The sequence below is a fragment of the Ptychodera flava genome, chromosome 8 (genome assembly GCF_041260155.1).
Source record: "Ptychodera flava strain L36383 chromosome 8, AS_Pfla_20210202, whole genome shotgun sequence".
Taxonomy (NCBI): domain Eukaryota; kingdom Metazoa; phylum Hemichordata; class Enteropneusta; family Ptychoderidae; genus Ptychodera; species Ptychodera flava.
This window is the reverse complement of record NC_091935.1, coordinates 33,162,174-33,212,792: the sequence shown is the minus strand read 5'-3', so window position 1 is coordinate 33,212,792 and position 50,619 is coordinate 33,162,174. Positions and strand designations below refer to the sequence as shown.

The window sequence follows — 50,619 nt, the reverse complement described above, 5'->3', positions numbered from 1 at the left end:
AAGTGGCATGTAATTTTTTATTAACGACAACATCGCCGAAACATGAAGATGTTCGTTTGTTTCAAATATCAACTCAATAAGTAAAGCGTATAGGCACACTCAGCTAGAACTAAAACTGCTCCAGGACAATATTTGAATGTACTTTGTCCTGTCAGAGTGTGTGTGCTCTCCTGGCTTTCGTTTTACCGGTTGCTCCTTCATTTCAAACAAACAATCATTTTTATATTTCAGCCATGTTGTTTATTAGTATTCCATCTAGTCTAAAAGACCTGTTTCATAGTACAAAACTGGACATGGAAATGGGCCTACAGGTGATTCTACCCATGATTTTGTATCATTGTAAATGACTACACATTAATGATTAAATGACGTGCTTGTGCTATTTGTACACACAGACGCTCGTTAGCCGGGTAGTCTTCTAACTCGATCGATTTTCTGCTCGATCTATCGATCCCGTAGTCGATATGCCCGTTATAGGTTGCAGTGGTGGGCTTATCGTCTACGGGATAGATAGATCAAGCAGAAAATCGATCGATTTAGCAGTCTACCCAGCTAACGAGCTCCTGTGTTTGTACATTGCCTGGGATATAGCATATCCACAGGCCAAATGAACTTGTAACCTATTCATTGGTACTCCACCACCATAGACCCAACCCATTTTATTTGCGTTTAGGCTGTCGTTCCTTATGTAGACCGCAGGCAATAAATGTCACATAACGATCTCCTTGAATTTTATTCTTTCTTTTCAGTGTATACTGAAAAAAACATTGTTACAAATTCTTGAAATAGGCTGATTGACTGCTCTTGACGACTGGTGTCGCTTGTACTTTTGTGCGTCTCGCTCCAGGGTTAATATAGTGCGATTATATGTCTTTCTGTGTTAGGCCAGCTTGTTTCGGAAATATGTTGACAAAGGCTTTTGTGTTCGTCATGCGATTTCAGACATTTTTTGTCACAAACTTGTTGAAAAAATTATGGAATGGCAGGCAGTCTCTAACACGGAGAATTATACACAATCAAGTTATGCGTTTGTTTCAAGAGAATCAAAGCAAAAACCTCTTTTTCACATCCATAATTTACATTAATATCTAACAATCTGCAAGCGTGCATGCTTCAAGTACATTTTTCAAAATTTGTAATCAAAGATTTTCAAAGCCTGCAGAGAAGCTAAGCGGTAAAATCCTATTTCAAATACATTTGCCTATGACCCCTCCCCATAACAACCTACGCGCGCGGGGACGTAAAACCGAGTTTAATCTACTTCTGCCTAATAGCATGCACGAATAATCGTAGGCGAAAGAAAATTTTGGAGGGGAAAATAAGCTGTTTGAGACTGCCCCCCATCAAGATTTGAAAAGTTTTCCCTCCCACTCACAACTTTACCCTCCTCATATTACAAAAACTCCCTAGTTTTCCTTCCCCCCCCCCCAAGAGCTCAAAGGTGCTGTCAGAGTCTTCCCGCGACAAGAGTTCCCAACTGCATGTCATCAACACATGTGTTTGTACATCCTGCAAAGTGTACTGTCTTTCAGATTCGTCACGACTTGTGTCACGGTGAAAATCAAAGAAATTTTCAACCAACGTACGAGAAACGCCCTCCTTCCGGCCGACTGCGAGAATAAAATAAATGCCTTCAAACGAAAATACCTTTTTACTCGAACAGCTTCGTTGGCTGCTATGCCCCTGCACCGGTCCACGTGTGTTTCTTTAGGCTTGTTTAGTAACAGTCTCTCCTACCACGTCTTTGCTATTTCCTGTTTGTTTGCGGTACTCTCGGCCTTGTAAGTTGCTCACTAAATGTGACCTTCTGTGTGAAGCCACTTTCATTGTGTACATGTTCGAAGATATTGCAATGTTTCAGCCTATAGTGACGCCTTTAACTGCTTTAAGGCAGCTATAGTGTGGAATAAGTTTCAGTGTAAGAATTGTAATATGTCTGTTTGATTTTGTGTTTCTTTGCATGTGTTTTGGAATAGGCCAATAATTGACTGACATAACCTGTATGTCAAAATACTGAACTCTGTCTAAAAGGTGACAAGCAAATTGTACAATTTAATATCGTTCTAATTTGATAAATGATTTGAAAAATGGTCACGTTTTACAATAGATAAACTTGGAGGTCGGGTTTTAGGGAAGAAAGCAATTGAAGAGTCGTGATCATTTCTTGCATGTGATGTTGACTCACAGAGGTGTAACGAAAGAAAACGAAATAATTCCAAGCCGGACACCGCAGGCTACAGAAAGAAAGCAACCATGAAAACGCATTGTTTGGTTTATTTGAGCAACACATTTATCTTTAGGTTTGGGCCATTCATGAAAAGGATATGGGACACCTAAATTATACATACAGACTGAAAACACTTTCTGTTTGACTGACCTTCATTTCCGCTCCAAGAACATGCGCATAAGAAGGATAGTGGTTTACTACAATGCAGCGTGCGCTGTGTCATAGTATGTCATGGTTTTTGTGTCTTTGCTAAAACAGCAATTGAAAGTGATCAGAAATTAACTTCTCTAACAAAACAAAGGAGATCTGACTTACTTTCCACGATAACCAATCGAAATCAGTCCTAAAAGAATACCTTCCTCAACATGGTGCAATTTGCATATGAATCATTACCTAAGGTGCATTGAAAAATGTCTTTGTTTGCCGTTCCGAATTTTCCTGAAACCTATCAGGTAAGAAATACAAAATACCGTAAATACATATATTCCATACATAGTTTCCAACATATTTCTTGAGCGGGGCAAGGAAAATATCTATTTCAATATTTAATACCTGAACCACTATGTTTGTTATATAAGTTTGGGCGAAAACATATCCTAAATGGGGCATTTTATTGAAGGGGCCAAAGCTTAAATCCCTGCTTTACTGGACTATGTGTACATTAAATGCATGTGCTCAGAATGTGTAAGTATTATGCATTACTCTCTTTACACACTTATCAAAAGCATTGCGATATTCAGTTGATATTGGGATCAAACTGTTTTGCTGCTACTTTTATTCAGCGTTTTTTTGTTATTTTCACACAAAATTTAAAGTTTTCCGTTTCTCTTTAAATTCTCCGAGTTTATGATAATGAAAAACACATCGTCACGTACTGAACAATGTATGCAGACAGACATGTTGTTAGTTGTAGACTGCAAGTCCGCTCTGCACCTACGCGGCCAATAGACGTGTGTAGATACACAGTAGTTGGTTAGACGTGTATCTACGCACGTCTATGGGCAGCGAAAAGGCGCACTGCGGACTTGCAGCCAACAAGTATCTATGGCCTGCATGATCCTAAAGAGTGCACCATATTCCCTAAAGCTCTTTCAGTTCCATTTGCTTTATGTGTGATTCTTTTGAGTTTCAATGGCATACTGATTCTGGGTTCAACCACAGACAAACATGGACAGACTCGCAATGGGTATTGTTTAAGGCGTGAAGCGGTTACGTAACCCATCCATGTTCGCCTTGCCTCAGGTTGCTCTCGCTTCTCTTTTCCGAAGAGTACCGACCATGCATCCTTCGGTAATTTTCGGATTTTCACCAATTATTTAGCGAAAGTATGTTCGGCAAAGTTTGTGTTGTTGTTGTCGTGTGGTGCTGAGCGGAATTAACGTGCTTGCGAAAACGGATGTGTTTGAGCTTCAGGAAAGTGAGTTTTACTGTTTTAAAAATTCCTCTCATATTTTTATGAATATATAATGAGTGTGATTGAATCAAATTTGAAAGTCTTTTATCGATACTGTCTGGTTTACTCAATGGTTTACGGTCAGTCATACCGTCTTTTAACGTTCGTCAAGGAAGGACATGCTTAAGAAACTGCCGGCGTGTTATGTTTTGAATGGCGTGAAGCAGTGTTTCTGGCCTGAGAGCTCACAAAGTAACTATGGTTGCTACGCGACTGGCAGTACGATGCCATCTCGTCGTATTTTTCGCATAGTCTCGTGCAATTATCAACTACAAACAAAGCCTCCAAAAAATTTAACACCTTTGAAGCTCATTTTAACATGAAAAGCCAATAGTCTACCGAGACGACCATGGAACAAAAGACATGCCGCGTTTCCAGTCTGTCTATATTTGTCTGTGGTTCAACAGTCGATGAAAGCATTAGAATGACGTGCCCGCTAACTCCAAATCAACATAATAAACACATATGTGTAACTTAGACAATTGTAAGCTTAGATATCCAAAATTTGACTCAAGAAGATGTCTCCTGCATAGCATGAAACTTTGTTCCAGAACTTAATAAAAGATATTATTATTTTGTACGTACAAGTTAACTTCATTTGATCAAATCTCACCGAATCTACCACTCCACTCCATTGTTAAACGGCTTATGGTAAATTTGGTGTTAGTAGTAAACAGCAACACAACATCTGACAGTGGACGGTTTATTATAAGTGATTCATCGTTTATGCAAGGATACTCAGTATAACTTATAGTTATGTAAATACGCACAGCCTGGTTTGACGATACACTTTTCCATTGAACTACAGTGGCAACCACTGAAACGGTAAACATAACGCAGAAATGATTTGCCCTACACTCATACATTCCTATCAGTTCTTGATATCTCATTAGAAACCATATAGTGCAAGTTGATTTATTCTTCTTTACAGTGAGTTGTGTAGAACTGTTAGCAGTACGGAAACAAGATCTACTGTCTAGATTTAGTAGTTGACAGTACTGTCAGATGTGATTATCATATCGGCAGTAATATCAGTCAATAACAAAGAAATCAACTCATGCGAAAGTTGAAACACCGTCTGGAAGGAGGTCATGAGTAGTCAAAACAAGACAAGACATCTGCACTCATCCTGCTCGGAATGCATCATTTGCAGAAGTTCTTTGTTTATATCTGGTGGCGTTGTTTACCGCTAGACGGCAGAGAACGATTTGTGACTTTTGTTCGAAATTGTCTATGAATCTGTAACTCTATGAATGCAACAGAGAAAATTGGGTGATAATTTTTTTGTTTCTTTGACTCATTACAGTATATCAGCCCGTACTGCAGTTCAGTAGCCCACAACTTTCCTCTACATGATTTTGTGTGATGTGGAAAAGGAGGCCTTTGCCCACCACACAAATTATCATTGGAGAAAGGTATGGGCAATTGAACTACAGCAGTATTAGCTCCCAGCATGTAGGACACTCACTAATCAATCAAGTTCATCCATTAAACCTGACATAGCACTTCACATACAGAGGAAGGAATTCTTGCCAACTATGGTTTTCCACATGATTATTTAACTACCATCAATTGTATGGCAAAAGTGATCAATATGGTACTTGTCCACCATCATCCAATGGTTTAAAGATTTCAGCTCTATTGAAAGTGATTAAGAGAATAACATTTACCATTTGAAAACAGTTCAATTCTCACTGTGCAAAAGTCTTCTATCGCTCTCCAGCCAGCCAGCCATCAAACTCCTTTTCAACCTCTTGTTGACAACCAGTTGCCCCATTGCCTTGATACTTTTGTGGCGAATCGTCGACACAAAATCTCTTTCAGATGCTTTCAAATTATGATGAAATGAGACATTACCTGGTTTGTGAGACATATTTCAACCAGATATGAACTGAACATGCTTACGTGTGTAGTAGTGAGTCAGGGCCGTCATTCAGTTCAACTAGTCTTTATCATGGTGTGAAATGTGACATAAGCGTAAGTAGCAAGTTTCATTAATTTTTGTGATTAATTACAGGATATGGTAATTAGTGGCTGATGAGTTTCATTCTTAAATGTCGTTGCATAGTGCAGAAAATGTATGTAAGATAAATATGCATCCTTAGCTCGGTTATTGAACCAATCTTTTTGAGATTGGGGATTTAGTTGAGCGGTTTGTCTGTTGTCCTCTGCGCTAGGTGATTGGGTGCCGTGCGTTGTGGGTCCGAGTCCCGGTTGATACCATCGTATGCTAATATGTTTTTTAGAATAAAAATAGTGTGATCTGAAAAACACATCATTGATGATAAAAGATGATTACAGAATGTTTGGAGAAATTACTCCTTTGGTTTGATACAGTGTAGATGTTATTAGGTTTGGGAGTGTTGCCCTACTATTCATTATATAAATTTTCCCGGAAACATTTTTGCAGAAGAGGGGTACAGTATGGATTTGTTTGTATAAGAGCGATACCTTAACGTGGTAGTGGAGTAGAAAGTACTCCCTCATGTGTGCAGTTGCAGAAGTTATGGTCAGTTTCTGTCAATCTTCGGCTGAATCAGATATGTATTAATTGTAACTTTTATCTTATCAAAAACCACAGAGTTTCGTTTATTCCAGATAGAAGTAATACAATGTATTATTTCTGAGATTAAATCATTAATGTCTGCTCCAGTTATTGCAATTTTTTCAAGTCAGTGTCTTCATGTAGTTCATGCTCTTTTGTTAAGAACAATTTGCATTTATCCCGTAGTTCGCTTGCATATCTGCAATCAAAAATTGCATGGTCTCTTTGTCACCACAGATGTGACACCCATCACTAGCTTTGAAAATTTTTGCCAAACTGTCTGTGACTAAACCTCTATGATATATCTTCCAGTTTAATAGGTCATTTACCACATTGCTGATAATTTTGTCTGAATTTAAAAGCTGGAACAAGGGCTTTTTATAGTTATCCCAGTTAATATGAAAGTCTCTGTCCAATCACACTCCATACATATACATGGTACTTACAGCGCCCTTGAACGGCCAATATGGACAAACCGTCGTTTAAAAATGTTCACACTCCACCAGCGGTGGTGCTATCACTAGCATCTTTCACCACAGGACTAAGGTGACAAAGGCATGGAAAATCCAGCATTCAGTGCTCAGCAGACTAAACCAACATAACACTGCGAGCTGTTAATTAACATGGCTCTGCTGAATGTTTCACAGCACTGTCAAATGTCTGTCACTTCAATAATGCACGTTTTATCAAAATTGGTGAACCAAATCAGAATTTATCACTAATTACAATTTCCAAATTAGCATTTAATTGGCATGATGCTCCAAATATTATCATTTCTTGCATATTACGATTTATATGGCAAGTTTCATCATATTTAGTGCAGTAAATTTTAGTATATAACACTATGGTCATCATGCGTCCCATAGACAAACGTGTAGCAGAAAAATTATAACTCTGATAACTTCAGTAATATGCATACCACGCCCACCATAATCTAGTCAGTTCTTGGCATTTGATATCTGAAGCAATGTACAAAATTTAGTTGAAATCTGTCCAGTTGTTCTTGAGAGATCATGTATACAGACACGCAGACAGACATGTCACATACAAACAGACATCACTAAACAATAAGCCCACGTGTGTGACACACGTGAGCTAATAATTTTGATCAAGTCCTCTGAACTGATTAATTTGTCAGAGAATAAATATTTGGGTTGTGTATGCAAGTCCCTTGTAATGACCTAATTGACATTGTTGTATTTATGGTGAATTATTATACGGTATGCCTACTGCCGTAACCTATGGAAGTTTGAACGTCCAATAACTTTCCGTATTTTGTATAGTACACGGAGTCCTGAATACAGGAGATGCGCGACGCGAATTTTCAGGGGTTTGTAGCAATTTTATTTCAACAATCACGTGCGTTCCACTCATATCGCATGTGACGCATCCCTCAAAATTTACCATAGAATTAGTTTATACGAACGATTAATGGAGGGAGGTGTATAATAATAGGGTTAGTCACAAAATACGGCCCTGTATGGACTCGGGCTCAGTGAGTTACTTATTGGACTTGCCTTCGGCTCGTCCAATACATCACTCACTGAGCCCTTGTCCATACAGGGCCGTATTTTGTGAATAATCCTATTATTATTGGCATATCTATCATGATACATGTTTCAAGTGTGGAATGGGATTCACTCAAGAAAGGTCAATATGAACTCTGAGGTATTTGATTCGGTTTGGAAGCTGAGTTTTCTATGGATAGGAGTTGATGTGTACATCTACTCCAAACAGAAATGCCCAGGCAAGCAAGTTGTGCCTGTCATACAATGAAAAAGCGTAATTATGCACATCTTTCACCTATATACCCATACAAGACACACACAGAACACACTCTACAATGTGGACACAAATACTTAAAACATGCATTCTTTATTTATATGTCTATTGATTATATTGTTAAATTGACACAAAAAGTACATTGGATTAATCAGTTATAAAATACAAATTCATGCGGCAGTTTGATTCATCTCTTTAATATACTCATCCAGACTGATTTGGGGATATAACTACTTTGAAATAAAATATTCTCTTGAACACAAACTTTAGACTTGGTGGCTTCTGAGTTGTATACTTTGATGGATGAATACACTGTTATTGGACAAAGCTCATAAATTTTCAGCCAAGTCTGTAAGCTTAGTCTTTCAGCTTAGCAAACACAGCTGATCTGAAATTCATCTTGGATAATCTCCTTTTCTCGGTACATTGTCCTTTAAAAAAATCTTTTGAAGAAAAGTGCCATTTAATTAAACAACCTTTGCTGTTAGTATAAAAAATGAATATTTTTTATATAAATTGATATTTTACCTTCTGACTGAAACAATTGACATCGACATTTTACAAAACATACAAACAAAAGAACTTGCACATATTTGTGTACATTATCTTTCTTCATACACACGATAAGAACAAGGCTTACATGACAATTACATGCAAAGCAAACATAATTAGCAAATCTGTATTCTGACCACCCTTCCAGATCTAATGGTTTGTGCCTTACAGAGACAGTATATTGGTAGGCAACTGTCTTTACCAATGACCTGGCGTGCACGTCATCTGTACTTTCATTACAAATAAAAACATAAAAACAGCCATGATAAACCAATGAATTGTATGCCATGTGTCTAGAATGATCAGTATCCCGATCTTTAATAGCATTGACTGCAATTCACCCCAAATAATTTTAGAGGATCAAAAACCACCTGAGTGATTTTTTGTTAAACACGGCACACCCTTCCAGCACGTGCATGTACCGAACAAACACAACACTATCACAGAAAGACAAATATAGATGTACACCTCTGCTAATACCATCAGTCAGTGCCTTTACAAGATTGCTAAAATGCCTAGCTATGTACTGAGGTTTGAACAGCTTAGATTTAGTATTCTCTTAATAAGTAGACTGTAAATAAGAACAGGAAACATATTCCTTAGAAATATTTTGACTGATAACTGTGGTACAAACTACATCGTTACTTTTGGCAGGTATATTTAATAACAGGAATATGTATCTTACTGTCACACAGTAGAAATATACACATAGAAAATTTAAAAATGCCACCATTGACATTTCTTGGAAATATTCACTCAGAAAGATGACACAGTCCCTGCTTGTCAGTACCTCAACAAGCTAGAAAAATGTACAGGGCCAGGTCATGATGAGATTTAATCTTGAATCTCGCTTTGCAAAACTAGAAATTGCACCATATGAAAATTCCATTGTATTGTTTTATATATAAATGTACACATGCATATTGAGAATTTCAAGTAGAAAGAATTTGAAATTGCAGCTACACTGTAAAGCAATGTGCACTATGCATGGAAATAAATTGAAGGCCAGGCAAGAACTTTTTTCTCATGAGGTTTGGTCTTTTGGCTATACAAAAAGATGTAAATCCATTGTGTTATATTTTGAAAAAGAAAATGTTCTGGGCAAATAATGCCGTGGACATGTATTATTTCATGGCTTCACTACCAGAAATGTCGGTAAAATTTAGTTTCTTTTCAGCTGATTAACATTACCATCATTCAATACTGATGTTTGACAACATCATAAAATTAGTTTATGTCTGCTATATTCAAGAAGTGTTGATATTTCAAATGTCAGAGTTCAGCATTTTGAGTCAAAAAAGGTGATTAAAAGTTACCATCGTATACAAGAAACTGTGAGAGCAATTTTATATTATGTAAAAAATTTCATAATGCTGAAATAATCAAATTGTCCAGAAGGATCTGTGCAACTTCATTTGTTATTATGTTACTTGAAATCTGAATAGAATTACATGTTTGTGAAATACTTTATGCAATTTACCAACAGACGGTATACCATGCAACGTAAGATTTTGACCAGTTCATGACATATATGCATGAGCGAATGCAGTGCATTACATAAAGTGGACTGGTCAAAATTGAGTGGTACACCATCACTAGGTGTACTTTATTACTATTATATCCTGACAGAATATTAAAATTCTGGGATGAATTGTTAAAAAGGATTTTTGCGCTTGCCGAGAGTTCACACGCGTGCCAACTGTGGTACATCGCGAATATACAACAGTTCTTTTCACATTTTGACCAATCAATATTTGCACCATCAATATACCGATATGACATAATTGTGGATATCGCACCCTGTAAATACGGTATATATCTGATTTTTCTTACCTCAAATTCATCATTTGCAAAACAAATTTTATAGTCTAACATCATCATATGTTATCATTTTGTCAAAGTAAACAAGTTTTCTAGTCAAATACGAAGTTGGTAGATATTAATTTCAAGTAGCAATACTTCTATAAGTACAATGGAAATATTCTTTTGAGTATGTTAGCATATATTATAAAATACATTAATAAATTGTCTGTTAAATGTAGAAATGACTTTCAAAGTTACAACATTTAACATGTCTTCTGAATTACATTGTACATGTACATGTATGCACATAGATGCACTTTCACATGTGAGTTACATGTAGAATCAATTATAGACATGTATCAGACATGCATCATAGAGTATACATCGGAAACAAGTGGATAAGAATTTCTCAACCCCAAGCACAGGTTTGATAGATGCTCTTGACCTTTACAAGTGTTGTATGAAATTGTCTTCATTCAGTATGCGGCAAAGTTGGTGCACCTATTCTTAACATAAAGCGTATGGTGCATGCATTTCTAAACGAAAAAGATTATTGCAATTATTGCTAATGGTACTAAAGTGTATGTACACGGCTTTTGAGGAATTAAAGGACAACTTGCGTACAGAACGTCCCCTGTATGGACACAAGTCTCCAACCAGGCTAAATAACTTCTAAGTTCTTCATCACGTGGCAGGTTGAGTCTGTATACTAAGTGTGAATTGGACAGCCCACAAGCAACCATAATCTTGCAAATAAAGTTAATGGTCAGTTTGTGGCAGTAACTACCGGTAGAGTGGGCTGATTATCCTTGCAGTAAATATGGGAATAGCAATTACCCAATATACTGGTACACCGTCAGGTAGCTGTATTCCTAGAAAGGTATCGTCAGTTATAGGCTAATCATTGTCCAGTAAGTGCATGAATGTCATGGTATCTTGGCCAGAACACACTTTGTCTTTCAGACAGATAAATAGTCAGAGAGTTATCTGATCATTTGATCACGTATGCTAGCTCTCTTGCACAATTGATTCAAAAGTTCCTGGTCAGTTTGTCTGCAATGGCAAGTTTATAACTTTTGAACACTTTTTAAAGAAAGTGGTACGGTGCGTTTTCCAGTGCTCCATAGTGAGATAAAAGCGTGATTCCTCTTAATGAAAGACCTAGCACAACGTCTTCCTAATATCTTGAAGTCAACATGTATCTGTTGATTCACTGATTTCACCAGCTTCTTCATTTACGTTACTTGTTGACTTGCAACTGTGCCATCTAGTTTGGTATCTTCGGCTGTTACATGTATGTCTACATTCAGGATCTACCATACGTTCTATAAACATCTCTTAATATCTATGATTGACATCATACATAACCATCCATCTCTGTTGTCGTGACAAGACGATCGGATTCATCAGATTCAATTTCCTCTTCATCTGAGTCTATCTCCTGGTCACTGACTGGGTCAAAACACACAACGTCACTGAGACTGGAAGGCTGAAGGCCACCGTTCACTTCTACATGATCAGATTCTTCTGATTCTAAACTTTTGTTCGCATTTGGTGCTGGTGGGACATTTTTGTCATCTGATGGGCTGAACTTCTGCAGGGACTGCAATGTGTCCTCTCTTTTTACAGCATTATTGGGCATCGCCACTGATGCAAAGTCAGTGACATAAGGAAGAGAGGAATCTGCCTCTAATTTTGGCAGCCCCCGAATTTCACCAACTGCATCTTGACCAACATATTCCTGTGAATGGGCACTACCGCTTTCACCGGCAGTAACACCTTGACTGCTTGAATTCTGCTCAACGGCTCCTTTTGGTAATGTTTCTAGCGGTAGATAATCATTTGATTGGAAGACATTTGCGCTGTCCTGCATTCTTGCGGCGGCTGTAGGTTCAGCGGCACTTCTGTTGGACAGCTTCTCTCCAGGACACAGCTCCACTTGAACATAGTCACTGTTGACAGGGCCAATGACAGGGCCCCGTGCATTTCCTTCTTGTGTTGCTGTTGGCAGTACACTTGCTGGAGGTGTTGGTGGACTGATGTAGCCATCGGTTGGTCTAACACTATCTTCAGTAAGACGACTGGCTGAACCGACAGAATTGTCATTTTGTCTATCTTCAGATGTCATGGCGCCAGGCAAATCCACTCTGCTAGCAGCTGCCTGGTTTTCAGGTCTCTCGTTGTTCCTTGTTGGCTGTGAACTGTGTTGAAATTCTCCAAGTGTTGTGTATTCATTTATTGATGAGCTGGAATTGTTGATCCTGCCACTGTCGGGACCATTTTGGTTGATCAGAACGGAATTGTTGCCACGACCTGCTTCACTCTCTGCCACCTTGCAGTAACTGTTCAGTGGACTTTCGTTATCTAACTCTGCCTGCCTCATTTGGGACGAATTCTGTGGAATCCTCTCAATATTTCCGTGTGCTTGCTGCCCTGGGATCTGGAACCCAACACTCGGAAAGTCCTCATTGGGAAGGGACAACAACATGATGCTGGAATCACTTGTGTCTTCATGGACGACTGGCACTGTCTCAGGGATTTCTTCATCAATGGTTGCTTTGGGATGTGAGGATATGGGAAGGCGGATGCCCCCACTGTTGGTCAACATGCTGTAATCTCCAACTTCTCCTATGGCTTTATCTGACCGAGGTGTCGGAATTTTCAATGGGAGTGGCAACACCGACTTTCCGTTGACCTCTGACATTTGAGAGTAGTCTTCTGGATCCTCTTTCACAGCTGATGGGTTTGTAAGCACTTGCTTGTCATTGTGATCATGTCTTTCTGAGTTCTGATCAGAATCGATATTCTTACCATCAGTCCCGTTTCTGTTACTTTCATTTTTCTTTGAAACATTGACCCCATCATCATGCAATCTTTCCAGGTCCACTCCTTTATCAGAGTTACAGCTGATCTTGTCAATTTCTCCCTTCTCATCAGTTTCTTTTCCGGGAGACTGTAAGATATCATATGACTCGCGTTCCTCAGGAAAATTAACCAACACATCTCCAGACCCCCCAGACTCATCCTGAAGAGCAAAAAAGTGCAAAATATCACAAATTAATTGACTCAAAGGAACTGAAAAGGATCTGAACTAAGAAAGAATAAAGGTTCTATTTATCTGTGAAGGCTTTGCAATTGCACTGTTTCAGTCACAATACGTGTTTACATTACATTAGGTTAAATAGTTCATGTCTGAGAACATTTTTTGAAAGAGGCCACTTCAGGCCAGGGGTATTTTTTCCTAGCCATGGCTTATTTTATTTGACCTCACTGATATAGTGTCTGCGAAGCTAAAACTTCACTTTGAATCTCAGGTGTATCAGCTGTTGGCCAGATTACTTGGTTGTGACAGCATCTGTTTTATGAGGCTTCCTGTTGTTTGTGTCAATATATATATCATGGGTTCCTCGATGTGTGCAATGTTTGTAAACCAGACATGAGGTCGAGTGAAATCGCCTCAACAGAACATGGTTTCACAATAACGCATATGCATTTACTCCTATAAACTGAAGGACATTGACCTTACAGTGTATGGTAATACAACTTGATTGCTTGGATTGTGAAATCAAACAACTCACTGGGTTGTGCAGTGTTCACTGTCATGACAGATGTATGCAAAGAGATTCTGTCAAATAACACATACATGGGACAACAGTCACGGTGAGAAAATGTGGAATAATTCCTTGTAATAAATCATCAACTCAAAAAGTATTGACATTGGTATTGCATATAACATACGGTATTATTACATGATTTCAGTTCCAACAACGTGTCAGCATTATGGAATATCAGAATATGATAACTTGCTGACCAAATCATAGTTTTTGATTGCATTTTTTCACTTAAATGGGGGGTGGGGGTTATTTCTTAAATTTACTTACCATCCAGGCTTTGTAGGGTAATGCAACTTTACTCCACGCTCCATGTTTCTTGGTGAACTTGTATGCTTTACGCAAACACAGCACCAACACGAGGGAAATGATGATTGCAGTAATTGTTGCAACGACATATATCCACACTGTAAAACAAAACCAAATGTTCCGTGAAAAACGAATACAGTCAGAAAAGTCATCACAATTTTCTTATAACTGTTTGATCTAGAAATTGTATAAACTCTACTTTCCATAGAGAAACAAGTCTGTCCTTAGGTGCCCTTCATACTTGTGAATCAAGTTATTTGCAGGGCACAACTAAACTGTACAACAAACTTGCTACTTCAAGACTTCATAAAAACAACTCTTGATTATCCAAGCCTGCTCATTCTGATATTCAAAATCATTGTCTTTTTATGGGGAAGTTTAACCAAGTTACCTTGTGCATGATAGCACACCAGCTGCTCCCTGTCAGCAATCCCATATTGACTTCTGTCTCTCACGTTCTTGTTGAATGCTGCCACCTGACACTTGGCTGCCACATTATCTTCTGTGAGAGATGAGCCACAATCAATATCGACCTCTGCTTCCAGCTTGTCACGAACTATCATCATCTCTGTCATATTTTGATCTCCCACAGAGCAAAATATTGCATACTGGAGACTTTCAACTGGTCCATTTGGTCTAGAAATATAAATACCAGCATAAGAGTTCAAAATTGATCTTTCTAAAGTTCTTTTTGAAATCTGTAGCAATACAAGACGAAGTCTCTCCTGTCAAAAATAAAGAAGAATTTACTTAAAGTCGGAAATCAACTCATAATACAAAGTAACAACACAGTTCTCAGGGTAGTACAGAAATATTGTTCATATCAATGACAGATGATTATTTTTTACTTCAAGAGTAAAGGAAGTTTTCATATATCCATGCTGAACATTTACAGATACATGTACAACCAATTCATGTGATACGCATCAACTGTACAACATAAAAAGTATAGCAACAAGAAACTCTGTGGTTTGAGGTAGTATGCACCTTGGGGACAGATATTCTGACTTTCTAATTTTTACAATACTTTCTGATCTACTACTTGTAGGGCTCATTTTAAAAGGTGTCTCAGTTTTTCACAAATCAAATTGTTACTTTTGCCCATAGACGTAACACAGGGATAGCAGTCATTTTGAATTTCAAATATCCGAAAATGTTACTAGGTAATTTGCTTTCTCTAGTACCAAACTTTGCATGGTGACCTATGATTTTTATTCTTAGTTTTAAAAAGAATGGTTGAAAGTTTCCTGGGGAAAGTTTGGGCAAAAGTTTAAGTCTTTCACTTTCTTGGTGCGTACTACCTTAAACAAAAGTGACAATACCATACAAATGGCGCAATCACATATCGCAGGTGGCAATGTGGCAAAATACAAGTGGTGACACTGTGCTCTTAATTGGTAGAACTTTATATTTGTAATGCACTAGCTATCAGTCTGGAAACCTTTGGTCCTCAAATAGACTTTTCAGGCTTCATGTTACGAATAACATCAACTGTTACATAGTTTTCCATTCTAAAGGAATATGTAAACGTAATATCGTAGCACTTGACAGAGGCAGGGTTGGAAGAGATTTTTTTTCACATAAAAAGATGAGGTTCTTAGAAATACAATGACTAAGACGATACCAAAGATACCTGACAGAGAGAGAAACCCTGTCAATCAAATTTCAAAATAATTATGAAAAACAGGATGCTGAAATACTTGAAGTTCTTGAACATGAATAATAAGACACAAACCTATCTGGCAGCTTCCATTCCAGCTTCAACATGGTTGCACTCTCACTTTCTTTCATTCTCACATTTACTGGTTTGCTTGGTACTGAAGAAGGGGAAGAGAAAGAAACAAAATGATGATGTAAAATGGTCAAAAGATGAGAAATAAATTATACTCAAATATATGTGTCCATTTGATCATATTTTAAAGTTCATAAGGTGCATCTCTTTGTTATATTTTGTCATTACAGCGTCTTGCCATTTTCTCACATACTCTTTGAATTCTAACAATCACAACAATAGGCAACCATTTGAGACAGAAAGAAAATGACAAGTTATCATTTCATTTTAAATATCCTGCTTTGGTCAAAAACTGGCCATATTACAGAAAGAACATAGAATACAACATCTGAGATGGATCATTTTTCAGTGCCATGTGCTCAAATTGATGTTGTCATGTTGTTTTTGAGCTTGTACGAAACTACTACGGTGACAATATCCAGCATATTTTACATATTCACTGCGATGTTGACATGTCTCAGAGGGGTACTGGATACTAATCTTATCAAAACTTGCACATGCAGTTCAAGTCTGTAGTTGAAAATACTTCTTAGCACATCCTTCAATAGATGTATTTTAATGAATTTTAGTGTGAAAGTAAAATGATGACAATACTGCAAAAAGGGCCTTAAATGCACATATGAGTTACGTAAAAGTTGTATAGGTAATCTGTCCTATATCGCTAACCTTCCAATTCATAGCAAAGCTTTGTCAGGGCATCTTTTCTGTATATGTGTGAACATGAGTATAATGTTTCATGGTTCACTGTCATTGATTTTGCCACTATTAGGTAGTATATGCCATGTGGACAGATGTTTTGGCTCTCAAATGTTCCTAAATTCTTTTGTGATCTACCACATGGGGGCTCATTTTAAAGCTCTCGGATTTAAAACATCATGTCTTTGTCTTTTGAAAACAGAAAATTTTATTTTTCCCCAGGGATGGGCCAATTTGAATTTCAAATAATCGATAAATTTTAACAGCTAATTTGTTTCTCTAGTACCAAACTTTGCATAGAGACCCTTCATTTTGTTCTTGATTTGGTAAGAGAATGGTTTAAAGTTTCATTTTACAGTCTTTCATTTTTGAGGCGCATATAGTATACCTCAAATGAAAACTACTGAACCATTTTCAGGATTCACTTCAAATCAACTTAAATGGAAATCAGGCAAATGGTCCTACATAAAAGTTTTTACTGACAATGTTCAATGTCCTAACACAATATAACTAATTTCACTGGCACTGGATCATGGTTTCACATCTCTGCGTAAAACAGACCTACATCTACATAACAAATGGTGTACATATTCATGTAAGGTGAACAACAGAGTGAGAATGTTTAGATTACGTAGTCATACACCTAATCATGAAGTCCACACTCTGAACTCTTGCTTCATTGGTGACTAAAACTGTAAATGCATAATGGCATCTGTTCACAAGCAACAATTAGGATTCCAAGCTTTTGTGTACTTTTAACGTACTATGTCCCATACAGTTGTTTGAAAATGCAAAGTGCAAAAGTCATGGTTTCACATGTACAAGTACAGGCACAACAATCATACAGTTGTCTGCCTAGATGCATTGGCATTACTGTATGCGAACTAGATATATTGTCTAAATTGAGGTGTTGCCAACACTGTCAGGTGTAATTACATGTATCAGCTGAGCAGTAATTCCAGTCGATCACAGAGAAATCAATTCTGCCAAAGTTGAAACATTGTCTTGCTGGAGGTCAAATGTAGTCAAAACAACTACACCTGAAAGCAAGTGATATGACTTGGACAGCGTGTGGACATATGTGGTGGTGTTGTCTTGACTACGTCTGACCTCCTACTAGACATGCAACAAGTGTTTCAAATTTTGCAGGCTTCCTTTATGATCAACTCATATTACCTCTTAGCTGATAATTGCACCTGGCAGTGTTGGCAACACCTCAATTTAGACAATATGTCTAGTTCATCTAATGCCAATGTGTCAATGCAAACCACTGTAATTCCAATGACAGTAGATGGACTTACATCCAATATCAGTTCTGCCATACACTGGTTCTGATTTATCACCACATGGATCGGTAATGAGAGCATCACTACACGCTCTGACGACAACCTTATAGGTTTCATAACCACAGAGGTTTTTAAGCGTGATTGTTGAGTCGGTAGTGTGAGTTTTCCAAGACCTGCAATGCAGAGTGTTGTTCTGTGTGACAGCTATCACTTCATACCCAGTTGATGTGACATTGTAACTTGGCACATGTGTCCAGGTGATGGTCATTTCAGTGTCTGTTATCGATGATGGTACAAGTTTCACATCATCTGGAATGTCTCTTGGAGCTAAAATGAAAAAATAGCGTCAATGACACTGTAGCTCCCATCCTGGACTATTTAGTGTTTGTTCTCTGGTCAGATATTTGAACATGTGTGAAAGGGATAAAGTGCATGAAGTGAAAATACTTAAATGAAATGTACTGGAGACAGTGAAATATGTTTAATGTAATTATCAGAATATAAAATGGAAAAAATACAGAATTAGATATATCGAATACTGTGATACAACCATTAAATCAACAGGTCATTTACAATGACATAGTCCCCACTTGTAATAGGAGTATTAGTCTTGATGGGGCAGGAAAATGTGGTCATTAAGAAGTATCACTGGAATGTATATGTTGAGATCTATGGGCACATAGGTCTATGTCGTTGTTCCCAATTTGAAACACATGAGGCATGTCTAAGTTATGGTTCTAAATCGGGAAAAAAGATCAGACCTCTAGCAGTATTGGCCAGCCAAGAAATACATATGTGCATTATAAATGAGGTACAAGATGTGACATCTTAAGGTTTAATATCCTATCAAAATTGGAGGGTATAGAACTTGTGGTTACTGAGATATGCATATATATGTATAATCAAGGTCAAAGGTCATCGAGGTCACATGACATTTTGAAAAAAAAAAAATTATATTGCTAATTAATCCCTATATGCCAAAAAATCAGATCTCTAGCTCTATTCGCTTGCCCAGAATTAGATGTGTACATAATTAATGAGGTAAAGCATGTGTTGTCATAAGGTCTCCCATCCTACTAAATACAAAGGACATAGCACTTGTGGTTACTTATTTATTGACATAAACATATATTTTAGGTAAAAGGTCGTCGAGGTCACATGACATTTAGTCAAAAAATTTCTCTCCTATAGTTATCCCTATATACCAAAAATCAGACATCCAGCTCTATTGGCTCGCTCAGAATGAGATATGCGCATAATTATTGAGGTACAGTATGTGGCGTCATAAGGTGTCCAATCATACCAAACATGAAGGGTGTAGCACTTGTGGTTACCGAGTTACGGACAAATATGTATATTTGAGGTCAAAGGTCACCGAGGTCACGTGACATTTTGTCAAAAAAATTGTTTTGCTAAGTTATCCCTATATACCAAAAATCAGACCTCTAGCTCTATTGGCTCGCTCAAAATTAGATATGTGCATAATTAATGAGGTACAATATGTGGCGTCATAAGCTGTCCCATCATACCATACATGAAGAGTGTAGCACTTGTGGTTACTGAGTTATGGACAAATATGTATATTTGAGGTCAAAGGTCACCGAGGTCACGTGACATTTTGTCAAAAAAATTGTATTGCTAAGTTATCCCTATATACCAAAAATCAGACCTCTAGCTCTATTGGCTCGCTCAAAATTAGATATGCGCATAATTAATGAGGTACAATATGTGGCGTCATAAGGTGTCCCAACATACCATACATGAAGGCTGTAGCACTTGTGGTTACTGAGTTATGGACAAATATGTATATTTGAGGTCAAAGGTCACAGAGGTCATGTGACATTTTGTCATAAAGTATTGCTAAGTTATCCCTATATACCAAAAATCAGACCTCTAGCTCTATTGGCTCGCTCAAAATTAGATATGCGCATAATTAATGAGGTACAATATGTGGCGTCATTAGGTGTCCCATCATACCATACATGAAGGCTGTAGCACTTGTGGGTACTGAGTTATGGACAAATATGTATATTTGAGGTCAAAGGTCACCGAGGTCACGTGACATTTTGTCAAAAAAATTGTTTTGCTAAGTTATCCCTATATACCAAAAATCAGACCTCTAGCTCTATTGGCTCGCTCAAAATTAGATATGCGCATAATTAATGAGGTACAATATGTGGCGTCATAAGGTGTCCCATCATACCATACATGAAGGCTGTAGCACTTGTGGTTACTGAGTTATGGACAAATATGTATATTTGAGGTCAAAGGTCACCGAGGTCACGTGACATTTTGTCAAAAAAATTGTTTTGCTAAGTCATCCCTATATACCAAAAATCAGACCTCTAGCTCTATTGGCTCGCTCAAAATTAGATATATGCATAATTATTGAGGTACAATATGTGGCGTCATAAGCTGTCCCATCATACCATACATGAAGGCTGTAGCACTTGTGGTTACTGAGTTATGGACAAATATGTATATTTGAGGTCAAAGGTCACCGAGGTCACGTGACATTTTGTCAAAAAAATTGTTTTGCTAAGTTATCCCTATATACCAAAAATCAGACCTCTAGCTCTATTGGCTCGCTCAAAATTAGATATGTGCATAATTAATGAGGTACAATATGTGGCGTCATAAGCTGTCCCATCATACCATATATGAAGGGTGGTAGCACTTGTGGTTACTGAGTTATGGACAAATATGTATATTTGAGATCAAAGGTCATCAAGGTCACATGACATTTCGTCAAAATATCCGAGATATATGCGTGAACGGATGGACTCACGGATGGACGAACAGACGGACATGACCCAATCTATAAGCTCATTGGACTTCATTGGATGGACTCACGGATGGACGAACAGACGGACATGACCCAATCTATAAGCTCATTGGACTTCAAAATTGTGTCACTGCATCCTTTTTGCAATATGAATACGATGAGAAACTAAATTTTATTTTTTGTGGCCTTATACATGGGAGTCTATGGAGATCTGCCTTATACATGGGAGTCTATGGACGTGTAAACTAAAAATATGCAAATTTCACCATGATTTGCCCAAATTTGGGAAAGGTCACTCCTATGCACTTCCATACCAAGTTTCAAATCAATCGACTGGTGGTTTCAGAGCAGGAGATTTTTTGACCAAAAATGGGAGAAAATTACAAAAAAATTCATGAAAAATAGCAAGTCCAAGATACTGACCCAACATGCGCACAATCATTTCATGTCAGCCCAAAGTACTTACATGCTAATTTTTCATGTAATCTGCTCAGTGGTTATTGAGTTTTTTCAATTTTGACTGTTTTTACATTTTTTCACTTAATTTGCATATTTTTGGCAATGACAACTTCATTTGAACAAAATCTCATCTACAGCCCATCATCCATGTACACACAAAATATCAAGATGAAATGTACAGCGGTTTTGGAGTTTTTGATGTTGACGGACAGACATACAGACATACAGACATACAGACATACATACATACAGACATTTTCCTAGCCTATAAGAATAGCTTCCATTGCCATATATACATATGGCTATGGGAGCTAAAAAAATACGACATTTTCTCCCTTAAAACTGTTAACATCTTTGAAAGCGACAGGAAGAACACAAGAGATTGATGTCAGAAAGGTAATACTGTTTCCATGTATGATTTGAAGTCACACCCTGTTAAATCTAGTGTTAAGAAGACATTTGGTATAGTTCTCTTGGTTGTTATTTTGTCAAGGGCAAGGCACTACACATCTTTCTTCAAGAAGGCTGACTTTGTTATTCAGGTTTTGTGTGAAATATTTGTTACTCTTGTGTGTTTTGTAGTTCTATGTAAATTTGATTTGACCCATGGAATTTGATTTTGACCTATGGACTTTGATTTTGACCTATGGAATTTTGGTGTGGAACATGACTATTTTTCTTAAACCGGTGAGCGGGGTATAAAAAGCCCCTAACTTATTGAAAATTCATAATGGCGCTTGAGTGACAACTGGCAATAGCTAGGTAGACCGCTCCGTGAAAATCGGCCTAAACGATTCTCAAACATATATTATTTGCATACCATGAACATAGACTGTTTCATAAACACCTAGGCCATACAGGTATCTGCAAAGTTTCACAAAGTTTTTTAAAACTACGACGATTAGGGGAAAAATCGCTTTCTGAACAAAGGGAATGGCCCTCTGGAGACAGTCGTTTCATGATTCAAACAATTGTCAATCATTCGGTGACGCGCAGAGGCGTAAACTGGTCAAATATTTGCTGTGCATATGAGAACAATCACGACGTAAACAAACTGTATGTAAACTTAGAGTCATATCAGCGGGCAAAGGATGAAAACTTTGTGTTGCCATCAACTCTTTTGCTAGCGTTTATGGTGCAATGACATCACGAAAGTGAACCATTTTCAGACGTGACTTAGCAAGAGGACTAGTCAGTAAGCTTACCCGTAGTACGATGTTTTCTAGCGAAAAGCGCGTAAGCGTGGGTCCATAGTTTGCACTGAGAATGGCATCAAAATAACCATCAAAACATGGTGGTAGCCTCCATGATCAATTTAATTATTGTCAGTCGAAGAGATCCCGTTTTTAACAACTCCCCCTTCCAAATCTAAGGCCGAACGTGACGGTAGGCTACTGAACAGTGTTTTGGATATATATGCTGGCCCTGAAAACAGCCATATGTACACGTCTTTTTACACGTGGAAATGACATGTCGTGTTCAGAGGGCTGGTACTAGTAAGGTTTTGACATACCGATTATCCCAGTAATTGGACTTCTGTGATGAGAATTTAACAAGAATTGTAAGATATTGGAACAGTTGAAACATTCTATCTTTCAGTTCAAGATGAGCAAGTAAGCGCCATCACCCAATCTTGTAAACGCTTTAGGATACGCGTGTCTGAGGACAGCTCATTGATTCCGCGCTACATCGTAATGATATTTCGGCAAAAGCTGGACTTTAATTCCTTCAATAACCATGGAGGTAGAAAGAAAGACGGAGAGGAACCCAGTCTGTCATTGATTCCAGTCGAAGGTTAACAAACGTTTCGAGCAAAACTTGCAATTGCTCCGAAAATAAACATAACTCGTGATAATTTTTCGATATCACCCCGCCGCCAAGCAACCGAGCAACTGACCGCGATCGCTATTACAGATATCGTGATACACGAGATTCAAGGAAGTCTCGACCCTTCCGTGAACTTCCTTTATTTTTTGCGATCGGTCATGACGTCGCCGTTTACCTATTTCCTACCATTTTCCTGACGTGTTCCTTTTCCTTCCTAGTTTTTCTTTCTTTCTTTCTTTTTCTTTGAGTATTGCCATGGCATAACTGAAACAAACCGGGAAACGAAGGCTGTACGTACCCAAGCCTGAGTGTGATTTGAGAGCAAACAGATTACGCAGATAATGCGAACGATCGTAACCGTTGCCAACAGACTCATTATGCAGAGCCATGCCCCAAAACGCCCACCCAAACTTGGCACTAATCCTGATCCCGGTCCATTTCGAGCCGGGCTTTAAGAGCAACCAGAAAGATTCACTAAATGACAATGACTAAAGTAGAGACACATACTTGGCAACAAACTTTTATCACAGAATATTTTTTGAACTTTAAACCTTTTTGCTAATAAAGCAAATAACTATTTTTACTATCTAGTTAAAATTTGATCTCATTGTACTTATGATCACAAGACTGTAGGTACTTTAGAGAGTCAAAATCAGATCTGACCTTTAAGATGCATAGAATCCATGAAAATTTGTTGATGACAGAAGGGAATATAACTGACCTCCAATACTTGTTCTCTGTGAAACATAACCAGTGGCCGGTCCCTCTCCAGCAGCAGTCAGTGCTGATGCAGAGACAGCGTACTCCGAGTTTGGTTGCAGGCCACCGATTTCAAAAGACAACCATTCTCTACTGGACTTTAAAGACTGGGGATCGCTGACCTTGTATGTTACTGTGGTGATGTCTAGACCTGTTCAAATTTTTAAAGGTAGAAATGTTTGACGACGAATGAGGATTGTTAAAGTTCGAAGCTCCTGTACATCACATCTTGTTTTATCATTTTTAATCTTTGCTAAAGTAATGTTTTCTCTGCAAAATTCTGAACGCTAACTTTCCTTTTTTGTGTCCTTTTATGTTAAACCAACGGTCAGCAGTGATGCGAGTTGAATGATCCTGCTCTATGCTAGATGCCAGTTATAGCTTTATATGCTTTTGTCTCAAAGGTCTACAATTATCCACCAGGCTAAAGGATAAAGAGGCAACTTGACCTGTCTAGCACAAGAAATTTCTCATCCAAGACTTCAGAACAAGCAGATTTTCTAATCCTGGTGTTACATAAAATATGATTTAAATCTGATATCAGAAGAAAGGTGCAAATTTTGTGTCAAAAACATTATTTACTGTAAAAATAAACAATGCCTCTGAATGTAAAGTAAACATTTATGACTCACCCGAACATGTACCATTTGACAAACGGGGGCAGACTGTCAGTTTGTACTTGAGAATGATACCATTCCTAGCTTCAACACAGGGAGCTTTCCATATTGCTTGAAGACTCGTAGGGTTACTTGGACTGGATTGTACAGTCAGATTCCTTGGTGCGGCAGATGGAACTGTTGGGTGAAAAACAATGGGATTAGAATTACATTACCAAGAAAATGAGGTTTTAATACAAGACTAAGTTTAAAACAGCTATTAAAAGATAACTTCTGAAATTTCTTGAACTTGGACAAACCACCAACTTTAAAGAAAAATTCCTTACCTCCTTCTTTGGTGTACAGGCGAACAGCCTTAGAATTGTCACTATAGCCAAGCTCATTCTTAGCTTGAATTTTAAACTCATACTGCACATACGCCAGGAGATCCCCGACTGTATAGTTGTGGACACTGCCCTCTATGGTGATTGTTTTCCTAGAATGAACAACAGCACTTCCTGTAAAATAATTTGTTTTGATGTTCCTTCTGGAAGGAATGGCAAAGCACATTATTATAGGCGAAAAATCAACTGCTACACGTTCAACTACAGTACACGCTGCTGATATGTTGCAAACTTAAAATGCAACACTTCCTAGAAATTTCTCCTAAATTCAAAATTTCTGTTGAAAGGTAGAATTGGCAAAATATAGGTGCTGTATCTACAACCGTAATATTTTTCTTGAAGATATAGAGAAAAATGGCAATCACCCATGCATTTAGATTTTCATTCATATAAAAATGCAGTTGCGTTTTGTGACTGTCCACAAAGAATATTGCCGTGATTCAAAAAACATCTCTTTCTACATCATGATTTAGTTTCAACTATCTTTAGGGAAACTCTTTTCATGTCAAGCCCTAGCCCTGCCTTTGCAGATATATTATATTCTATTCAATCGAAATGTTATACAGTTATAAAGGGGCACAAAAACAGAATGCCTGAAATTTCATTGCTAGCTCTTTACTTGCTGAAAGTTCAATTTAAAATTTTATTAAATATAAACCAGTATCTCGGAGAATGGCCTGATGGAATCAACAGATTTGACCTCACTGGTTGATAAGGTATGAAGTCAACAAATCACACGCATTCCTCTCGTCTGTGAATGTACTCACAATACACTTCTTTTAAGAGTATACGACAACATACTGGGTATACAAAAGCACCACATTTTTTTATGACACTAAGTGAAGACTATAAATTGATCTTACCATTGAGGGTTTCCTGAATTTCCGATGTAGGACAGCACATAATTTGATATGATGCCGTTGGGATCACTGGGGGCTGTCCATGCTATGTAGATGCTGCTCTCAGTCAAGTTTTTAGCTTCTGTGATACTTGGTGGTCCAGGTGCTGTCGAGAGGGGATATTCAATGATATCTGTATCTCTATATGGTCTCACAGAAACAGACACTGATGCACTGTTCCTAAACACAATTTGCATCAATTTCTACTTTTTATTTACTTTTAACAGCGCAAACAATTTGATATGTTTATTGAGTTGTTAGGGTAGAAAAATGCACCTCAGGGACAGATATTCAGACACTAAAAGTTTTATAATATCGACATGCATATGTATGACATATGAAGTAATCCTTGTACCAAGTTTGAATGAAATCGCTCCAGGCATCTCTGAGATATCTGCGTGAACGGATGGACGGACGGACGCACGCACGGACATGACCAAAGCCTATACGTCCCCCGGACGGTGTCTGATATTTGGACACTAAAAGTTTTATAATGTTATTCTGGCCTACCACTTGTGAGGCTCATTTTGAAGCCTGGAGTTGTGCGTGTCCTCCACTGGGAGAAGATCATCTAGAAATTCTGGTTCACATTGACCGTTGTTACACAGCTGGATTGTAAATGACTGCTTCAAAGTAAAATTCCTCGGGCAAAAAGATGATGATTCTGACAGTTTGATTCCATTCATGCAGAAGCATTTTTCAGTTTGATGATTATAGGTGTGGACTATAGAGGGCGCTAGTCAATATGCTGTTCCTACTCAAGCTTACGATTGCCTTTCTGCTTTCTTTAGAAATTAAAATTCAGGCTTCTGGAACTCACAGCTGAAGACAGATTGCAAGGCATACAATCAACTGGTTGGATTTATTCAAGTGTGCAGTGCAAGTATTTGTATCGATTACAAGGTGATATGCAAACATATATTAAAATCGTTCATCCTTAGTCAGGGGATAAATCCGTTGCAAAGCTTAATAGTTCCATTTGAGAATTTATTTTTCAAATGGGCAGGGTTAACACTGGTACAATTTACTATACTATTGTCTCCTTTCCTGTTTATGATATCAAATTTTAGGTCATCCGCCAAAAGTGAAGTGAAAGATGATTTATAAACTTTACAGGGCATCCATCTGACTTCCTGATATATTATTTGGCTGTACAACACATACAATGAAGCATATCATGTTACGAAAAAAAAGGGTTCAATACAATGCAGCACAGTTTGATCTGCAGAGAGTCAGGTCCGCATATAACTTGATCTATACGTACACATACTACTTCACTGGGATTAACACACAGACAATGGGTGGAAGTAAATATTATCAGTTCATCTTGTAGTATGGGCTTGTAAGAATAATGACATGCTTAAATGTCAAAAAACATTATTAAATTGGGGCACCGGATATCTTAACAATGATTTTATCCATAAGAGTTGTAAATGCACACAAACCTGCCAGCGGGAAGTGAGACTAAAGTCATTCTGTGAAACTTACCCTGGGTTTTGTCAACAATTCTGATGAATGATGGTGGAGATGGTCCGGCTGTATTCAGAGCTATTACTGTGACGATATAGGATTTATGCACTTCAAGACCTGTAATGCACGGTGATAAATATTACAGATGGATGTCAAAATTATGTCTTCATGACAACTGACAACTAAATAATGTGGTTTTGAATTCTTATAATATCAGTCAAAATTACACAGTACAATATTGTAGCTAACCCTTATGAGAAATCTGTCAGGCTTGCAGCTGATATGTACACAGGCATAAGCACACTGCAGACTGTAGGAATGGCACTGTCTATAGGAAAGCTGCACAGGGGAGCTAGGGTCTGCAGGACAATGCAGCTAACTTGGCAAGTTCTGCAAAATGAGTGCATTAAAAGACATGGCAGCAGTAGAATTTTACAAAATCTACTGGTATGTAGCAAACTTCAAAGACACTGTGCAGGTCACGCGTTGTATATACCGTACTCTACATGTATCTACATACCGGTAGGCAATGGGCAGCAAACAAGAAGTGAACAACTTGCTAGCACAATGCTCTCAGAGGTATACACTGTTATTTCTATGCAGCAAATAAAAATTAATGTGCAACTGCAAGGTGTTGGCAGAGGTTTTGACTTCACGCTCACTGCACCACCTAATTGAAAAAACCTAAAAAAACTGAGCACTGCAGGTCAAATTCTGTTATATTTGTCCTCATCCATTTTCAAAAAGCGAATTCTTCACCTTTAAATGTTCTGATATTCATCAATGTTAATATGTTTAATTTGTTACATATTGATCTCTTATATTCTTAAAGAAACAAAAAAAATAAAATACACTTTTATTTGGCATCACTAATTTGCACATGAGAATAGCGGAAAACATAAGCCTGTCATTTAGTAATGGAAACGATATTTGTCAAACGGTGTTTGACGTTGGATTTTTTAAATCTCAATCATTTTGATCATCAATTTTGCTAAAACAGAATCAAGCCATTCATGCAAGGGAAAGTGTATCGTCGGTAATTGTTTGTAAAGATCTTCAGTGAAAGAACAATTATAAAAGGCCAAATGGGAGATTGGAGGTTACGTTTGAAATCCATCCCAACCTGCTGCTGGTTTGTTGAAAGTCTTCTTGCCGTGAATTACTAGTACCTTGTCGTCTAAAATTTCTGATAAATTATCATGTTTTCAAAATCTAATTAGTTAACAAGTGGATGAAATACGAGTACTGACCTTGTAGAGTATACTCAGTAGCATTGCCATCAAGGATGATAATGTTATCAGCTTTACTAGGGTCATCTTCATCTTTCACTGTCATCCTGTACTGTGTAATTTCTCCTCTTGCTTGTCTCTTTGTGAGTCGCTGAATAATGAGATGTAAGTTTCCCTCATTAAGGTACAATGCACCTTGGTGGGACATACTTGGACTGGTCAACTTTTACAATTTTCTTTTGGCCTAGTACTTCTGGTTTGGGCTCATTTTGAAGCTTACAGAATAGATAGTTTTCACTGGCTATGTTTTGTGAAAAATCGGGAATTCTATTTTCCCCAGTGGAGACAACACACAGGGATTGCAGCTATTTCGCATTTCAAATATTGGTAAATATTGGATAATTTGTTTCTTTGGTACCAGAGTTTGCAAAGTGACCCCTGTATCCTTGACTTTTTGAAAGAGAATGATTGAAAGTTTGCTTGAAGAAAGTTTGAGCAATTTTCACTGCCTTACATTTTCGTAAATCGCATATTACATTTTGCCAATAGACTGACTTATTACAGGGATGGTACCCATTTTTAATTTCAAATATCGGTAAATGTTAAGTAATCTGTTTCTCTAGTAACAATCCTTTGCACAGTGACCCCTCATCTTTATTCTTGATTTGGTAAGAGAATGGTTGAAAGTTTCATTGAAGAAAGTTTGAGCAAAAGTTGAAATCTTTCACTTTCAAGGCACATAATACCTTCAGGGGACACTGTTGGCAGCTGGTGTAATTTGTGGGAAGCATGCAAAAACTACTGGTGATTCACATTAAGTTTCAAAAGAAAGGAAGCGCAGCCATCAGAGAGCTCAGTATATGGAAAACAGGACACAGGTAAAAAAGATTTTAAACACATGACCAATCTTGTATCCTTTCGCATCACAGGGTCCTAGAACAATGTCTTGACGAGCTGTATTTTCTAACAGGGATTGATCCAAAATGACTTTTGGGCATAAACAAATTCTACTTGTAAACAAGAAGATCACACAAGCTGAGACCTGATGACGTTTGACCCTTCATTCATAATAGGACTAGTACCTACACAGCTCACAAGAAGTATGAGTAGTTAACCAACCTGCCATCGAATAGTGACATTTCTCAGCCCGCCTTTTAGAGTCTGCCCAGGAATGTTTACTTCCAGGCCTTTTTCCGGTGCTTGGATTGAAAGAAAGAGATGTGGGATACTGTTAGATATTTCACATCCATAATCTTGAGGTGACACATGAATTAATCTGCTCGGTTACAGTGAAATACAAAGCATGCATGCACTATGCAAAGCTAACTCCTACAGTATCTCCATGTTTTCAAATTACCTTAATGGCTTGATGGATGAGTGGTTTCATTTATGTTATGATTAGAAGCACAGGAGTTTAACCCTTTGAGTGCTGAATTTTTTCCCACCAAAATTTTAGTGCAACATTTGACCAATTTTTATGAACTTTTCTGTAATTTTTCTGATAATTTTGGACCAAATGAATACAACGTTTTATTGGCCACAGTTTTTTTTTCAAAATTTTGGCAAAAACCTGACAAAAGTTTACCAACGGATATTTTATAAGGGCGACAAAAATTGACTTTGGCGCTCAACGGGTTAAGCCTTTTACTTGAAGTAAAAGTGGGTAGTGTACATGGCTATAGAGTTAACAAATGCTTTCATGCTGACTGACGTTTATAATTGTCTTTCATACACTCCAAGTCTTTGTAAAACTTTGCAAAGCCTTGCAAATCTTTGGCTTTTGAGGCAAATGAGTGAATTAATCGAAGTTAGGTGTGCACCAGTCTGATGTGAAATTATGCTAAGCAGTAATAACAGCAGAGCTGTAACAGCACAGTTGTCAGACAAAAGAAAATAATGACTATTACATGTACCCAGTAATTATTCTCTAATGTGTGTAGTAATTCAAAGAACACAGTAAAAGTTGGATATTTGAAACAGAATAATTGGAAGCAATATGTCTTGGGGAAAGTGAATCAGAGCATATACCACCTGATAAAAATTGGAAGTAAGTGACTATCCATTAATAATGAGTAAATTTACTCCAAAAAGTGGCATTCACAGAAAATATCATCATCATCTATGGAATGCTGCTGTACGAGATCATATGTAGAAACACGTATATCAACGTTTAAAGCAATGTGGCAACTGTTACAAGGAAAAAGACATTTGGGAAAAAATATGGAAACTGTCCCTGAATATGTGTGACTGTCTCCTCCTTTTGTCATTCGTAAGGAAATTCTACCCTTGACTAATTTATAAGAATGCAGCTTTTTACATAATTGGTAAAATGTTATCGTATGTTTATTGTTTCAAAGAATAGTTCTTTTACCTGCTTCCTTTGTGCATCCAACACTGGGCGTCGACCAATCACTCCAATATTCATCACTGCTTGACTGTGATTTTGTAGCGACATGAATGGTGTAACATGTGTATGCGTCCAATGATGTTAGCGTATAAGAAAGCTGAGTATCTGCATCAAGTTCCTGCGGGACAAGAAAATTGTTAAAGACTGTGATCACGCTCTGGCATTCCAAATGATTTTTTTCCTCCAGAAAATTACCTTGTACAAATGTACTTTACGATACACTGTCTTTATATTTACACTGATCAAACTCCAGCTACTTTGACAGACTGTCAGCAAACTTATCAATCAGTTACAAGTAATAACATTTTTATTACATATGGTTTGGCTTGAACCAAATCTAGCAGGTATGTAAGGGTGCCGGAAATCGACAAGTGCGGGCCAAAGTGAGGGCCAGCACAATCAAAGTGCGAGCGAATGTGAGGGCTTGAAGTGAGGGCTCTCACAATCGAAGTGCGAGCAAATGTGAGGGCTTGAAGTGAGGGCTCTCACAATCGAAGTGCGAGCGTATTTGAGGGTTGAGACTTGCGAAAATCAGTACTAAATTCACCTTGATCGAATGAAGATTTGTGATCAAAGTCACTGCTAAAAGCGCGATACGATCTCCACTTGAGTGTAAACGGCGCAGCCCTGTGTATGAGCATGCATGGAGCTACAGCATCGATCGAAGCTTCACGATATGAGCGAACGGCTAATAAAGTACATGACGTCCCTGACGGAAAAAACTGTCAAACACCGTAAAAATATGAATGAGGCATTTTGTAATCTTTACATCGTTGAGTTTCTTTAAGAATATAATGTCTGGCTGATTTTTAAAATCGGCGACTGACTGATCGAGCAGGGATTGCACATTCAAAGTGCTTGTCAAAGTGAAATCAAACGCTATATGTGCGACAGGCAGAAATATTAAAACATCAGTCATCGCCATGATTAGGTTATACACTGTCAGGACTGAAAAACACTTTCTTGTAAAGCTTTTAAACTTGAGATAAGCCCATCGGGGATTATCGTTATTGAAATTAATGTCATGACAATAATGACACACGACTGATCACGTCGTTCAAAATCTCAAGTGTCTCTCGACACTCATGAAGGCGCGACTTTGCACAATTTTTAAATAACGGGTATTTATAATCTAGTATCGAAGTTTGACATATCGACAATTTTGGGACTATAGAATCGATACTAGAATCGAATGAACTGCGGTTGTCCCATGGGAAGCTGCGTCTGTGTAACCGCCGATGTTCACCGGCGTTTTTAGGGACTGTAATATCGATACTACACGATACCAGAATAAATTGCTTGGAGTCATGGCACGCCCGGTCTGTTAAATCGACGATATTTACCCGATATTTATCGGCGATTTGGGGATTCTAATATCGATATTAGACGATACTTGAATGACTTGCCCTGTGCCTCGGCACGCCGGATCTGTGAAATCTCCGATATTTACCCTATATTTTTCGGCGATTTGGGGACTCTAATATTGTCGGGAATGGAAATCCGACAGAAATAATGCAAAACAGATAATATATTTCCTGTTTATTATCCAGGGTTCTGTACACATACTAATGACGATTTCACAGCGTCAGTTTATCTATTAGTTTATTTGTTAGTTAAATGAAGCCATAACATGCAAATCTGACCTTTCCGTTGTTTTTTATTTTATGTCGATTTTGACATTTAACTTTGGTCGTAGACCCTCGAGAAAAACTGTGATCTTCGTTACCAGAACATTCACCATGACTGGTATCAAAAAACCCTCAAAATTCTGTGTGTCATTACTCGGAACATGCCTTGCAAGAGCAAAGTGTACATATTGAGAACGTCAGTTTGATCGTTAATGAGATTCAGTGTTAAGTACGAAGTATTGTTGTCGGGGACCGCTTGGCAAATAAACGTATATTCCAAGATAGATCGCACAAAAAAAAACAGCAGTTGCCTGTCCCGTTTTTCTCGATGGTCTATGGTTTGGTGTATATATAAGCTTAGAAGTTGAACCACGGAATAAAATGTGTGTTGTAGCAGAATTACAGAACACATCGTGTCTGCTTGTCTGTCCATCAGTCACACCAAGACGAATTTCCCTTCGCCACAAATATCGATACTAAACGATACTAGAATGACTTGCCCTGTGCCTTACAGTTCTGGCCAAACCCGACTTCAAGGACTGACTCTAGCTTCGATACTAGACGATACTGGATTCTGTCAAATCGCAAGTAAATATCCGAATGTATCAGAGATTTCACCACCTCACACTTCTTGCCAACCCGACTTCCAAGGACAGACTCTAGCTTCGATACTAGATGATACTAGATTTTGTCAAATCGCAAGTAAATAGATATCGGAGATTTCATCACCTTACAGTTCTGGTCAAACCCGACTTCCAAGGACTGACTCTAGCTTCGATACTAGACAATACTAGATTCTGTCAAATCGCAAGTAAATATCCGATACATATCTAAGATTTTACTACCTTACAGTTCTGGTCAAACCCGACTTCTGAGAAATGACTCTAGCTTCGATACTAGACGATACTAGATTTTGTCAAATCGCAAGTAAATATCCGATATATATCGGAGATTTCACCATCTTACAGTTCTGGCCAAACCCGACTTCCAAGGACTGACTCTAGCTTCGATACTAGACGATACTAGATTTTGTCAAATCGCAAGTAAATATCCGATATATATCGGAGATTTCACCACCTTACAGGTTTGCGTCAGGGTAGCGTCAGGGTTCAGGTGTCCGAATTTAACGTGTTCATCGGGTCGATGGCATGTTCAAGCCGAAAATACCGTGATGTAATCTTTTTAGACTCATACTCTCGCCATTGCTTTATTGGTAAGGTTGAAAAAATACGCGGAGTCTTTGAGGTCGGCAGTATTGCTCTGTCTTATTAATTGTTGACTGTACAACAGGCTTAATTTTGAAAGTCTGAAAATTTTCAACGGTGAGTTTTAGTTACACGTTCAGTATTTTACGCGTGCGCCCCTTCGGAAGCAAAAACTTCCGACTTTTATACAAGCTGATAACTTGCTCCAGACCATGACAATAATTAATTAAGTGTCTAGTTATGACGTTTGACCAATTTCAAGATTAAACTGCAATGATCATTTCGACCACACCCGATATTGACACATGAGAGAGAGAGAGAGAGAGAGAGAGAGAGAGAGAGAGAGAGAGAGCGAATGTTACGTATTTTACTGGGAAATAGCCACTGCGTTCAGTTGAAATATGTTTCAACACCACCTTTCTTACGATCAACTAAGTCTAGGTTGTTGTGAACGTAAATGCACAAAATGTCTTTGGCATCCTACATGCCTGTCACAGAGTTTATGTTTATCTCAAGGCTGATTCACGATGCATGCATAGGACGGTGATGCATATTCGTTTTACAGCAAGTGATTCGGTCACGATGTGTTGCTCGCCGATAGATTGCTTGTTCTAATCATCAAGTCGTTGGCTTAAAAGTTTCAGATCCAGAGACGGCACAATCATTTCCGCTACAGACAATCAACGTATGAATGTGATGCAATTCAGGTTGCAGAGCTTTCTGATTATATAGTATGAAACAAAGGAGACAGTCAAATTTCTATCTAATGACTGGTCAATCGCTGACTACACAGAGATAGCTATGATTTCTGTGACAATATAATTGATTCAGTGAACAATATTCAAGGGCTCGTTGACCAAAATGGCATTCTTTATTGAGGTAAAATATCCATCATTGTTAACAAAATGTAAAGGTTACAAGCATTCATGACCCCTGATATTCTGATGAAATTGATCTTTTGAAATGATTATCAAACTTTGTGTACAGAGAAAATAAAAAGCATACTGTCAGTACAAACGTAAAAAAGAATTTGTCATTTGCTGTTGTCTGATTTCTCAGTTTTAGTAGCTATTGAATTTTTTTTATCCTCAAAAAATCAATCATAGAGAACCAGACAAGTCTCCAAAAATACATTTTCCCATGATCTTACTTTATCTGGTGAACAACAAGCCACTATAAATTTTCTTCAAAAAAGTTTCCTCTTTCTTCGAAAATTCTCCGGCAAAAACTCCGCATACGACGTCATGTCGGATCAGTATCAGAGTTCACGTGCCCAGGTCGTGAACTGGTTTAACTGAAGTCACATTTATCAGTCGCGCTATAGTCGTAAGCTTACAATGGTACCAGAAGAAGTATCGCTCGCTTGAGCTGCATGTATTTATAATAAAAAGGATATCTGTGATATTTGAAATGCAATGACTAACAAACACGAAAAGGTTAACGAAAAAGACGGAAGTGGTGAAATGGGTATCTGTACGCAGGTCATTTTGTACTCGTTCCGCGCTCAGCCGTTCAACTGTTCACAGAGCTGTGCCGCGCCGCGACCTTGTTCTGGAGATAGTAAGTTTTTATTCAACGTTGAAAACGACTTTGACTCTCATTTTTCGTATGTCTGAGCCCGAATTTGATCGGTTCAAGGCGCCCCTCACTTCAAGCCCTCACATTCGCTCGCACTTCGATTGTGAGAGCCCTCACTTCAAGCCCTCACATTTGCTCGCACTTCGATTGTGAGAGCCCTCACTTCAAGCCCTCACATTCGCTCGCACTTTGATTGTGCTGGCCCTCACTTTGGCCCCGCACTTGTCGATTTCCGGCACCCTTACATACCTCAATCTAGGCTTGCATGAACAAACTGCACAGACAGAAGGAGCTGTATGTTTTTCATTCAGCAAGACTATTTTTGTAAGGTAAATGGCATATTGCTAGCACATCCAAGGATATCACTGCCTTACCTCTGACCAAATGTGGGGTTCCCATTCGCTGTAATACTGCAACTTGTAAAGAAGAGTAAAATGGGAAGAATACCATTCAGATGGTATTTTCCAGCTCACTGCGGCTATGTTGCTTGTTTCTGCTATCACCTTCACGTCTTCAGGGGGATCAGGTTTGGCTACCATGGTGAAAAATATTACAGTTCAATTGAGTCGTGTTATAAGCACAGGCTCCCTGGTCTGATCTTCTGAGTTCAATCTTTCTACCAAAAATTTCATTGGAAAGATCCAACTTTGTCACAGCAGGTCTTACAGGGTTGTCCAAAACCATGACAAGGAATGGGCTATACCCCACCTTATAACATCATTGTATGTTATTATTCCATCCTATCAACACGCAAATGACTAAAGAGCACTGGCATAAACAAAGTAGTGTAATAAAGAATGAAAGAAAACAATCAAATATGATATAACTGCCTTGATGCCATTACTTCCTATATACACTTTATACTGGTTTATAACTGCCAAATCATTACAAATGATGAATATAATGCAAGATAGATACTGTTGTCTTGTAAACTTACACTGAGTGTCTGGATCAATGTTGAATTGCCAAACTTTACTGTCAAGATCATTTGTAGCAACTACTCTCATGTTATGAAGTGTACCAAGAGACTGCTCGATGTAACATGAGTTTGGTCCTTTAGTTACTGAGTCTGGGCAATCTTTCCATTTCTTTCTATGACTGCAAGTGACAAAGATTAACAAGGATCTGGAGTAAGTGTTAAATATGTATAACCTTTAATTCTACACATCGCTTGATGGCTGGTACCAGGTTAAACACTCAAAGGAAATTTTTTTTAGCTTTAAGTACATCTCAGGATCTTCTGGAATCCAATCTACCACCCTTGTCATATCAAAGACTGAGATAATTATGCATGCAGATTATGAAGCAATTTGTGAGTTTTTGAAATGGACAGGCAGACTTACAGACATGCGGACAAAAATGCACATGCATTACCATACAATGAGGGTATGATTTACTCTACATAAAAGATACTAATTCATAATCCCATCAGTATACAATACATAGAGCACCATATATTTTAACTTTGGTAGTTTGCCATATGAAGTGGTACAGAACAAGTAAACACAAACCTGAGTTTATAAGTAAAAACATATGTTGTTGGTAAGTTGCTGGGCAATGGATCCCATGTGCACCAGACTTCCTTCATGTTGCGGGCCTGACAGCTAAAATTTGCTATCCTGGGTACAGCTGTAAATGTGAGAAAAGAAAATTGAATTTGTTAAAATGCACCATATGGGATACATTGTGCTTCATGGGTTCGAATCAACTTGACCTGATGAATTTGAACTTGGCAGGACAAGGAATAAGGAAACCTAGCTATCACATTTGAAACTGTGTAAAAAAAAAGTTAGTAAATGCCTATCAAACTACATAGTTTAAACTTTGCCAAAATTTTCCTTTAAGGAAACTGAAAACCATCTTCTTTCGAAATCATTCAAAAAGTCTGTGACCGCCTGGCAAATTTATATACAAAGGAAACAAATTAATTAAAATTTGAATCTAAATTTACATTAAAATCTACTGATATTTTTTATAAAAAATGGCTGAAAACTCTGTGTAAACTCTTTGAGGGAAAACAACATTCTGTTCATGAGGGGAATCTTAATATCTTATTAAAAACTTTAAAAATTGCATTTTGGGTTCATGCAAAAAGAGATTTGTATTGATGACTTCAAATTATCATTTCAAATGATGTCCTTACTTTGGGTGATGTTCAGTTCGAATTGACCTGACCGCATTTTATATCACACACTGAAGAATACCTGATATGTTAAGATTCTTCTTTAAATATATCAAACAATAATAAACTAACAAAATATCATGTCTAGATCATGCACAGGACTTTTGCCTCATTAGGATGTTTAGAAAGTTCAGTACATTCTGAAAAACTGTATTTTTGACTTTGTTTGCAAAATGTGACAACAAAAAGTGTACCATAGTAAAGCTGTTCAGAAAATACCCAGATTGTATCGTTCTATATATATTATACCATTAAGGTATGTAATTGTACTAAACACTGCCCTTCTCAGACAACACTGTTCAAAATACTCAGATATGACAAGATCCGGTATTTTTTGAATATAACCATACATCAAATCAAGTCTGCAAATATATCTGAGAATCTCAGCTGAACCTGTCTGAGAGTGCTGAAATAATGATGGGGGTCTGTAAGTCGATTTTCACTTTCAGACTGGTAATAAACTAGTGACTACCCTATACATGTATTGCTTTATCAACTTCCTACATTCTGGAAATTGTGTTTTATTATGCATTAATAAAACTTTGATTTGACCCATTGTTTCTAATCGTTATGGTTTTTACAATCTTTGTGTTGAAGGCAAAATAGTGAGTCAAAGCACTCTTTATTTGTCATTTCTCCCTCTTTCTGACTCTATGTGGCTGTACAATTGAAGGCTGTCTATCCAAGCTCACTATTAGCACCAAGACATCCAAATATTGGTGTTCACTGTCCATGTGACCCATATTGTGGCTTGGCATACACACATTTACACACATATACATTTGTGGTTTTATTTGCAGTCATTAAACTTGCGGGAACTGGATGAAAAGACTAACAAAAGATTATTTTTGGTAACCCATACATCCCTTCAAGGAAACTGTCATAAATGCTTGTTTATAACATGCAGAGAGGAAAAAATCATTATTTTCCTATGCATATCACTTTTCATTGCCGCTAAAGAGGAACAAGCAGTCTGTTGAGTGTTATATCCTTTTTCCATGTAAATAAAGAAATTTCAACTATATCTGGGCACCCAGACTTACAATAGCTTCCCTACAAACATGGAAAAAAGATACTTAACCAAACATGGACAAAAACTTTGAAAAGTAAGGAAATTTTGCAAAGTTGAGCTGCCTTCTCTTGTGAAAATTTTCCTTAACCATGACTAGACAGGATATGTGCTATGGCCATGATGTCACTTTGCTTCTTGCATTCAGGTCTTTATGGGAACATTATGTCACATATACGGTACACATAGTTGTGTACACAAAGACTATGGTGGAAGGACCGCACCCACACTTACCAGCTTCTTTACCAGGCTAGTTTTGGGTCCAACCAAGAAGATGTGTAATCATCAGACATCGTGTTCCCACCTCCCACATGCAAACATACATTCATATTCACACAGCATCATGATCAATACACATCAAACTTCCAGGTAGCTGAAAGTGGGTAGCGTATGCAGTAGTAGGTCAAAATACATGTTGGTATCTAGGTTGTGGTAAAACTGTAATTCTCTGCGTAACTTACTTCCAACTCGGATTTGAGTGGTCGATACCGCTCCGTTATCAAGCCTACATGAATAGTCTCCAGCATCAGCAAATTGCACAAATGGAAGCACAAGTACTGATGTTGTATTTGATATGGTAGAGTACATTTCCTCCCGTATAGCTTGGTTTTGATTGTACCATGCTATGTCTTCAGCAGTGTACATTGCCCTGTCATCATTTTGCTGGATTTCACAATCTACTTCAGCCGTGTCATTAACTTCCACTGTAAGAGATGTCGGTGCTGAAAAAAATATATTATACCAGGTGTGAATACCTTTAATAGTACATACATGTAACTTATAAGTAGGTCTATGACCAGGGTTTTCTTTAAATGTGGAAAGGAAGATTTCAGGAAAAAGTGAAAAAAGTGTTTGTTTTCATTTAGCATCCGCTAACATGACATCCGCAGCAGATGTAAATTATCTGCTGTTATCTACGTATTGTTGTCTGATATGTTAATCAGTATGAACAGGAGCTGGATATACGCGTTCCAATAACATGGCAACCACAGTGATGAACAAGTCAACAACAAAATGTTTACTTTCTTACAATCATCAGTGTTTTTGTTAAGGCCGGTACCAGGGTTCCCCAGTCATTTTACCGGGGTTCCCTTGGTATATCAACGCAATCAGATTAGGGACAGTAGAAATGTTACCACAGTTCCCACATCATTTACCAATGTTCCCCAACCTTAGCAAAAACACTGATCATAATCAATGATAGAGATCTTAAAACACTTATTAAAACTTGCAGAAGATCGATCATTATAGTGTTGTATTTAAAACTAATTGATAAAGAGTATTTTGAATACCGGTATTTTGAAGGACATTGAGTGTGTTGTCTCACAGTTCAGGAAAGAATGTATTGGATTATGATAATATCTTATGTCCTTGCTTGCAAAACTTCTAGGAATACGAATAGTTATTGTGTAATGCAGCTGCTAAGAATTATACATACTTCCTTGAGGCATATTTATAATGTACGGTACTTACCATTCAATGTTTGAGAGTAGGTCAGTGATAGTCCACCCACTATTGTCAACAGAAAAACTTGCATGACAAATTGACCGTACTTCATTGTATCAAGAAGTCACCACTGTTCACCACAAAATTGAAGATAAAATTGGTTTGGTATTAAATCCTTGCTCGAATGCCTGCCAAATATGAACCAGTCACTGCAGCTGAATAAGATATCTATAGGAGAGAAAAAAATACTCAGTTTAGCTCTTGTCTAAAATATATACAAGTTGTGTTTACACGAAGAAATAATAATACGGCTAATAGCAACGCTTCATGTTACGATGCAACTACACTGATGGTTTGGCAGTTTGTTTTCAAAATATTTGAACTTACAGAAGCATTACTGCATGTTCATGGGTTGAGCAAAACACTTTCTCCCCGACAAAAACCTTTTATTGTTCAGCAGAATCGAAGTTCACGCCAAATTAAGAAGTGAAACTTTGATTAATGTTAGCCTTTTGGATGGTACTTTAAGTTTCATGCAAATCTGTTGTCACAGTCTGGGTCAGATACCTACATGTAGCACCCTGGTCACAGGCGCACGACGTCTTTTGAAATCACTTGTCTGTAATTTTAATGTTGAAAAATGCATTTTATTAAAATTTGTGCAAAGGAAATCGTGCAGGCAGCTATTGAGACATACAGTGAACAGTGCCCCGTGCACGGCTGTGGGCCGCGCAGCTCTACTGTTAACGTTACTAACTTTATAGAAACGGCGAATTTTAAATCACTTGTCTACAATTTAATGTTGAAACATGCATTTTATTGATAACTGTACGAACGGAAATCGTGCAGGCAGCTTTTGTGACATACAGTGAGCAGAGCCCAAAACACGGCTGTGGCCGCTCGGCTGTCTTGTACACATTACTCTAAAGGTACGAAAGTATTTGGAAAATAATTTTTAAATTAGACAAAATTAACGGTTATTGGCCATCCTCGAGATTTAAACTTCAATTTAATCAAGGGAATACTTACACAAATCGATCGATCGGCTTCCTAACTTGTAAAATCAACATCGCCCCTATCTACGGCTGATAATTAGCGCAATGTTTTTTTTACGGACAAGTCCCATGCCAGCGCCATTTTCAAAGTGTGCAGCTTGAAGTTGACGCATGCGCATACTTTCCTTTTAAACCAGTACGTCATTGTTATTCGTACTGATGTGGGAGCCTTCAAAATGGCGGTGTCACGGGAGTTGTCCGGAGGTAAAATTTAGCGACTTACCAGCAATTACATGGCCCGGTGCAGTTTTTGTGTTTCAAGAACCCAGTCGATCGATTTAGTACCATGCATGCGACAACACAGAGAAGTTTGAATCCCCAGGGTTGCCAACAACGTTTTATTTACAGATTTTATTTAAGTTATTTTCCCAATAGTTTCGTACCTTTAGAGTAATGTGTACAAGATAGCTGAGCGGCCACAGCCATGTTCTGGGCGCTGCTCACAGTATGTCTCAAAAGCTGTCCGCATGATTTCTGTTTGCACAGTTGTTAATAAAATGCAAGTTTCACCATTCAATTACAGACAAGTGATTTTAAAATTCGTCGTGCGCCTATGCCCTGGTTTGGTCTAAACCCGTTGTTAATAAAGGTGAGAGTGGACCTGTTCAAAGGGAAATGAATTTGTGCTTTTTTAGAAGACTGCTATCACAAGTTTTACTGTTGTTTTGGTGTACCTAAATTCCATAACTGATCAAATGAATATGGTAATTTCTTTGCGTGTTTGTTTGTTTGACAAAGTTTTACGCAATATTATATTGAATTACTTACTCATAAAATACCGCAATTATACGGTGTCGCTCAAATTTGATCAGAATCGGTATATACCAGTATGGGTTACCAATGATCAACAATAAATGTTGTTTCTATCTGTTCAGTGGAGGAAAATTCTACGTTGATGTTATGGTAATAATTTCTGCACAGTACAACCAGAAAAACAACAAGAAATATTTAAACCAGAAAAACAAGAATGACAAAAGTAATTAAGGTCTAACTTTAGGTACTGGAGGTCAACTTTAGCAACATGCATAGCAGAAACAAGCCCCTCTTAGTTTAGTATAAACGGTCTTCCCCATCTACTGTCTATGGTTGCAGCTGGTCTGTTATGTAACAAAATGACAGGAAATGAGTCAAGATCAGTGGAGTTGGCCTGTTTCTCACTGTCATGCCTCCTGCACATTTGCAGGATTTCACTTTTTCTGACCTCATTTGCACATTTTTGACACTGATGTGTTCATTTGAACAAATTCACATCTCAACCCCTGCGTCTACCTGTACACCAAATACTGAGATGGTAGCTTTGGCGGTATGGGAGCCTTTGTGTGTGACGGACATACATCCGCACATACCCACAAATATACAGACATGCAAATCAGATGCAAATGAACTGATTCAGCTTATACGATAACCTCACATTGGTACACCGAATGTGAGCTAAAAACCTGATTTTGTACTGACATTGATATAGGCATGGGACTATGTGCATCTTTTTGATATGGGCTTAGCTCAGCTCAGCTCATAATCAAACTGTCCTGCCTTCAGCAATGGAAACCCAGCGCAATCAAGCACCATGCACTTGCAAAGGCAGCTATCATTATTTGTTGCCCTGAGAGCGTCACTGGAACAAATTACAAAGCTATGATTTATAAAGGGAAAGACTCACAATTCTTAGAATAGAAGGTAGGCTACTCAAATGGAGAACCTCTGCTGCACTTAATCCACAACACATTTGCTATAAACACTGCTATAAAAGTTCACACCAACTGACTGTTCATCATGTGTGCAGACTAGCAGCATAACCACAGTCCTGGTTGGACTGTGATATAATATACCAAATTGTCACATCTGTTTCTAGTTCACTTCAGACAGTACAGATCAGGTCTGCATCATGCTTCAGCAAGCATGTACTGTATATGTAGTTGAGGCTAAGCCAAGTTTCTTCACACTACGGTACATGTACATCATAAACACAGGTGCTAAAATGATGTAGTTATAGCCCTGATGTATGTTTTAATGTTTTCAGACTATGCCATGGTATTTATCCCTGTTTGATGTCATCGTATTATATATTACTGCCTGAATACACGAGTTATATGTGCCCGAGAGCAGTTGACAATTTTCCCCACGCCAGGAAGGCAAAGAATCTCCTGCTGGGAGGGCACATAAATCCATGTATTCAGGCAATAACATTTTTATTACATACCTCTTCACAGTTAAAGGGGAAGTTCACCAAGGATGATTTTACATATGTGCTAGCTTTGTGGTCACTTACCCCGGAAAAGCTGTTTTCGCCATTTATAACTTGCGCGATTCTTTACAAAAAGCGATAGAAATAGTACAGGAAGTTGCCCATGTAATTTGAATCATTGGAAAAAGCCCCAAACTTGGAGCTTTTTACTGTGAAAAGTAGCAAGTTCATCTATCAGGTAACCGTTGATCATTCCCTATCATTCTAAAAATTCATACCTGGTACTTAATTTGCTTCAAAAACGCTCATTTCGTGTGATTTTCGGCCGAATTCGACAGACACATCACTAAAACATAAGCGTGAGCAACATTCCGGTCACCTCACAGTGAACGTTGGGCACCTCCACTTTACTGACGTTAGTGCCGTGTATCCATAAGGGGTGACTGGAATTTTGTTCACGCCTTATGTTTTGGCAAGGTGTCTTCCGAACTCGGCCGAAAATCACACGAAAATTCATGCCTGATACATCATCTCCTTACAAAATGCTCATTTTGTGTGACTTTTGGCCGAGTTCGAGAGACACCTCGCCAAACATAGGCGTGAGCAACATTCCACAGGTGCCACCAATTTGAAAAATTCATTAATTTCGCAAATCATCACAAAACATGTTTTGAAGTCTGATATATAGATTTTACTTATTTCTGACCTAGACCTAAAATTTTGACTGAGGGGAAAGTTGAGCTGTTTGTAAATGCCCTCCCACTGGCATACATGGAAAACGTGCCCTCCCGCTGCATTTTTCATGCCTACTGCCCTCCAGTATTTATGGTTTGCCCGCTCCCCACAACAATGCAAGCTCCCCACTGCCCTCTCCCTACTACTGAAAATCCCCATTTCCCACCGCTGAGATTCCAGTGGGCAACCCAGGTCGTGCGAGCAGCTGGCAGTGTACCTTGAAACATTGCTCCCCAATAAGTTAGGCACTTTGTCTCCCCTCAAGTTCTATCAACCACAGAGTTCCTCTCCCTCTAATATTTCCGGTACCCGCTGTCAAAAATTTTCTCCCTGCCCACTGAAAATAATGAAATTTCTTCCCCAACACGTAAATATCGACTTTTTCTCCCTGCCTGCTGATCACTTTTGAAATTTGCCCGCCACCTGAAAAACTGAGCACGAACACCTTTTAGCACGAACAGCTTAGTTGGCGGCACCTGATTCCAATGGCCCTCATGGGTAGGCGGCGCTAACGTCTGTAAATTAAAGTGGAGGTCGCTCAAGCTTATGTTTTGCCGATAGCATCCGTCGAATTCAGCCAAAAATCACATGAAACGAGCGTTTTGAAGCAAATTAAGTACCAGGTATAAATTCTGAGAATGATAGGGAACGATCGGCATTTTGATAGATGCTACTTTTGACAGTAAAATCGAACGTCGAAGATGACATGGTGGCATAGAGTCCCTATACAAAATAGCCATTTTGTTTCCTGACTTTTCTTTCTCAGCATATGTACACACGTCTATGGGGCACATAGACGCAGAGCGAATAGACCACACTGGACTTTGTGAAGAATTGGGTGATGTCCGACCGTCGCATCACAGTTGCGAGTGTAGTGATACATACCGGCAGCCGCGTAGTATGCATAGAATAATAATAATAATATGAGGTTATTACAAAAATACCGCAAAGGATGCACGAGGACATTGGCGCAGCGTATCGCGGAGGGCGATGCGCTGCGCCAATGTCCGAGTGCATCCTTTGCGGTATTTTCGTAATAACCTTATTATTATACATCTTACATTCCTGATCGGGGCATCAAAATGTCGGAGTAGTGACCGTTTGCGTGCAATGTCAACAATTTTTCTTCCGATTTATAGCGCAAGTGTGGAATGGTATCTCGGACGCGCTTCTGCAAGTTCGGGATAGTGTGGTGCACTATACACGTACGTACAGAGCGCGCACGAGATATGTTCTGGCACTCGTCCAGTGCGCGCAGTGGGTCCCTTGAAACCTAGTCTGGTTCCCTGCCCCCTTTCTACCGCTGGCTGCGCTACACTCACGAAAAGGGTCAGGTATGCGGCAGCCATTTTGCCCAGATTTTGGGCAAAATGGCGGATGCGCGTGGCGCGTGATGTCAGGCTGGAATGTTCGAAATGACTGCGCCCTTGACAGTAACTCAGCAACAAAGTAGGAGGGGCAGTTACATGAACATTACACAAGTCTTCAAAAATCAATCTGTTTCATTATGCAAAACGTCGTACGAGGTGATTTATTTGTGAAAGAGCGTACTTCATCCGAATGACAGAATCGAGTTAGTTTTTTGTTTGTTTTTGAAATTTGAAATAAAATATAACACTGCATCGGACGCCGCAGACTCAGGTGCTCCCCTTAGCAAATCGACATGTTCCATAGTGTCGTCCGATCAGTGCCGTGAATAGAATGGCGCATACCTGACCCTTTTCGTAGAAGGGGGCAGGGAACCACACTACCTTGAAACCGTTCAATAGTGAACGCGCAGATACAGCCGCAGGGAATGAGGCGCCTTGAAACCGTACGTGTTACAGAACGGCGCGCGTTCCGTACGGCATTTTTAGCGCATGCTAAATTTTATCGTTCTCGATGGTAGATGTATAATAATAGAATAATACTAGGTCTGCATTATTCTATGCATACTACGCGGCGGCCGGTATGTATCACTACACTCGCAACTGTGCGTCGCATGAACTGTTTGTTGTCTATGTCGTTTAGTATTGAAGAACACTAATCTATTGTTGCTGCTGCTGTTGTTGTTGTTGTTGTTGTTGGTCTCACTCACGTTGCAATTATAAACTCGACAGTGTAATACTAATATTCGGAATATTACTGCTGCCTGCGGTAGATGCCCCGTGGCCCACGGTACATGATTGATAGTGAGATGAGAAGTCGTCGGCCAGAAACCTGCCACCGCACAGTGCACTGACATGTGCCAGCTAGGCGATGCCGAATGCCAAGCCGTTGTGATTTAAGGCTCAGCCTTCGGCCCAACCCAGTACATGTGGTATAAGTTAAATTATCTTGATCAACTAGAGCCATTAGCTCCATGCTGGCGCCTAATATCGATCACAATTCACATACCTCTCAGCTGTTGTTACAGAATTCAACACAGTGCACGAAGTTGTGACGCATGTATCTGCGTCGCGACCAACTTTCAGCCACACCAAGGTCACATCGACGTATACAATGGCTATTCTCACAGAGGAGAAGTAACACAGAATATCCTCATACGACGTACACTCGTAAATTCATGGCATATGTCGTTCTGTTCCATACACAATCGATTTGTGGCATGAGACTTGCTCTGTTTCCTGATCCTGTATGGAGTGGTTGAGATCACGTGACTGTGTTGTGACGTATGCTCAAGTTTCCAGGAATTGGTGAATACATTAATAACAGAGCATCCGTGGGCTATGGAAATCCGGTCACGACCTGCGACTTCAAAACTGCGACCTGCGTCCTGCGTGTGTGTCAAACCACAGGGTACTCAGGAAACAAACAAACAAACAAACAAACAAAAGATATCGAAAAACGTACAAACAAGCATACAAATACATAATAAATAATAAACACACAGACTGACAATAGATAAAAAAACAAACACTATCATAGAACGTTAGATAAATAAACATACAAACAAATAGACAAATGTATACACTCTCTCTCTCTCTCTCTCTCTCTCTCTCTCTATATATATATATATATATAAGCTTATATATGTAAGCTTATATATATATATATATATATATATATATATATATATATGAGTGGTATTGAAAGTGGGGTGCTAATTTTGGCATGAATTACACTCCATACTACATAGCATGTGCTACAGTAAGCCTGTCACAGGCGTACGGAACGTTTTGTAGATCGTCGTCGGATGGGAAGTGACTGACACTGTGAGGCCGAAGGCCGAACCTCGGTGCTTGATAATATTATACAATACCGAGGTTCGGCCTTCGGCCTCACAGTGTCAGTCACTTCCCATCCGACGACGATCTACGAAACGTTCAGTACGCCTGTGACTGTGGGGACCACTTGGAACTCAGTTTCCGATATATTCTTGTTGTTCGTTTGTTTGTTGACGAAAAGGGCCTAGGCCCCGCCAAGGTCTACATACACCAATAGCAATAGCTGCGATCTCAAAATATCCTCAGTTTTCCGAGAGTTTTCTTTGAATAAGACCCATTAAAGACTGGAAAAAGTGTATAACACTGTCATAAGGTCGAAAGTGGCATGTAAATTCAAACGTTTTGACATCATTTTAGATTTCCTGCCATTTTCAAAAACTAATCATTTGACAAACAAAATAAGAATACAACAACACAAAATGTTGGCCATCGTGTGTTATGCAATCATAGCATCATGCTTGTTTTTTTTACGATCACGATGTGCGTATGCAGGAGACACTGCATTTTTGTACTTTTCCGTGCGGGCGTCATTTCATGAGTGCGGCACCCTTTTAAGCTTATTATTGAGGGAGCTGTCATTATTACCCCTGAGGAATGTGAGGGGTAATTCAAAAATTGAAAGCTACAAGGCGGTGTTGCTAAAAATGTGGAGAGAAAGAAGGGAGTTACTCAATTTTGGTGCAAATTGCACCATTTCACACATCATTTTCTCAAAATTTTCGACGCGAGAAGGGGAACCCCCCTCTCCCCCTTGAGGTGTTCTAACAGTTTTACTTTAAAGACACAATTGAAAAAACACCTCTCATATTGCACCAGACTGCACCATTGCACACATCAATTTATCATTTTTTCCATGCAAGAGAGGGTACAACCTCCTCTGACACTTCCCCTCAGCCTCCTGCATGTTCTCTCCCCTGTACTTTCAAATTCTGCCCAGTCTGATATCTTAGTGAAAACCCTGTCACGATACCCATACAAAGTAAACAATATATATGGTTGTATACTGGTTATAGCGTGAGCTTTTACATCTACATTTTGTAAAGTTGTGACTTTGAATTTCATTTCACCTTTTCAACCGTCTTGAAATAACCGATGATAATCTAGCAAGGTACACCAGGATATGAGAGGTCTTTACCATTGCTGTATTTTTGTAATTTTTACAATTATATGTCTTCATATTTAACTTTTCTAAATGGGGAGGTCAGTCAAAATTTCTGTAGTAGAGAGGGGGTTACTCAAATTCATCAGGATCGGCGAAGGGGGGGGGGTACTCGAAATTTTAGAGTTTCCGATGAAATTCCTCCGACCTCCAAGGCCGTAAATAATGACGGCTCCCTTAGCCTGTTGAAAAAAAGTGCAGGCATGGGCAAAATCAGCGAGCAGTGATACTTCTATACGTGTCCTTCAATTAGCACATTGACACGAACCAACTTTGGTTTGAAAATAAATCCATGAAAATAATGCATAAAATTCGCAGCTATTGGGGCTTTATTAAAGGTATACAGTCAACTGTAATATAAATATGCCCATATATGGTCAAAGGGGCGTTCCTTAGTATTCAATATGCCCATGTGAGGGCGTCGTTTTTTTAAAGCGGCCACCCGCTTAAAATCTGTGATTGGTTAGATTTTCTCTTTCCATGGTAACTGTGGCAAAATCGGAACAGGTGACAGTAGACCTTTAAACCCGAATAGGTGCGAGTATAAACCGATCTCAAAATATTCTCAGTTTTCCAAGAATTTGCATTGAATAAGACCCATTAAAGACAGGAAAGAGTGTATAACATTGTCGTAAGTATCGAAAGTGGCATGGAATTTTTTTTATCAACCACAACATCGCCGAAAAAGGAAGATGTTCGTTTGTTTCAAATATCAAATCAATGAGTAAAGCGTATAGGCACACTAAGCAAGAACTAAAACTGCTCCAGGACAATGTAATTTTGTCCTGTCAGAGTGTGTGCGCTCTCCTGGCTTTCGTTTTACCGGTTGTTGCTTCATTTCATATTTATGTTTCAGCCATGTTGTTTACTAGTAATTCCATCTAGTCTAAAAGACCTGTTTCATAGTACAAAAGTGAGTTCAACATGGAAATGGGCCAACGGGTGATTTTACACATAGTTTTGTATCATTGTAAATGACTATACACTACACAGATGCTCGTTAGCTGGGTAGTCTGCCAAAGCGATCGATTTTCTGCTCAATCTATCGATCCCGTAGTTGATATGCCCGTTATAGGTTACAGTGGCAGGCATATCGACAACGGGATAGATAGATCGAGCAGAAAATCGATCGATTTAGCAGACTACCCATGCAGCTAACGAGCGCCTATCTATGTTTGCACATTGCCTAGGATATAGCCTATCCACAGGCCAAATGAACTTTTAACCTATTCATTGGTACTCCGCCACCTCAGCTCCAACCCATAGTTGTTTGCGCATACGCGTGTAGGCTATCTATCGTTCCTTATGTAGACCGCAGGCAATAAATGTCACACAACGATTTACTTGTAATTTGAATTTTATTCATGTGATTCTTTCTTTTCAATGTACACTGAAAAAACCATTGTTACAAATTCTTGAAATAGGCTCTGCAAGCGTGCATGGTTCAAGTACATTTTTCAAAATTTGTTATTAAAGATTTTCAAAGCCTGCAGAAAAGCTAAGCGGTAAAATCCTATTTCAAATACACTTTTTCTATACCCCCTCCCCATAACAACCTACGCGCGCGGGGACGCAAAACAGAATTTAATACTTCGGCCTAATGACATGCATGAATAATCGTGGGCGAAAGAAAATTTTGGAAGGGAAAGTAAAGCTGTTCGAGACTCCTCCCCCCCCCCCCCCATATCACGATTTGAAAGTTTTCCCTCCCACTCACAACTTTCCCAAGCACCTCACTATACCAAAAATCCCAAATTTCCCTCTTCTCCCACAAGAACTCCAAGAAGCTTTTTACCCGTGACAAGAGTTCCCCACTGCATATGTCATAAACACATGCTTTTCTCCACCCTGCAAAGTCTTTTCAGGTTGGTCACGACTTGTGTGAAAATCAAACAAATTTCCTACCAACGTATCAAAGAGAAACGCCCTCCTTCCCGCCTACTGAGAGAATAAATTAAATCCCCTCAAAACGCGAACACCTTTTTACACGAAGGGCTTCGTTGGCTGCCCTTTCACCGGTCCACGTGTTTCTCTTGTTTAGTAACAGTCTCTCCTACCACGTCTTTGCTATTTCCTGTTTCTTTGTACTCTCGGCCTTGTAAGTTGTTCACTATATGTTGTGACCTTCTGTGTGAAGCCACTTTCATTGTGTACATGTTCGAAGATATTGCAATGTTTCAGCCTATACTGATGCCGTTTAACTGCTTTTAGGCAGCTATAGTGTGGAATAAGTTTCAGTGTGAGAATTGGAATGTAACTGTAAGTTGGTTTTTGTGTTTC

At 38.6% G+C, this 50,619-nt stretch overlaps 1 protein-coding gene across 2 annotated transcripts; it reads right to left on the bottom strand.

The window, feature by feature from the left end:
• Positions 1 to 8,081: 8,081 nt before the first annotated feature.
• On the bottom strand, positions 8,082 to 46,597 carry LOC139139112 (uncharacterized). Of its 2 annotated transcripts, XM_070707894.1 has the most exons (20): positions 46,351 to 46,485; positions 40,571 to 40,618; positions 40,027 to 40,227; positions 39,015 to 39,275; positions 36,814 to 36,931; positions 36,240 to 36,400; positions 35,677 to 35,834; positions 30,856 to 31,009; positions 29,604 to 29,683; positions 28,506 to 28,635; positions 27,274 to 27,372; positions 25,750 to 25,891; positions 24,830 to 24,978; positions 24,519 to 24,680; positions 23,849 to 24,037; positions 18,072 to 18,383; positions 16,018 to 16,099; positions 14,674 to 14,918; positions 14,244 to 14,380; positions 8,082 to 13,387 (listed from the first exon to the last, which is right to left on the bottom strand). In XM_070707894.1, exons 3-20 carry the CDS (start codon positions 40,109 to 40,111, stop codon positions 11,720 to 11,722), a joined length of 4,332 nt encoding a protein of 1,443 aa, XP_070563995.1. In that variant the 5' UTR covers positions 40,112 to 40,227; positions 40,571 to 40,618; positions 46,351 to 46,485; the 3' UTR covers positions 8,082 to 11,719. The 2 variants fall into 2 exon arrangements, with proteins under 2 accessions (XP_070563995.1, XP_070563994.1); XM_070707893.1 differs by lacking the exon at positions 40,571 to 40,618 and having other exon boundaries at positions 46,351 to 46,597.
• Positions 46,598 to 50,619: the final 4,022 nt, after the last annotated feature.

What these genes read in the sequence shown, in the direction of transcription:
- LOC139139112 (XM_070707893.1), bottom strand. Translation starts at nt 40,111, where the DNA reads ATGAAGTACGGTCAATTTGTCATGCAAGTTTTTCTGTTGACAATAGTG. An exon ending in GTTTTTACTTATAAACTCAG is followed by an intron (nt 36,401 to 36,813) that starts GTTTGTGTTTAC and finishes TGTCACTTGCAG; the next exon opens with TCATAGAAAGAAATGGAAAG. An exon ending in AATTCAGGAAACCCTCAATG is followed by an intron (nt 24,979 to 25,749) that starts GTAAGATCAATT and finishes TGTTCATTCTAG; the next exon opens with GAAAACAATCACCATAGAGG.